The following is a 60948-nucleotide window of genomic DNA, read 5'->3' as shown; positions in this document are numbered from 1 at the left end:
TCTATCCACAGCGCTTATTATATCCTCAAAGAACTCCAGTAGTTTGTCCAACAAGACCTGCCTTTGCTGAATCTATGCTGCGTCTACCTGATAGATCAATTTCTTTGACAAAAAGTGTCTTTCCCTGTTGATCAGTGTTAAAAAAGCTCAATTAAATCCAGTGTGATTTAATGTTGTAGAACAATATAATGTGAAAACTTCCAAGGGAAGGGGTGAATACCTTTTACATGCATTGTAATTGAAAATATATATGACAATATGTTTGAATATATATCCTTCAACTATTTGTCATAACCACTGGCAATGGTAATATTTCTCTTTTTACCAGCAGGGAACTCAAGATAAATTACTTGAAGCAGATGAAAATGGTAATTATGATCCTTGAACTTCAGTGGAGCTCAGTTCTGGTATCTCTGTAAATGTTTCCTTCCGTCTGAGGTACCTACTTGATGTGGTGGACTGGCACTGGAATGGTTCAACAACCCTTCACATAATCCTGAAGATTCTTAGCAAGTTGTCTTCCTCGATCAACTGCGAGGCAATCCCTCAGGTTTGAGAGCTTGCACTTCACTATTCTGAGCTCTGAGCTGGCTGGCTCTCTTGAACATGAAGAAAAGGGTAGGAAGTTTGGCATTTTGTCTAGTCTACCTGTTCTTTGAACTTGGCCTTCTAAGTTTCCTTTGTAATGACTCAAGATGCTAACAGCTGTCCTGGAAACACCTTCTCAACACTTAGTGATCAGGGGCCAGGCCTTTCTGTGTAATGGTGGGAATGTTATACTTTTTCCAAGGAGACATGTATATATTCTGTAAAGATTTCTTTGTCCACTAGTAAATCTCTAGGCTTTTCAAAATGCAGGAATAGAGACTTTGATTCAGAGACAAGGAGGCAGACAGAGGATTATCTCCACCAGGGCTTGCTCGTTATAATCAGAGTGTTGCTGCTGGACCTGTGGGTAAGGATACTTGCATTAGTTCATCTTTTCTGCCAATGGACTTGAAGGATTTTGAAGCAACCGAAGAAATTGCCGATTTCTTCAAAGTATATGGAGCCAGTGGTTCATTGGCTCAGTGTGAGGTTCTGGTTCTTGGGCTTTGAATACTTTCTTCTCAAATGGACAAAAAGCTGTGTTGCTACAACAAAGGTGTTGAGTTTGTCATACCTGTGATGTTGAGATAATGCTCCCTAAAGGATGACAATGATGCACACTTCCTGCAGTCTTAATGTGCATTTAAATTGTCTTGAGTGTGGATCTGTCACTGGTGTGGCTGATAAAAGAACTACAGGTTGTCTGTCAGTGAAGGAGTCAACAGGACTTGGATCTGAGTTTGGGTCTCATTTTCTGTACAGATGCAAATATTATGTATTGCAAATCAATGAGTTGCTGATTTATTCCATCATATTGTTTGGTTTTAGTTTGGAACCTTTTGCTTCAATTCTCATCATGTCAACATTACACAATCTCTCACCATTATGGATAACTTCACATTTTGATGCTTTTACATTTGTTCTTGCTCACTCAATCAACTTGTCAGTGTCACCTGAAGCTTCTTTATACATCCCCCTGCTAATCCATATTCCCACCTAATTTTGTATCATCAGCAAATTTGGAAATATGGCATATGACCATAAGACCAAATGATATAGGAACAGAAGTAGGTCATTTGGCTAATCAAGTCTGCTCCACCATTCAATCATGGTCTGATCTGATTCCTCCAGTCATCCCCACTCCGTTGCTTTCACGATTGGACGCCCTGGATCAAGAACCTCTCTATCTCTGAATTAAATACACCCTATGACTGGCCTCCACAGCCGCTCGTGGCAATAAAGTCAACAGATTTACCACCATCTGACTAAAGTAATTTCTCTGCACTTCAGTTCTAAAAGTATGTCCTTCAATCCTGAAGTCATGCCCTTTTGTCCTTGACTGTCACAACATCAGATTCGGCAGCAGAATAGATACGGCAATTGCACTTGTGAATATGCACATGTCAGCTAATTACTATATAAAGGTGATAGTATTTAACTCCATACTTGTCGTCGCAGTGCTTGGACAGAGCAAGTCAGTGCTTTGCTGCCTGTTTGTCTCTGGCCTTCCCTGAGAAATTGGACTTTTGAGTCCACTGACTTTGAAGACCAGCAGTATTCATTTAATGTTTAGATTTTCTTTTCAGCTGCTGTACACGGTTCAATTCTCATTTGAGGGTTTTAGTTAACGGCCCTGTTTGGCCTAGGGTTTATTGTTTATTTTCCCTTTAACATTGTTTGCATTAAAGTTTGTGAACTATCGACCTGCTTCACTGTCTCTCACTCCGCACTTGGGCCATATCCGAACCTGGTAAAAGCTTGTCTTGACCACACAAAGATGGACCCAGCAGAGGGACAGCAGCTGACTTTGGCTGTGAGATTCGTTGTCCAGATAGGGGACAAGCTACAGGCAATGGAAACCATTCTCTGTGAAGTTACGGAGGCAATGAGCCAGATAACCTTGTGCCACCAAGCCCAGTTTCACCTGGAGGAACAGGTATCGTCCCCAGCTGCAACTGTTCAACAGCTCACCATAGACAATCGGACTCGATTTCCACACTCACGGCCGCAGTCCACGAACTTACTGTGAACAGCCCGCATCAGCTGACAGCCATTAACATTCTAGCCAGCTCAGTTCAACAGCTTCAGGCCGCCTCAGTCCCACTCCCAGCAGCTCACAGGTCCTCCTTTACTGCTGCCCCGACAATCCTTGCTACTCTCGCTCCCGTGCCCGACCAGAACCGACTGCCATGACTGTACAGGAACCAAGTATTCCACCAGCAGGCAGATATTCTGGTGATCCAGATGGTTGCAGTAATTTCATTGCCCAATGCAACCTGGCATTTCAAGCCCAGCCTGGTCTTTTTGGTGATGATGTGCAAAAATTGGCGTACATGGTTAATCTTCTTGATGGACCTCCACGCTTTACGGGAGCAAGGGTACCCCTCAGCCCAGTCGTTCCAACATTTCATGGAAGAGTTAAGGTGGGTTTCTGATCTTCCAGTACGGGGTCAGGATGCTGCCCACTGACTCTTGGACCTGCGCCAAGGCAGAGCAGCAGTGAGAGAAGATGCAGTGAAATTCCGTACCCTTGCTACCTTGAGGACTGGGAAGGGTATGGCCGAGAAGAACGTACTTGGATCTCAGCAAAGGACATCATGGACAAGCCGCTGATCTGAGACTTCCAGATGACAAAGGTCTGTGGCGGCTTAGGGGATGCACCTAAAGTGGGGGCCTTGTCACAACCACGGATGCTGCAGTGAGATAGATACAGCAATTGCACTTCTGAATTTGAACGTGGCAGCTAATTATTTAATCGTGATAGTATTTAACTCCATACTTGTCGTTGTAGTGCTTATTGAGAACTGGACAGAGCACAGTAATGCTTCGCTGCCTGTTTGCCTCCTCCCTTCCCTGAGAAATTGGACTTTTGAGTCAACTTACTTTGAAGACTAGCACCCTTGCTATGGTTTCCACATCCTTCCTGTAGTGAGGCCACCATAATTGAGAACAATACTCCAAGGGGGTTCTGACCAGGGTCCTATATAGCTGCAACATTACCTCTTCGCTTTTAAACTCAATCCCACGATTGATGAAGGCCAATGCACCATATGCCTTCTTAACCGCAGAGTCAACCTATATATTAGCTTTGAGTGTCCTTTGGACTTGGAGCCAAGATTCCTCTGATCTTCCAGACTACCAAGAGTCTTACCATTAATTCAATATTCTGCCATCATATTTGACCTACCAAAATGAACAACTGCAAATTTCGCTGGGTTGAACTCCATCTCCAGCCCAGTTTTGGATCCTATCAATATCCCGTTGTAACCTCTGACAGCCCTCCCCACTATCCACAACAACCCCAACCTTTGTCATCAGCAAATTTACAAATGTTGAGTGTATTAAACATTTTTTGCAAGCGTTGATGTATTTTGTATGCAGTGTCCTTTGTTGGGTGAATGTTCATATATTCTGTTAGTGTGGTGTTAAATATTAGGATAATTTTATCTGTTAGCTCGGCTTTGACATCAGCATTCTGCAGAGGCACTGGAATTGTATTTTCACTGTTACTGTCCGTTTGTAAAGTAAAATAATTGTATTTTCATCAGGGCTACGGTGGGTTGCAACTTCATTAATTTATTGTGCAGTATTGTCGTTGTCTTTCGGTTGGTTTCTTCCTAACTCTTGTGCAACTTTATGTTTTATTTGGTTTAGCATGTCTGTAGGGATTAAGCTATGTTATTACCACTCTATGCTGAACTGTTATTCTTTGTGCATTGAGGGATATTGTGCTATAAACTATAGAAGAAGTTTCTCCCTGTATCATCTCATATCAGTCTCAATTTGTCATGGTCCAGTACGTGAAATCCGCATTCTGGTTCACGGTCCGGTCCATGATCCTTCTTCCAGATTTTCTGGTTTTTACGCAGTTTCTGTTGAGGCAGCTGGTTCTTGTTTGGGCTGGCCTCATAAATAGCTTCAGGATTCAGCCCCTGGCTGCTGGATTGTTCCTCTCCAAACTCCTTGTCTGTATCCTTTCCCTTTGCCTCGCTTCGCCTCTGCCTGGAGCCTTACCTGCCTTGCCTGTGTCTGGAGCATTAACCCGCCTTGCCTGATTCTGGAGCCTCACCCTGTCTGGAACTGTCTGTCCATGTCCACGCCTTCTCTAGGGAGTTCCGACTGTTTTGCCGCTACCTAGCATTAGAAACTCTCTCGTCATGTTTGGTGTTCTGTGTTATGAGTCCCGGCACTACTTCCTGTACCCAAGGTGGGGTCCCGGCTCGCTGTTCCATATCCCTGTCTCTCTGTAGGCTCTGTGTCCTCGTCATGTCCATGTGCCTCGCCCAGCACAGGAGTACCTTGCCCAGCCCGGTACTGGGAGTCCCTTGTCCTGTGCTGGGGTTCCCTTGTCCAGGAGTCTCACGTCCAGTCCCACTGTCTCTCCCTCGACCAAGGCTCTGTGTCCTCATCGTGTCCATGTACCTCACCCAGCACATGAGTACCTTTCCTAGCCCAGCGCTGGGATTCTCTCATCCTGTTCTGAGGTTCCCTTGTCCCGTCCAGTAGTCTCTCGTCCTTGCCCTGTAACCTCATCATGTCCTCGCCTGCTTCTGGAATTCGCGCCCGAGTTAAGACCTAGATTCTGGGTCCTTGTCCAGTCTCTAGCTTGGAGTCCAAGCCCAGGCTCTTAGTTCCCAGTTCCTTGTCCTGGTTCCGCTATCCTTGTCAAGTCCTAGCCCAGGCCTGGATTCCTTGTCTCCTCCGAGACCTTTGTCCTGTCCAGTGTCCTTTCTTCCTCTCTTCCCTTGCTTCCTTCTCATGCCTAGTCTTGTTCCTGGTAGTTCAGTGTCTGTGTCTTGTTTTTGGGTCCACTCCCTTTGCCCCACCCCCCCATATGGCAAAGACTCTTGGCAGTGTGGAGGATCAGAGGCATCCTGGGGTCCGAGTCTATAGGACACTCAAAGCAACTGCGCAGGTTGACTATGTAGTTAAGAAGGCATATGGTGTACTGGCCTTCATCAATCGTGGAATTGAATTTAGGAGCCGAGAGGTAATGTTGCAACTATATAGGACCTTCGACAGAACCCACTTGGAGTACTGTGGTCAGTTCTGGTCGCCTCACTTGGAGGATGGATGTGGAAACCATAGACAGGGTGCAGAGGAGATTTACAAGGATGTCCTGATGAAGGGTTTCGAAACGTCGACAGCACTTCTCCCTATAGATGATGCCTGGCCTGCTGTGTTCCACCAGCATTTTGTGTGTATTGTTGCTAGAATTTCCAGCATCTGCAGATTTCCTCGTGTTTACAAGGATGTTGCCTGGATTGGGGAGCATGCCTTATGAAAACAGTCTGAGTGAACTCGGTCTTTTCTCCTTGGAGCGATGGAGGATGAGAGGTGACCTGATAGAGATGTAGAAGATGACGACAGGCATTGATCGTGTGGATAGTTAGATGTTCTTTTTTCCCAGGACTGAAATGGTTGCCACAAGAGGACACAGTTTTAAGGTGCTGGGGAGTAGGTACAGAGGAGATGTCAGGAGTAAGATTTTTACGCAGAGAGTGGTGAGTGCATAGAATGGGCTGCCGGCAATGTTGGTGGAGGCAGATACGATTTGGTTTTTTAAGAGACTCCTGGATAGGTACATGGAGCTTAGAAAAATAGAGGGCAATGGGTAAGTCTAGTAATTTCTAAGGTAGGGACATGTTCGGAACAACTTTATGGGCTGAGGGGCCAGTATTGTGCTGTAAGTTTTCTATGTTTCTAAACTGAGAGAAAGACAGGAATTGCTGTTAGCAATGCAGGAAATGCTTGGGATCCGCAGTATTGGATTGGAAGGAAGTTAAAAAGGAGCTGATGCAAGAGTGGACCAGGATTCTATAGAAGGAATTAATTCACACAAAATTGTTGAATTATTGTGTCACTATGTTGAAATTGTTGAAATCATTAGCACAGAACCTGATTGATATTTATCATATTTATTCCTCATTAACGGAGTATGGCTTCACTTTGTTTGCAAAGCTTTTTCTTTTGTTTCCTTCATTGTTTCAGTTGTGCTTTCCAATCAGGACATCCATTGAGTTTCCATTTCAGGCTTTCATGTGCCACTGGCACAGCTTTGTAACTCTGTAAGGGATGTATATTTGGGCAATGCTAATGGTGCGTCTTTCATCGCGTTGATCTTATTGAAAGCAGGACAACATGTAATTTTATTGTTCTGGCAAAATCTGTATTTGCAGTCCATATCTCAATGAGTGTAATCTTGCAGTTTCTGAAAGCACTTAGATTTGAAATGAATTACGTGGCAGAAGTGCTAAATAGGAAACTGGGGTAAAGGAATACTGAACAAGAAATCAGACCGGCATCCAATCTGCATGGCCAAGCCCTCTGCTGGCAATTCTTTCTAAATGAACTCTCTGCAAAAACAAGGTTCACAAGCATTGGGCTGCAGCAAATAAACCGAATTTACAGTATTATACAGAATCTGAAATAGATGATGTTTGTGAGGCCGACTGACTCTGTGACTCGACTGCAATATAAGAAGAAAACGACAAATCTTAGCATCTTAGTGATCTTAGCATCTTGTAAGCATTCACTGAATTGTGGTCCAACCCACAGGGAAAGCAAATAGATGCAGGAATCGATTTCACTTTCAAAGCTTATTGTTAACTCACTGAGTAATTTAATTATAATTACAAAGAATAAAGTTAGTTCCTCGGTAGGCATGTTCCGACGTGTTTGACTGAGAAACTGCCCTGTTCAATAGAGACTCCTGGAGTGATAACTTTACATCAATAAAGGACATATTAATAAAGCTATATCAATATATATTAATGCTAGATTAATAAAGCTGAATTCACAAATGCAGATGATAGGGCAATGTGTCTCTCGTGGCCATGATTGTCATGTTATTAAAACTTTCAGGATTTGTCAACATTGTTTTAAGAAATGGTTTGTTGCTGCATTGCTCTTTGTGGATGCAACATGCAGAGGTTGATTTGAAGCAACATCGTTTATTGATAGGGTACACTTTTCTGCATGATGATGAGATGTTTCATTTTTTTAACCCAAAGTAAATATTACATCCGTCTCCGGACGAATACTTTACGCAAATGTACATATGGAGAAGTTTTACCAGAGTGAATAATACTCGTCTGTTGTGAACACAACGTGAAGTATTTTTTACAGCAAGATTCAACGGTAACGTGATTGGAAGTTCCATGTAAGCTTCTACTCAATGGCAATAGCCAATATGTTGATAAGAGGAGGATCCCCAAGACCACAAAAAATGCAGAACGTTGTGGACATGGCTCGGTTTATTTGGAAATCGACCTCCCCTCTGTACATTCGCCAACACTGTTCCTCTAAGCTGCATCGGTGTGGCCGCACAGTAATTTAAATGCTCACCCACACATTGACTTTGTTGCCACACTGCTGGAATGTCTTTCGTATAATATTAATATAATTGAGAAATTATGTTAATATGATTCTGAAATACCCAATAATAAATAATGTGTTTGTGGATATAATCCACAAAAATTATAAATGATCTACAACTTCCAGCGGTGAGAAGAACCATTTTGAATGCAGCTGCAGATCACGGTCTCCGACAAGGCCCCAGCCAGCTGGGAAAGGGAAGAAGTAAGAGAGAATAGTTTTAAGAAGCCTACGTACACTCTTGGCAGTGTATTGACGAGAGCTGGGACATCAAGTTGCAACTGTAGCCATTGGCTTGGCCACACTTGAAGTGCTGACCGCTCTTCTGATCACAGAAGATAGAATGTACGTGATGGAGTTAGAAAGATTGCAAAAGACATTCATTGGGATATTTTCTGGAATAGAAGGCGTTACTGGCATAGAGAGATTGGACAGTCTTGAATTGTTCACTGCAGATTCAAGGAGACAGAGGAGTGACCTCATGAAATTTGAAAGACGTACGTTAACGGACATTAATGTAGCAGATGCTCACAGTCCATTCCCCAAGCCCGGAGATGTGAAGCTAGAGGATAGCGCTCTGAATTAAGTGGGAAAACTGTGCATGGTATGATTTTCACATAGAAGACGGTAGATTTATAGAGCAAGCTGCCTGAGGAAGTGGTATCATGGTAGAGGCAGGTATAGTAACAGCTACATAAATGGTCGGGACGAGCGCAAGAACTTTCTTCCAAGCCATACTCCACGATTCAGTTTCCTCTTTCAGCTAAAGATCTTCAAAAAAATTCTACCACTGTTTAATAGGAAGTCATAAATAGCAGAGAACAGAAATGCGCTAACGAGCCTGTTGATATTATGGATAGTTTTTGTGGGTACATTTGGAATGCATCTCAAAAAATCGACTTGCACTCTTTTTAACCCGACACTTAAGTAACATACAATGGATGTAAGTTGAGCAAGTGACTTCTAAGACTTTACTTCTCAACTAAATGTTTCTTAGCCGACTCTGTAATGTCCGTGTTTCGATTCTATGATGTGTGCAATCAGGAGAGAAAAATGAGAAGCGTCATCACAACGTTAGGTGAAGGTTAACACGGCGGCCTGCTGTGCGGCAGATTGGCTCGAAATAACGGAAGTGCCTACTCCACTCTGTATCTCAATCAATCAATAAATAAATAAATGAACCGATCAATCAATCAATCAATCAACCAATCAATCATTCCGCGCACTGGACGTCCCCAAAAATGCAGGAACAATAGGAAACAGCAGCCGGTGACAGAGGGAAATACAGAACACAGAATACTGAACGATAACCCGATGAAAAGTAATAAATCCAAGGCTTTATCTTTGTTTCTCACCCTTGATTCTCGGATAATCTTTTACATTGTAACAGAAAATATTGTGGAATTTGCTGTCCTTGCAAGATGTTTGTATAAATTCCTCTTTAAACCATGTCAGCGATTCTAATGGCTGGGGGAAGGCTTTATGTGATAAAACCATGCACATGGATAATATTACAAAATTCTTGGGGTTACATCAATAGTCCGATCCGTTTCTTGAGGAAATTAGTCCAATAACTTCCGGTGTTTCACTCGGACTGTCAAATCGAAATCGATTTAAATGGCTATTTTTTTTATTTTGCTAAATTTAAATCTTCCCGCATACAACAGGCAAAATATGTTTTTCTTAGTTATCAGTACTTTCAAAGACATAAGTACATTTTCAGCTCAAATTTCAATTAACAAGCATCTGTAGAATTTAAACAAACACAATTCGGCCAATATTTGTAAAGTGTATTTTAAACTCATAAGACATCTGTACTTTGTTTTACCCTCGAATGCGATTCCCATCATTCCCTTCAAGTCAGAGAATATACCTTGCAGTTCTGAACTCCAGGCAGGTACTTTTGCACCGAAATTCATTTCATTGGTGTGGTTCCACGCTTTACTTACTTACGGTATTTTCTCTCTCTCTCTCTCTCTCTCTCTCTCTCTCTCTCTCTCTCTCTCTCTCTCTCTCTCTCTCTCTCACACACACACACACACAAACACACACACACACACACACATACACGCACACACACACGCACACACACACACACACACACACACACACACACATACACACACACTCACTCACACACACTCACTCACACACTCACGCACACACACAGACACAGAGTTTCTCTCGTCGATGGGAGAAAGTTTGCTGCCGATTATCGAGTCAGTGAACTCGAAAAAGAGAAGAGCGACGCAGCAGTCATTAACACCATAACTCAACGAGTTGTTTGCTTTTGGTGCTCCCCTCCTTCGCTGCGTGACACCTCTCTGTCCCTTTATTAGGGAGAGAGAGATGGGGCATGTTCTATTGGTTGGCTGGGCGATTAGTTTTTTCTGTACTGCAGATCATGGTCTCTCTTGGGGTCTTTGCTGTTGTTTTCTTGCTGGGGTAGGGGTAACATAGAAACATAGAAAATAGGTGCAGGAGTCGGCCATTCGGACCTTCGAGCCTGCACCGCTATTCCGTAAGATCATGGCTGATTATCCAACTCAGAACCCTGTACCTGCTTTCTCTCCATACGCCCCCCCCCCCGATCCCTTTAGCCACAAGGGCCATATCTAACTTCCTCTTAAAGATAGCCAATGAACCGGCTTCAACTGTTTCCTGTGGCAGAGAATTCCCCAGATACACCACTCTCTGTATGAAGTTTTCACTCATCTCGGTCCTAAAAGGCTTCCCCATTATCTTTAAACTGTGACCCGTCGTTCTGGACTTCCCCAACATCGGAAACAATCTTCCTGCATCTAGCCTGTCCAATCCCTTTAGAATTTTATACGTTTCAATAAGATCCCCCCTCAATCTTCTAAATTCCAGTGAGTATAAACCTAGTCGATCCAGTCTTTCTTCATATGAAAGTCCTGCCATCCCAGGAATCAATCTGGTGAACCTTCTCTGTACTCCCTCTGTGGCAAGAATGTCTTTCCTCAGATTAGGGGACCAAAACTGCACACAATATTCTAGGTGTGGTCTCACCAAGGCCTTGTACAACTGCATTAGATCCACCCTGCTCCTGTACTCAAATACTTTTGCTATGAATGCCAACATACCATTTGACTTTTTCACCGCCTGCTGTACCTGCATGCCCAACTTCAATGACTGGTGTACAATGACACCCAGGTCTCGTTGCATCTCCCCTTTTCCTAATCGGCCTCCGTTCAGATAATAATCTGTTTTCCTGTTCTTGCAACCGAAGTGCATAACCTGACATTTATCCACATTAAATTGCATCTGCCATGAACATGCCCACTCACCAAACCTATCCAAGTCACCCTGCATCCTCTTAGCATCCTCCTCACAGCTAACACCGCCGCCCAGCTTCGTGTCATCCGCAAACCTGGAAATGCTGCATTTAATTCCCTCATCTAAATCATTAATATATTTTGTAAACAACTGGGGTCGCAGCACTGAGCCTTGCGGGACCCCACCAGTCACTTCCTGTCATTCTGAAAATGTCCCGTTCACTCCCTGTCTGCCAACCAACCTGTCTGCTTCCTGTCTGCCAACCAATTCTCTATCCACATCAATACCATACCCCCAATACTGTGTGCTTTAAGTTTGCACCCTAATCTCCTGTGTGGGACCTTGACAAATGCTTTTGAAAATCTAAATATACCACATCCACTTGCTTTCCCCTATCCACTGTACTAGTTACATCTTCCAAAAATTCGAAAAGATTCGTCAGGTATGATTTTCCTTTCACAAATCCATGCTGACTTTGTCCGATGATTTCACCTTTTTCCAAATGTGCTGTTATCACATCATTGATAACCAACTCTAGCATTTTCCCCACCACCGGTGTCAGACTAACCGGTCTATAATTCCCCGGTTTGTCTCTCCCTACTTTTTTAAAAAGTGGGGTTACATTAGCCACCCTCCAATCCTCAGGAACTAATCCAGAATCTAAGGAGTTTTGAAAAATTATCACTAATGCATCCACTATTCCTTGGACTACTTCCTTAAGCACTCTGGGATGCAGACCATCTGGCCCTGGGGATTTATCTTCCTTTAATCCCTTCAATTTACCTAACACCACTTCCCTATTAACATGTATTTATCTCAGTTCCCCCATCTCATTGGACCCCCGGTCCCTTACTATTTCTGGAAGATTATTTATGTCCTCCTTAGTGAAGACAGAACGTGTTTCTGACTGTAAAGGAGCAACATTTGTCATAATCAATCTTTTTCTTTTCATGTATCTATAAAAGCTTTTACTGTCAGTTTTTATGTTCCCTGCCAGCTTTCTCTCATAATCATTTTTCCTTTTCATAATTAAGCCCTTTGCCCTCCTCTGCTGGTCTCTGAATTTCTCCCAGTCTTCAGGTGTGCCGCTTTTTTTTTTTGCTAATTTATATGTTTCTTCTTTGGACTTGATACTATCCACGAGTGCACTTCCTTCCCTGGTTTATTCTTTTGCCAAATTGGGATGAACAATTATTGTAGTTCATCCATGCGATCTTTAAATGCTTTCCATCGCATACCCTCCGTCAACCCTTTAAGTATCATTTGCCAGTCTATCTTAGCTAATCCATGTCTCATAACTTCAAAGTTACCCTTCTTTAAGTTCAGAACCTTTGTTTCTGAATTAACTATGTCACCCTCCATCTTAATGAAGAATTCCACCATATTAGGGTCACTCTTACCTAAGGGGCCTCGCACGACAAGATTGCTAACTAACCCTTCCTCATTGCTCAAAACCCCATCTAGAATGGCCTGCTCTCTAGTTGGTTCCTCGACATGTTGGTTCAGAAAACCGTCCCGCATACATTCCAAAAAATCCTTTTCCTCAGCACCCTTACCAATTTGGTTCACCCAATCTATATGTAGATATAACCCGTTATAACTACTGTTCCTTTTTGCACCGAGGATTGTTGCTTGTTCGTGCGAGGGGAGAGGAAGGCTTTGGGGTACTAACGTGTCTGCTGTCATTGATTGTTTGGGGTGCTCTTCTGTCTTCATGATGCCTGCGAAGTCCAATAATTTCAGGTTGTATGTTGTATGCATTCTCTGATATTAAATTGGAACTACAGAACTATTGGACCATTGAAAACCCCAGTTGGTCGCATTTGGCTGCTTTTGGATTTTGTCACAATATACATTTTCTATCCATGTAACAATCCAAATGTACTTCAGACACTGTAATCGAATCCACTACAGATTCATCCGGTACTCTGTTCCATTTACCAAACCTCTTTTGTTGAAAAACTTGCCCTAGACTTATTTCAATATTTTCTCTCTCGCCTGGAATCGATGTATTCTCATTTTCAGTGAACCGATTCTGGGTAAAAGACTGTGATCATGCTCCTGCCTACACCCTTCCTGACATTACATATATATGGTCAGCGCACAACCACCTGTGCACTAGGGATGAATAGCCCCAGTCTCTTCCTACGGTTAAAATCACGCTGTTGTACATGTCAATCTTTTCTGCACTATCTCAAGCTTCATCGCATCTCTTCTATAGTTGGCAATCAAAATACACGGCATATTTTCACCAACGAATGCACAATACACTCTTTCACCAACGATTTGTGCAGTTGTACATGACGTCCCAGATCCTGTACTGATTGCCACAACTTGCACTCAACGTCGGTAAGACGAAAGAGATGCTTCTGGACTTCAGAAAAGGTAAGACACACAGCAAAAAAGGAAAGGAAAGAATACACAGCAATCCTCATGGAGGGATCAGAAGTGGAGAGAATGATCAGTTTCAAGTCTCCGGGTGTCAAGCTCTCTGAGGATCTAACCGGCACCCAATATATCGGTGCAGCTGTAAAGAAGGCAAGGCAGCGACTATACTTCATTAGTGATTGAAGAGATGTGGTATGCCAACAGAAACACTCAAAATTTTCTATAACTGTACTGTGGACAGCATTCTGACAGGCTGCGTCTGGCATGATGGGGGAAGCTGTGGGGCTACTGCACAGGACCGAAAGAAGCTGCAGAGGGTCATAAAATTTAGTTGGCTTCATCTTGGGTATAAGCCTACATAGTACTCGGGACATCTTCAAGGAGCAGTGTCTTAGAAAGGCAGCGTCCATTATTAAGGATCCGCAGCACCCAAGGCAAGCCATTTTTCCACTGTCACCGTCAGGTAGGCGTATCAGAAACCTGATTCACTATGCGAAACACTATGCGATTCAGGAACAGCTTCTTCCCCTCTGCCATCCAATTCCTAAATGAACATTGAACTCGTGAATACTACCAATTTTTAAATATATATTATTTCTATTTTTACACGTTTTTAATCTATTTAATATACACAAAGTCTATTAGATTTATTCATTTCCCTTTCTGTAGATTATGTATTGATCAGCTGCTGTTAAGTTAACAGATTTCACGACACATGCCGGTGATAATAAACCTGATTGTGATACTGTACTGATTCTGATTCCGAACTGTCGATTCAATGGTGACAAACAACGTATTTACCAGCCTGTCCACGTCCGTCGACAATTCTACGGATCAAAGTGCCTGGAACATTCAGTCACCGGGTTCTACTTCAACGCCGGAAATCTGTTGTGCAAGTTCTGCCCAAGCTTAAATAACCAAAAAGCAACGAACTCATATTTGCGAATATTCGAGTTAAAATCTATCTGCAATTGCTTAGCCCACTTTCCTAGTTCCTCGTCGTAGTTAACTTTCACTGTCTGGTATGTCACTAATTCCGCTGCATCCTGAAATTTATAACAGCCTAAGATACTATTAACTAAATATTTCAGAGATGTCACACGATACTAGAACAAGGACGTACCTGTTCAATAGATCACTAGTTGCAGGCCTTTACTCTTGGTATCAAATCTCCACTATCACCGTCTGATTCCCTAGGAAACCGATTTTGTGTTCCTGTGTTCATGTGGCTGGCTCACTCCGGCTCCCGAGTCACCCAGCGTTCTATACTAGACTGTCATACGGGACCTCGCAAAATTTAATTAAGATGTAGTCTACTGCCCTCCCCTTAGCAATTTTCTGCACAGCCTCTTCAAAACAAGTGAATCAAATTTGTGAGAGAGGGTTCCCCATGAGAAATCCACTGTGACGGTCACTTTTACACTCTTTGCTTTTCCAATTTGTGACAGATTCTATCCTTCATTCAGTATCTTTTCCCGGCTTTGATACTTGGCTCGCTACCTGTACTTGCGGGCCTTTTATTGAATGCGCATTATCCTCTCTGCAGTGCTCTGGTAGCAAAATCCTGCTTAAAGACGGTACTGATATCTCGGTTAATTAAAAGGAGAGCTTGGCGGACGTTGGTCCATGAGCGGCGGCAACTGAGCTCGACGAACTAAAGTCCAGAATGGTTAAGCGGAGCGGCGATTGTCAGGCGTAGGCCAGCGGCGAGAGTAGGAGCAAAAGGCTTTGGCTCATTCTGTTTTAGGCGAGGTAAGTGGGTAGGTGGACTTCGTTTTTGCTTTTTCTTTAAATTTTTGAGGTATTACTTTATATTTTTTTAACATGTTGGTAGGGTTAGTATTTTGCTCTGGTGTCAGATGTAGGAACCCCGGGAATCTTCCAGTCTCCCAGATGGCCACATTTGCGCCAAGATGCAGCTCCTGACAGAATATGGTAGGGATCTGGTGCTGTTGCTCGATGAGCTTCGGCTTATTAGGGAGAAGGAACAGGAGATAGATAGAGTTAGTTACCCCGAGGCAGCAGGAATAAGTTAAGTGGGTGACGGTCAGGGAAGCGAAGGGCAGAGCTCAGATAGTAGAGAGCATCCCTGTGGCCATCCGCCTCTGTAATTGTTATCTCGTTTTGGAAGCGGTTGAGGGGGGATGACTTTACAGAGGACGACAACGGTGTTCGGGTCTGCGGCACTGAGCCTCGTTCCGTGTTACAAAAGGGACAGAGGAAGATGGTGAATGCGGTAGTTATAGGGGGTTCCATAATGAAGGGAACAGACAGCAGGTTCTGTCAGGCTGATGGAGGTATCTGCATGGTGTATTGCCTCCCAGGTGCCAGGGTACCGGGAGTCTCAGATTGGGTGCAGAGTATTCTGAAGGCAGAGGGTGGACAGACAGAAGTCCTGGTACACATTGATACGAATGACAAATGTAGAAAAAGGGAGGAGTGTGAAGAGAGAATTCAGTGAGTTAGGTAGAAAGCTGAAAAGCAGGACGTCCAGGGCAGTAATCTCAGGATTGTCGTCTGTGCCACATGCTAGCGAGTGCAAAAATAGCATGTTCAGGCGTATTAATGTGTGGCGGAGAGACTGGTGTAGGCGGCAGGGCTTCAGATTCCTGGATCATTGGGGGCTCTTCTAGGCAAGAAACGGCCTGTACAAAAGGGGGGTGGGGATTACATATGAACTCAAAGGCGTCCAATACCCAAGCGGGCATGTTTAATAGAGCTGATAGGGAGAGTTTTAACTCATTTGGCAGGGGATCGAAACCTGAGTGACAGGGCTGAAGAAGGGGAAAACAGAAATAAATCAAAGATAGCGTGCAACAGAGATTATACAAACGACAGGCAGGAGATGAGGCTTATTCACAGCCAGTGGCGTGAGTTACAGGGCAATAGAGGCGTCTTGCAGTTAAAACAGAAAGCAACAAATACTGGACTGAAAGTGTTATATTTGAATGCACGCAGCATAAGGAATAAAATGGACGAGCTTGAAATTCAGCTACAGATTGGCAAATATGATGTTGAAGCCATCTCTGAAACTTGGCGAAAGGATAGCTGCAATTGGGAGACTAACGTCCAAGGATATACAGTGTATCCGAAAGACAGATTAGTAGGCAGAGGGTGTGGTGTGGCTCTGTGTATAAAATTCATATTAAATCATTAGAAAGAGATGACATAGTAATGGAAGGTGTAGAGACTCTACTGGTTGAGTTAAGAAATGAAAGGACCCTGATGGCAGTTGTATACAGGCCTCCGAACAGCAGCCAGGATGTGGATTACAAATTACAGCAAGAGATAGAAAAGGCGTGTCAGAAACGCAATGTCATTATAATCGTTGAGGATTTTAACATGAAAGTGGATTGAGAAAACCAGCTCAACACTGGTCCTCAAGAGAGAGAATTTGTAGAATGTCCAAGAGATGACTTTTTAGAACAGCTTGTTGTTGACCCCAGTAGGGGATTGGCTGTGCTGGATTGGGTGCTATGCAATGATCTGGAGGTGATAAGAGAGCTTAAGGTTAAGGAACCCTTAGGCAAGAGTGATCACAAAACGATCGAGTTCGCATTGAAATTTCAGGGGGAAAAATAAAATCTAATGTGTCTGTAGTTCAGTGGAATAAAGGAAATTACAATAGCATGAGAGGCGAACTGGTTGAAGTTGACTGGATATGGACATTTGCAGGAAGGACAACAGAGCAGCAATGGCTGGAGTATCTGCAAAAAATGAGGGAAGTGCAAGATAGATATATTCCAAATAACAAAATTTTTCAAAGGTAATAAGGACACTACCGTGGCTAACAAGTAAAGTCAGAGCCAAAGGAAAAGCAATAGGTAGGGCATACAAGGAAGCCAGAGCTAGTGGAACTATAGAGGAATTGGAAGCTCTTAAAAACTTGCAGAAGGAAGCTCAGAAGGTCATTAGGAAGGAAAAGATGAATTCTGAAAGGAAGCTGACGACTTATATCAAAGAAGATACTAAAAGCTTATTTTCAAGTACATAAAGGGTTAAAGGCGGTCGAGGGTAGATATAGGACCAATATAAATTGTATGCATTCAAGGCAGAGATAGATACGTTCTTGATAATGCAAGGCATGAAAGGGTATCGGGTGAAGGCAGGGTATTGGGCATGACCAAAAGAAATGGATCAGCCCATGATTGAATGACCTAGCAGTCTCGATAGGCCGAATGGCCTACTTCTACTACTATATCTTATAGTCTTAACAAGAATGGAGAAGACCTCATTGGCAAACTGGCCAGAATCTCCTCCAAAACCTTATGGTCTTATGGCTGATAGGCTTGATCAGCATCCTCGTTTTACCACCGACCCGTGACCCCTGCAGCCGGCTTTCTGCTTGAAGATTTGTCTGAATGATGGGTGGCTGGGCTAGATTTCCCATCGCGAATCATTCATTGGCTTCGTGCACCCAGGTCACTTTGCATCTCAAATCGCCTCGACCTTTCCACTCGTAAACAATGCTTTCACTTCTACATTCAAGTAGAAGTTCCAAATCTAATATCTTATTATTAATTGGCAGAATCTTTCTATTCCTAACTGACTTTTTCTTTTCCCATCTACCCATGAATAAAACTAACAAACAACGGATTGTCATTTTCCTGAATTGCAAAGTCACAAGAGCGGACCAATTCAGCAAGCAAATGTGAAGTGCTGTTGATATTTTCGAAAATACGTTTCATAACGTGTTCATTGTCAGCTCATTTCATCGTCGGTTCAACCCTGTAGCATTATTTGCTAGCACTGGAGAATATCCTGTATACAAAATGAATAGATCTCTCTAAAAAAAATGATAGAAAAGCACGTTAGTGCACGACATTATCAAACCCTCTTCTGGCAATTGTTTCTTAATGGGCTCTATGTAAAAACAAATTTCAGAAGCAGTGGCTACAGTAAATGTATGTATCAATATGTATTCCTGTTTGAGCGCGCATTCACGAATGAATATTGCACATTTTAATAAATATCATCTTGAAATTTAGCTTACTATTTTTTCACGATTGATCTTATCAATGTCTTAGGTGATAATTAACAGTCTCAGAAGGCGAAAAATGTTCATGTCACAGAATGATGTGAAATAAATATTATATTTGTGCGGCCAAATAACTGAGTGACCCGCTGGCAACATAAGAAGGAAACAACTTATAAGTGACGTTAGCATCTCGTAAGCATTCACTGAATTGTGATCCCACCCACGCGGAAACAGGTATATACGGATATTGAATTCACTTGTTAAAGTGCAGCGCAGTGTATAACTTAAATATAATAGCAGCGAATAAAGTTGCTACATCATAAGGCACGTCTTAACTCTTCCGACCTGCTGGACTGCGAAGGTAGCATTTGATTGTCTTGTAGTTAGGGACCACCGGCGTGGTAACTCAACGTAGATACAGGGATGGTACTATATTTACAAATCTGAATACAGGTGGGAGGGCAGTGAGTCCCCAGTGGCCATCCTTGTACTTTGCACTTTGTGGATGGATCATACAGACGGCGGATTGAAATAACATTGTTTATTCACAGAGAACCCTTTCTGCATGACGATAAGCGGCATCATTTTTCTTTCACACCAAAGTATTACATCCGTCTATAGAGGAATCTATGTCGACGATTCAAAACGAAGAGGTTTTCTCCAGAGAGGTATAATCCTCGTCTGTAATGAACACATATGAAGCTTTTGTACAGCGAGATTCAACTTTACCATGATTCAAAGTTATACATAAGACTCGAATCAATGGTAATACCGAAATGTTGACAGTGGGAGGGTGCCTAACACAGCAAAAATGCAGAAGGTTATGGACACAGCTCAGTCCATCAGGAAACCAGCCTTCCATCTCTGTAGCCTGTATACACTTGCCATCACTGTTCCCTCTCAGCTGTGCGGGCGCGCCCCACATGGTAAGTGAAGCACTCCCGCACAGGTCGCATTTGTTGCTGATATAATTTTGAAATCTATGTGAATATAATTATAAAATACCCTGTAATTAATTCTGTTGGTGTATATAATCCATACGCTTTTTAAAATATCAACCGCACCCCAACTATTACTGCGTAACATTTTAGAGTTTCGACATATTTACATTGTCAGTGTTTAAAGTTTCAACGCTGTTAGAAATTCTAACAATAAGCCCCGAATGGAACTCGGTAGATCATTGTTAACAAACCGCCAGTCCGTACATAATCCTTTTACAAGCCATGGCAAAATTTCCTGCTTGGAGCAGCTGTTGGTCCGTGTGTTGTGAAAAATTAAGTGGAGGGAACGTTGCTTCCCTCCCCCTGAGAAACCAGGCTAATCAAGGGCATATCCTCTTCAAAGACTGAAGAAGGGTCTCGAACCGAAACGTTGATTGTTTATTCCTATCCATATATCAGGGGTTTCCAACCTTTTCATGCCATGGACCCCCACCATTAACCGAGGTTGGGAGCCCCTGTCAGAGATGGTGCTTGACCTGTATAAAGTTCTAAAGGGATTGGACAGGCTAGATGTAGGAAGATTGTTTCCGATGTTGGGGAAGTCCAGAACGAGGGGTCACAGTTTAAGGATAAAGGGGAAGCCTTTTAGGACCGAGATGATGAAAAACTTCTTCACACAGAGAGTGGTGTATCTGTGGAATTCTCTGCCACAGGAAATAGTTGAGGACGGTTCATTGGCTATATTTAGGAAGAAGTTAGATATGGCTCTTGTAGCTAAAGGGATCGGGGGTATGGAGAGAAAGCAGGTACAGGGTTCTGAGTTGAATGATCAGCCATGATCATACTGAATGGCAGTGCAGGCTTGAAGGACCGAATGGCCTTCTCCTGCACCTATTTACTATGTTTCTATGTTTTCTATGCTGAGTTCCTCCAGCATTTTGTGTTTGCTACTCTGGATTTTAGGATCTCCTGTGCTTATGATTTTCTCTGCAGTGAATAGTGACAGGATATACTGGGGGGATCTTTGAAGCGTTGATGCACAAAGGGATTTTAGTGTGCACTTAACGACGACACATCAGGATCCAGATAAGAAGGCGTTTAGCCTACTTGCCCTCTTGGCAGTATTTTGACAAGAGCTGGAACACCATGTTGTAACAGTAGACAATGGTGTCGTGTCGTATGCTCTTCTGGTCCACAGATAGCACGTAGTAGAGATAGAACAATAGCAAAAGAGATTATCTGGGACGTTGCCTGCGATGGAATGTTTTAGTGGCACGGAGATATTGGATAGACATGGATTGTTTACTCTGGAGTACAGGTGACTGAGGGATCACCTTATGAATTTGAAAAAAAAACAATTGTTACGGACATTAATATGCAAGAGCACATAGCCCAATTCTCAATGCAGGGGATCCAAATTTAGAAGACACAACTGTGAACTGAGAGAGAAAATATTTAAAGAGGAGCTGGGCGCGATATGGTTTTCAGACAGAGGGCGGTAGGTATATAGAACAAGTTGTTAGAGGATATGGTACCGTGCTGCAGGCAGGTGTAAGGACAGCTTCGTAAATATTTCGTTCTGAATGGATGAAACGGGTGTAAAAGCCCTCTTCGTGATGCACTCCAGGATTCAATGTTTTCTTTCAGCTAAAGATCTACAACAAACTCCTCGTGCAGGTTAACAGGAAACTAGAAATAGCAGAGAATAGATACGCACTAACGAACCCGCTGATGATATCACGGAAAGTCTTTGTGGTTAAAATTTCCATGTGTCTCAAAAATCGATTTACGTACTGTTGGCTTTATTTTTAAAGCTCGACGTGTAGGTTACAGACAATAGATTTTTTTCAAAATGTAAATTGAGTTCAAAGTCTCTTCTTCGCAACTGTGTTTCTAATATTTTTCTGCGACATCCGGGTTTCGAATCTACGGCGTGTGCATTCTGGACAGAGAATAATGAGAAGCTTTATCACAATGTTAAATAAAACAGAGTTTTAAGTCTTAATCTTTAACCGAATCGATTGCTGACAGTCTTCCAAGCGTGAACATTTACATCATGAGAGACTATTTGGAGAATGATTGATTTTTATTTTCACTTAAGGCAGAAAATAATGAAATGTGGTTGCATATCGACATCAGATCGCGCACTGAAACAAAGAAGCGACCGTTCTATGAATAAAATGATATTATTTGTGTAATTTATTTCACAACCGAGCTAGATTCCAGACTGACATAGCTATGGAAATGACTTTGAGGTGTTGTCAAACTTGTAGCATGATCATCTTGTTTTCGAATTAAAAATGTAAATCTAAATGGAAGGAAAAAATACCTGACAGGCGAAGACAACCTGAAAATTATAACTTCATCACCTCCATTCAGAACCAAGAAATGTGAGTCAACACTCCACCTGCAAATCGGTTAGCGTAGTCTACTGGAGCCAGAGCTACCGATGCGGCTTCCTCTACACTGGTGAGTCTCGACTTAAACTGTGGGACCACTTTTCGAGCACCTCCAGTCCATCCCAAAATGCGGAATTTGCTAGTGACCAATTATTTTTATTCCTATCCATTCCTATCCATTTCGATTCATGTTCCCTCCGTACGCCTTCATGAGGCTGGTCTCAGGGTGGGCGAGCAACACGTCGGATTCAGCCCAGGTAGCCTCCAAACAGACGACATGAACATCGACTTCTCCTTCAAGTATTTTTCCCTCCCACGTGTCCTTTCTGTTCCCACCTCTGTCCTCTTATCTTCTCTGCCCTGCTGCCTATAACCTCTTCTGTCCCAATTCCTTCCCTTTCTCCCATCGTCTACTTTCCTCTCCTATTAGATTCCTTATTCTGCATTTTCAACCTCTTACCTGCCAGCTTCCCACCGCCCAACCGCACTCGCTCCTCTTCCCCCCTCCCCCCAAAACCCCCTCAACCTGGCTTCTCCTATCACTTTCTAATTTGTCCTCCATCTCACCGGATTTTTATTCTGGCATATTCCTCCCACCTTTCCAGTCCTAATGAAGGGACTCGGAGCGAAACGTTGACTGTTCATTAATTTCCATAGATGCTGCCCGGTCTGCTGAGTTCATTTTGTGTGTGTTGCTCTAGATTCCAGTAACTTCAGAATTCTTGTGTTACTGATATGAATGCTCTTTTCTCAGTCCTTTGAGAAAATATTCGACGTTATCGACGTGCTCTGTCTGATGGAGAATTGATTCGATAGCTGCCGCTGAGAGAAGGGAAGCAAGCTGAAGTCTCTTTGGTCTTGCACCAATTCTTCTCACTAGGTTTTCAAAGACATGAATGAAGTAACACAAGACCATGGGAATGAATATCAGGTTAGATAGCACAGTAATTTCTGGACAACAGCAGCAAAATATTCCGGAAAAAAACGATGCCCGGAAACATGGAGATTAACGACAGCTCATAGAGCGTCAGCGGAGAGCGAAACAGATTTAAGTTTTCTGATCGATCACCCGATGAATGGTTGAAAATTAAGGGAGTGATTTTGTTTCCCACCCTTTGATTCTCCCTACTCTACCAAGCATCTTTCACGTTAAGGTATAAGTATAAGAACAGTGGAATTTGCAATCCTTGCAAGATGCCAGTAAGTACTTTTTAACTATGAGAACGCTCCTGATGGCTGGGGAAACATTTTATGTGATAAGGTCATGCACATGGAAATAGGCAGATATTGCACAATTCATGGGGTTTCCCGAATTGTCCAACACATCTCTTGAGAAAATTAATCCAATAGCCTTCGAGTTAACTGGGACTGTCAAATCGAAAACGTTTTATGCATCTGACTTTTTTTTTGGTAAATTTCAAAACTTCTCAAATCTTCCAAAACAAAAACAAAAGCTAAAAATCTAAAAATCTTAAAACTCTAAAGAAATGCTTATCTTAATTATGAGTACTTTCAAACAAATTAAACACCGCTTTAGCTGTGAGTAAAATTCAGTGAACAGGCATTTGACGATTTACGTAGAATCTGGCTAATATTTGTAAGGAGCATTTTAAGCTCTTAAGACATCTGTACTTTGTTTTACCCAAGACTGTGATTATCATCATTCCCTTCTATTAACCAGGGGGAGATTATTGCTCTCAGCACCAAAAGTCAGGTGGATATTATTTCACACAAAATAATTTCATATGAGTGTGACAGTTAGTTCCCGTCCTTGTTTCTTCAGTTTACTGTATTATGCGACCACAATTGGAGAATACTTTGCTGGCTTACGGGAATAAGTTATACATTCGCGCGACTACGTCCATGCCTACTATCAAGCACTAATTACATAAATCACACAATAACCCTATAGCATTCTCACAACACCCTACTATCCGCCGCATCCCAAGAAACACACCTCACCACCATTTAGATTGATCCATGGCTCCATACGGCACTGCACTGGGACTTCGGCCCATTTAGCCCACGTGGACCGAGAAACCTATCCCAGCTAGACCCATTTTCTTGCTTTTGTAACTTACCACAGTAAACATTTTCTATCTGTGTACCCATCCAAATGTTCCTAACACATTGCAATCGTACCCACTTCTACAGTTTCACCCCATACCTTATTCCAGTTACCAAGCCCACTGCTTTGACAAACTTGCCCTAGATCCATTTAAATGTTTTCTCACTCATCTAGAATCGATGCATTCTCATTTTAAATTCAACTATTCTGGGTAATAGACTGTAAACATTCCCCTGCTTAGGCCCCTAAATATATAAGGTCACCACACAACCTCCTGTGCTCCAGGGAAGCGTAACCCCAGACTGTTCCTATAGCTAAAAACATGCTGTCCTGCAAATTTATTTGTGAATCTTTTCTGGAGTTTTCTGGACTATGTCAAGCTTTGTCGTGCCTTTTCTATAGCCGGCTGATCAGAAATGCACAGAATACTCTGGGTATGCTTCACCAACGACCTGTACAGTTGAACTTGACGGCGCAGGTGTTGTACTCATTGCTCCAACTGTGAATAAATGTGACAATCACCCAACTTCTTCACCAGTCTGCCCACCTCATTTGTCACGTTCAAAGATCAATCTGCATGTACCCCTCAGTCACTTTGTTTTACTTCAATGCTCTGGACAATCTACTGTGCAATTCCTGCCCTGGTTTAACTAACCAAAGTTGAACACTTCGCAAATGTCCGAGTAATATTCTATCTGCAATTGCTTGTCCCGCTTTCGTAGTTTATCATCGTAGATATCTTTCACTGTCTAATATATCACCAATTTCGTTGCATACCGAAATATATTAACGAAGTTAAAAAAACAATTCATCAAAATATTTCGGAGATGACAATAATACTGGAAATGGAGCCTACCTGTTCAGTACACCAGTAGTTGCAGGCGGTCATTCTTGATAACAAATTTCCACTATCACAGTTTGACTCCCTCAACTAAACTAATTTTGTATGCTTATGCTCAGGTGGCTGGCTCACTTTGGCTCCCATGTCATCGAGTTTTCTGTGCAAGCCTGCCAAACGGGACCTTGCAAAAGTTAATGAAGTTATAGTTCAATTGCTGCACTCCTCAATTTTCTTCATTCCTTCATCAAAGCAACTCAATCAAATTTGTGAGATGAGATTCCAAATGAAAAATCCATGCTGACCGTCACTTTTTCAACCTTTCCCTTTACAAATTGTGATAGATTCTCTCCCTCTGATCCACTCCAGTATGTTTCCACGCACCAATGCTGGGCTCGCCACCTTCAGCTCTCTGCTTGTCCTTGCACATCTCCTTAAAGAAGTGCACATTTGCTACTCTCCAATGCTACGGTAACACAATCCCCGTTAAAGACGATGCTGATATCATTGCAATGGACCTTACAGTTTTTCCTCTAGCTTTTCACAATGTTAAAACATACATTTGATCAGGTGCCTTAAGTTCATCAAACGGTCTGAGTTCTTACACCGTCAACAGCCCGTTTCCCCGACGCCTCCATTTTTCTCATGTGGATCGGTAAAAAACATAATGTTAATTCCCTTTAATCCCGTAGTTTCCATCGTTTTCACCACAGTGATGGGAAATGATAATCTACATCTCGCTCATCGCGATTTCTCGGTTGCTATTTTCTCATTTCCTTTTGCTTTCTATTCAGAAGTTGTATCATGCTACCTTTGTGCTCTCATGATTCCCGTCAGGTCTACTGCAGTACATCTTATATTTCTGTCGGGAATAGCTTGAACCCGATCCCCACAGATGATGCAGGTCTTCTCTCTCCAAAACAATGTCTCAATGTTCTCGTGAACCAGGATTCTCTAATCCAGTTGGCCTTGCCATTCTCTTTATCGATACCACTCGTGCATTTCAGCGGCAGTTAACAGAGGGCATCGCCTTGAAATAGCAGAGAAAAATTTAAATAAGGTTGCAAAACAGGTATATGACGCAGAGAGTAGTAGGTAATTTGCCAGTGCTACAAGAGAGTGCTGATTTGATCACAACGGTTATAAGATATTCAAACATGCCCGGGAACAGGCAAAAAAGAGCGATGTAGATCATGTCCGATCAGATAGAATTCAATTTGCATTATGGTCGATGCAGATATCATTGGTCGAATATATTTTCCTGTGCTGTACGAGGGGTGATTAATAAGTTCGTGACCTAAGGTAGAAGGAGAAGAATTCTACAGCTATCGTTACATGAACTTGCAGGTCAACTTTTTGATCAGACAGAAAGTTTGAAGTTAACAACTCATCTCCTTCTACCTTAGGCCACGAACCTATCAATCACCGCTGATGAGTTATTAACTTCAACTGATAAAGGACTGAATGAGAAGGAATCTGATTGGATAGGACATTGGACCATTCGAGAAAGTGACCGAGGAGCAGCAGGTAAGCGAGGTGAGGAGAAGCGAAGCGATAAAATGGGACACAGAATGGGAAATGGAAAACAATGAAAGGTGAACGGGAGAAATTACTGGAAGTTAGATAATTCTATGTTCATATCAGCAGGATGGAGGCTATCTAGATGGAATATAAATCCACCTATCAAGTGCCATCTCTTTAAGTCCCCTCCCCGCACTTATCACCTCCCAGCTTATACGCCTTTCCGTCCCCTATCTCCTTATTGTGACTTCCTCCCCATTCCTTTCCAGTCCTGAAGAAGTATCTTACCCCGAAACATCGACTGCTTATTTTTTATCACTGATGCTGAGCTCCACTCTCTCGTTGTGTGTATTCCACGGGATTTCCTGTATCTACAGCATTTCTTCTACCCAAGGCATCGACATAGCCTTGACTATGAGACCTCATATACAATGTGCACTTGATTATCACATCCTATGAATTTCTATCTTTTAACAGACGACTCTCATTTGCAATGTCGGTGGATGCAACAGTTTGGTTCGTGGCTCTTCTCGCCGCGTTTTTGCCAGGTACGCTTGAACTTTTGTGCCCTATCTATGAAACAGGCATTTTACAATATTATACATCATTTACCCGCAGCAAGTTTAGCCATAGTTAACATCCGATTCGCATACCAGTGTTCTGCCTATTTTGTCTGTTGATTCGTTGTCCAGTGAATGCAACTGTTTTCAACATTCACAATTATGCTTTGTCAGCCTCAAAAGGAACTTCGGCCAAAGTGGATCAATTCCCTTCAACCTTAAATGCCTCAATCGGTGGAAATGAATCCATGTTCTGCAAATTTCCAATACTACAAGATACTGCTGAAGTCTCGTGGTGGAAGGAGGGTCAGAAGGCATTTATAGAACCAGGCAGCAGAAATCAGTTCAATGTAAGGAAAGGCAGGGGCACATTTACCCTCCTGAATGTGACATACACAGACGTCGGCTGGTATTACTGTCAAGTGAAAAGTCAACAACAAATATTGGGAAACGGAAGTGGCTCTCAGATTAAAGTGTTTAGTAAGTGTCTTTATTCCTGTAAGTGGCAAAAAAAAAATATCATTTCTTTCCATTTGAAGAAAAGCCAAGATTGCAGAAATGTTGCGAAATTTTATTGCTGGTTGAAAATTTGTGCCATTAATTTGCCTCCCAGCTTTTTTTAAACAGGAATATATCATTTCAGATTTTTTTCAGACGATTGTGTTTATTATTTCAATGTGATTCTGCAGATTGGCTTTTGCTCCACTTATTATTTGGTCCGTTGATATTTCCAGCCATATATATGTTCTGCATATATTCCTGCACAACACTCACCCTCTCCCCACCTTGATCTATTCCTCAGCCAGCCCATAAGAAAATAAGAACATAAGAAATATGAGCAGGAGTAAGCCATCCGGCCCATCGAGCTGACCCACCATTCAATAACATCATGGTTGATCTGTCCATAAACTCAGCTCCATCTGCTTGTCTCTTCCCCATTACCGTTAATTTCCTTACTATGTAAAAATCTATCTAATTGTATCTTAAACATATTTAGTGAAGAAGCCTCAACGGCTTCCCTGGACAGAGCATCCCACTGATTCACAACTCTCTGTGAAAGCGAGTTTCTCCTCATCTCCGTCCTAAATCTTCTTCCCTGAATCTTGAGGCTATTTCCCCTAGTTCTAGTCTCACCTACCAATGGAAACAACTTTCCTATTTCTATCTTAGCAGTCTCTTTCAAAATGTTTTATGTTCTATAAGATCCCCTCTCATTTTTCTGAATTCCGGAGTGTATAGTCCCAGGCGACTCAATCTCTACTCTTCATCTCTGGAATCAACCCGGTGAACCTAAACTGCACTGCATCCAAAGCCAATATATCCTTCCTCAAGTATGGTGATCAGAACTGCACACAGTAGTCCAGGTGAAGTCACCAGAACCCTGTACGGTTGCAGAATAACCTCTCAGCTCTTGAATTCAATCCCTCTAGCAATGAAGACCACCATTTCATTTGCCTCTTAATAGCCTGTTGCACCTGCAAGCCAAAATTTTGTGATACTCGCACAAGCCCTCCCAAGTCCCTCTGCATATCCCCCCTGCTGTAATCTTTCACTATTTAAATAATAATCTTCTCTTCTAGAATTCCTTCCAAAGTGCATGATCTGTCATTTACCAACATTATATTCCACCTGCCAGTCCTTGGCCCACTCACGTAATCTATCTATATCCCTCTGCAGACTGTCCATTTAGTTTAGTGTCAGCAGCAAATTTTGATACGCTACACTCAGTCCCCTCTTCCAAATCATCAGAGCAAATGGCAAACAGCTGCGGGCCCAGCACCGAACACTGCGGCACCCCACTCACCATTGACTGCCAACCGGAGAAACGCCCATTTATACCAACTCTCTGTCTTTTATTGGATAACCATTCCACTATCCATGCCAATACACTTCTTCTGACTTCATGCATCCATATCTAATTTATAAGTCTCCTGTGTGGCACCTTATCAAATGCCTTCTGGAAATCCCTGCATACGGCATCCATCTGTTTCCCTCGATCCACTGCACTCATTATGTCCCCAAAGAACTCCAGTTTGCTTGTCAAACAGGTCCTGCTCTTTCTGAATCCCTGCAGTGCCTGTCTAATGGAACCATTCCTTTTTAAATGTTTCGCTATTTCTTCCTTAGTGACAACTTCAAGCATTTTCCCGACTACAGATGTTGAGCTAACTGTCCTATAGTTGCCCGTCTTTGGCCTAACCCGTTTTTTTACCAAAAAAAAATAAAGTGGCGTGATATTTGTTGTCCAGCAACTTTAAACAATCAAAAGCTTTAAACAGCGGATGAACGGAACCACTTCATTTTTAGACGAAGAATTTGATTCGGGTTAGATAATGAGAGATAGGGAGCTGTAGACAAATTCTATTGAAGGGCAAATCACAAGCCATCTAATTTAAAGCGAAGCATTGTCGAGTAAAATGATATCCGCCTGTTCTTCAGCCTGCTTTTGTACTACCACATCTCGACGTATTTCGCCGATTTCGATCTTACAGTTGCTAAAGCGCACAGCTACAAATATTTATAAGGAATTAATAAACATAGGCAAAGGCAAACAAAGCCACTTCATTAATGTCAATTACGGGACGTCTGCGTAAATCCTCCAAAGAGAGAAACACAGCTTGATCCGTGTGCTGCTCCACAATGCCAATCCCATTGCAACGAGCATAGATATGCAGTTTCACTGCATTACGTTAATACAGAATTGACCTTCAAGGGCAGAGGTAAGGACAAAAATGGCCTGTTGGAAGAAGCAATAAAGGCACCCCTAGCACGCGCTATATCTGCTACGTTCATTCCAAGCAGGCGTGCGTTCCCCATCTGTCAGCAACACATCAGTTTTGTCATGTTTACTTGCCCTCTGAAACAATTAATAACTGGCAAATTCAGGGGATTTCAAACGACCGCAATGATAACAGTTGAGTGTGGTAGCGTGAGAAGGAGAATGCATACTATCAAATAATAGCTAAACATTCTACGTCGCGTTTTATTTTGTTGTAGCTCCCCCAACTCCGCTGAAAATCATCCGTGTTGAAGAAACTTCACCGACATCCCGGAAACTCATGTGTATAACTGCACCATTTTATCCGAAGAAATTAGACATCTTTTGGCGAAGAAATAATAAGGAAATTCAATCCGAAGAAACGGCAATAAGTGAGACTTCGGAAGGATCTTTTGAGGCTTCCAGTACTTTGGAAGATACGCAGCCTGCTCAGGGCAAAGTGGTTTACACCTGTCTGGTAAATCACGAAACGCTCAAACATCCTGCCATTTTCAGCTATATTATTGAACAAGGTAAGACAGGAAACATTTAAAGCAAGCTCCAACCTGAATGAGAATATGCCTGGAAAACTACAAACACGAGAAAGAAATTGTGAAATCAATTTATTTTTTTCAACGGGGAAATGTTAAAGTGTGTACTGTTTATACATTATTTACAGCCTTACATCTGCAAGGAAAGGTGGGTGTCAACAACAAAGGCAGAAAGAGGAAAGAGGTACTACTGAGGGAATTTGAGCAGCGAGGGACTAACTTAAAATGCAGAACCAAAAAAACTGTTAATCTCTGGATTATTACCTGGCTCACGTGCAAATTGGCAAAGGGTTAAAAAGATCAGAGAGTTAAATGCGTAGCTCAACGACTAGTGTGGGAGATCTGTGGTTGAATTCATGGGAAATTGTTCCATTGGGAGGAGCTCATCTAAACCGTGATGGGACGGGTATCCTGGCGAATTGCATAACTAGAGTTGTGGATAAGACTTTTAAACTAGGTAGCATGGGGGTTGGTTCAGCAGATTTTGGAAGCATTGATAAAGTAAAAGAGAAAAGTGTGGATAAAGATAAAGAAAAAGCAAAAGTTGCAGAAAAAAACAGGTAATACGGTAGGATAGGCCGGGAGGTGAGGGAGGTGGGGAAGTGCTCTTAAATAAGAATGAGATCAGGAAGATAGTGATAGACGATATAAGATCTGGGGATCTGAATGTTGAATCCATCTGAGTAGAGATTAGGAACAGTAAAGGGGAAAAATCACCGCTGGGCGTTGTCTATATGCCACTGAATAATGACATTACAGTGGCACGAGTAATAAGCCGAGAAATATCTGAGGCAGGGAAGTATGACATAGCAGGCATCGTGGACTTTAACTTGCACATAGATTAGGTGACTCAAGATGGTCGAAACATTCTGAAGGAGCACTGCGTAGGATCCATATGTGATAGCTTTCTTCAACAGCATGCTACTGAAGTGTCCGGAATAAGGTAGATGAGCTTGAAGCCCAGGTGCAAATGGGTAACTATGATGTTGTTAGGATAACGGAGACATGGCTGCAGGGAAATCAGACCTGGGAAATGAATATACAAGGGTATACGAGCCATCGTAGCGACAGAAATGTGGGCAGAGAGGGGTGGGGTGGCCCTGTTGGTGAGGAATGAGATTCAGTCTTTTGCAAGGGGGGGGGGGCATAGGGTCAGGAGAAGTAGAGTCTGTGTGGATAGAACTGAGGAACAGTAAGGGCAAAAGGACCCAAATGGGTGTTGTCTACAGGCCACCAAACAGTAGCATGGATATTGGGTGCAAGTTGAACAGGGAGTTAACATTGGCATGTGGCAAAGGTAATGTTGCAGTAGGTATGGGGGATTTCAACATGCAGGTCAACTGGGAGAATCAGGTTGGTGCTGGACCACAGGATAGGGAGTTTGTAGAGTGCCTACGGGATGCATTCTTGGAACAGCTTGTACGAGAGCTGACCAGGGACAAGACTATTCTGGATTTACTGTTATGTAATGAACAGAATTTGATAAGCGATCTCGCAGTAAAGGAACCATTAGGAGGTAGTGATCACAATATGATAAGCTTTTATCTGCAATTTCAGAAGGATAAGAGCAGCTCAGAGATGTTAGTGTTGCAGATGATCCGGGGAAACTATGGAGTCATGAGGGAGGAGCTGGCCAAAGTTGACTGGACGGATAGCCTAGCAGAAAAGACAGTGGAACAGCAATGGCAGGTATTCTTGGGAATAATGCACAAGGTGCAAAATTAGTTCATCCCCCAGAGACGGAAGGATTCAAAGGGGGGAAAGGGGCCTCAGTGGTTGACAAAGGAAGTCAGAGACTGCATAGCATTAAAAAAAAACAAATATGACAGAGCTAAGGTGAGTGGGAGGACAGATGATTGGGAAGTTTTTAAGGAACAACAGAACTTAACTAAAAAGACAATACGGAGAGAAAAAATGAGGTACGAACGCAAGCTAGCCAGGAATATAAAGGAAGATAGCAGAAGCTTTTTTAGGCATGTGAAGAGAAAGAAGATAGTTAAGAATAATGTTGGGCCCTTGAAGAATGAATTGGGTGAAATTGTTATGGGAAACAGAGAAATGGCAGAAGAATTTAATGAGTACTTTAGATCTGTTTTCACGAAGGAAGACACAAGCAATCTCCCAGATGAATGGATGGGCCAAGGACATAGGGTAACAGAGGAAATGAAACAGATTGCCATTCGGAAGGAAACGGTGATGGGAAGACTGATGGGACTGAAGGCTGACAAATCCCCAGATCCAGATGGTCTGCACCGTAGGGTACTAAAGGAGGTGGCCCTGGAAATTGTGGATGCATTGGTAATCATTTTCCAATGTTCCTTAGATTCAGGATCAGTTCCTGAGGATTGGAGAATGGCTAATGTTATCCCACTTTTTAAGAAAGGAGGGAGGGAGAAAACAGAGAACTATCGACCTGCCAGCCTGACATCGGTGGTGGGCAAGAAGCTAGAGTCCATTATTAAGGATGAAATAGTGGCATATCGAGATAGCAGTTATAGGATTGGGCCGAGCCAGCATGGATTTACCAAGGGTAAGTCATGCTTGACTAATCTGTTGGAGTTTTTCGAGGATGTAACCAGGAAGTTAGACGGGGGAGATCCAGTGGATGTAGTGTACCTCGTTTTTCAGAATGCATTTGATAATGTCCCACATAGGAGATTGGTGGGTAAAATCAAAGTTCAGGGCATCGGGAGGAAGACATGGATAGAAAACTGGTTGGCAGATAGAAAACAAAGGGTAGCGGTGAATGGGTGTTTCTCGGAATGGCAGGTGGTGACTCGGGAGGTACCAGAGGGCTCGGTATTGGGACTACAGCTGTTTACCATTTACGTTAACGATTTGGATGAAGGTATAGAAAATAACATCAGCAAATTTGCTGATGATACTAAGCTGGGTGGCAGTGTGACATGTGATAAGGATGTTAGGAGAATTCAGGGTGACTTGGATAGGCCGGGTGAGTGGGCAGATATTTGGCAGATGGCGTTTAATGTGAACAAGTGTTAGGTTATCCACTTTGGGAGTAAGAACAGGAAGGCAGATTATTATCTGAACGGTATAGAGCTGGGTAAGGGAGTAATACAAAGAGATCTCGGAGTCCTTGTTCATCAGTCACTGAAGTTGAATGAGCAAGTGCAGCAGGCAGTGAAGGAGGCTAATGGAATGCTGGCCTTTATTACAAAGGGAATTGAGTACAAAAGCAAGGAAATCCTCTTGCATTTGTACAGAGCCCTGGTGAGACCACACCTGGAGTATTGTGTACAGTTTTGGTCTCCAGGGTTAAGGAAGGACATCCTGGCTGTAGAGGAAGTGCAGCGTAGATTCACGAGGTTAATTCCTGGGAAGTCTGGACTGTCTTACGCAGAGAGGTTAGAGAGACTGGGCTTGTACACGCTGGAATTAAGGAGATTGAGAGGGGATCTGATTGAAACATATAAGATTATTAAGGGATTGGACAAGATAGAGGCAGGAAATATGTTCCAGATGCTGGGAGAGTCCAGTACCAGAGGGCATGGTTTGAGCATAAGGGGTAGGTCATTTATGACAGATTTAAGGAAAAACTTCTTCTCCCAGAGAGTTGTGGGGGTCTGGAATGCACTGCCTCGGAAGGCAGTGTAAGCCAATTCTCTGGATGCTTTCAAGAAGAGGCTAGATAGGTATCTTATCGATAGGGGAATCAAGGGATATGGGAACAAGGCAGCAACCGGGTATTGATAGGAAATGTTTAGCCATGAACTCAAAATGGCGGTGCAGGCTCGAAGGGCCGAATGTTCTACTTCTGCACCTATTGTCTATTGTCTATTGAACCTACAAAGATGCATGGTATCTTGGATATGGCCATGCGGAATGAGTAAAGCAAAATTACCAATCTTGTAGTGAGGGATCCTCTTGGAAAGAGTGATCGCATCATGACTGATTTTCTTCTACAAATGGAAGGCGTGATATTTCGATCTAAAAGCAGTGTATTATGCCTAATCAAAGGAGACTACAAAATGTTGGGGGAAGAGTTGGATAGGGTAGACTGGGAGCACAGGCTATATAGTGGGACGTTTGTAGAACAATGCGATGCTTTCAAAGAGATTTTTCATGATGCTCAAAAACCGGATATTCCAGTTAAAAGGAGAGTAAGGGTGGTGAGAGCCACCCTTGGATAACTAAGGAAATAAGATAAGCCATCAAACTTAAAGCTCATGCGTACCAAGTCACTGCAAGTAGTGGGAAACTGGAAGATTGGGAAAACTAAAAAAACAACAAAGAACCATTAATCGAGCAATAAAGAAAGGGACAGATAGATTATGAAAATAAATTAGTTTAGAATATTAAAACAGATAGTAAAAGTTTTTATAATTATATAAAGCGTTGTTGAAGGTGAAAGTAGGTCTCTTGGAGGACGAGAAGAAGAATTGACATTTTGTGATGGCGGAATAGTCGAGTCTTTGATTGACTATTTTGTGTCAGAGTTCACAGTGGAGGAGACATCTAACTTGCCGAAGAGATATGATGTGGATGGAATGGGTGGTGGATAGGGGTGGGGGTGGGGAGGTGAGGACCCAGCTCTATTTACCTGCAGATTGAGAAATTGCTTTTCTGCCTGAAATTTCACCAATAATTGGTGTGCTCATAAGATCTCTTTATAATGGCCAACACTTTTAATTCTACGTTATATTTGTGCAACAGAAAGCAAATGGCATGAATGTGATATTAGATCTAGTGCAGTTCATTTCTATTACTCTCTCCATCCAATTGACCTTTGCATACGTTTGTGGAAAGTAAATCATTTTCCTTCGTTCACTTTGCCGTTAGTCTTCAAGTATTTGTTAGATAAAAATCAAGATTTACAAACGGAAGATCGTGAAATAATGCGCATTTAATAACTTTGGGTTAAAGGATTTGAAAATTGTTTTTTACTTTGGTAAATTGTGTGTAAAGGACATACAGTATGTTTGCACCAAACAAAATCTCAAGCAAGAAATAGAATATGTAATCAGAAGATCAGGAATGATGTGAACATGACCTTATGTACGGTAATAACAGCGTGACCAAAAAAAAAACAAACAAACACTTTTATGGAAAGTTGTTCAAAAGGCCCTGTGAGTTGAGAGTACGATATAACTATCCGGCTGAGAATATTAAGTGGCAATTTCCTTCAGCCACAGATAGATTCCTTATCGTGTAAGATTCGGTACTGAGAGGCTTCTGCGCTGAGAGGTTGGTAAATCTTTGTAATTTCTACCTCCTAATATGTTGCATGTGTATTGATTGGAAACATCCGAGACTCATATTGCTATATTTGATACTAGTTGAGAATGGAACCATCTGAACCGTACAGGAAAGTGAGAGAGGATCAAGCACAATTTTGGAAGTTGGTCACGTTTGTAAAAAGTCAAATCATATTTTATGTTTCGAATTCATAATGATATTTAAATACATCCATTGTTCCATATTCTTTTCTTTTCTTTTTTAACTATTTGCGCAGTTCTACGCCTTTGACTACCTCTGCCTTTAAAGTTGGAATTCTGTCTGCAAGTGTCTTTGTTTTATTACTTAATCTAAACCTGCTCGTTTTCTCTTCGGTTTTCACCAAATACCAAGTCACTTCTCCTTATATATCGTTCGGATTGTACTTTTTAATATTCTATGAATGCATCTTGTGATGTTTATGAAGGTAAAAAGTAATTTTCTCTTGTTTTCTGATGGAATCTGCTGAGCGAGTTTTCGAGTGACAGCCCAGAAATAGAAACGATGTCATTTCAAATTTTGGATCAAACTATCTGCAAAAGCATCATTAAAAGAAAAAAAATCTGTGATTTTATATGAAAAATACTCACTGTCAAAATACAAACAAGTGAATATATGTAGCTGCTGGAACGCCAAGCAACACACACAAAATGCTGGAGGAACTCAACAGGCCAGGCAGCACCAGTCCTGCCGAAGGGTCTCGCCAGAAACGTCGAATACTTTTCTTCACAGATGCTGTCTGGCCTGCTGAGTTCCTCTGACATTTTATATGCGTTTCCCTGGAAAGGATGACTATTTAAGATGATCTGTTCACTCCATAAGTCCTATCATCAGCAATCATCATCAATATGACTCGTGTCATATTGCGTCTCTTGCAAACTTTAGTTGTTCAGGCCTGAATTACCCATTAATACGTTCTACTTTCTTGTCTCACGGTATTTATATATTTATCTATGTTTCACAGTTTCTTCTTTTATTCCCAGATCGAGAAAACAGCAGTAAGCCCCTGATTCTCGGAGGTGCATTGGGCGGACTGGCATTTATAATTCTGATTATAATTTTGATAATAACCGGAGTTAAGGCAAAACGTGGTAAGAACATGAATGATTTGACAAACATTCCCATGTATTACCTCAGCAGATTGAAAAGACAAATGGTAATGAAAGAATCAAGATTTCCAAGGCATTATCCGATTCACATTCGACATTACTAATTATAAATAACACTTTAATTTTACATTCCCGTTCAGGTTATCCGATCATTCCTTGTTCCTGTTTTTCAGACACCTGTGATTTTCAGGCTGTGACTTCCTGCGGGGATTTTAGACACGTACCGCCACTCTACTCTTTCAATCAAAATCTAGATTCACCACATTCATGAAATGTCATGCGCAACACATTTCATGCCAACAATGTGCGCCATACTATTTTGAAAATCTGTCAGGAGTTGAACCTTTCGGCAAGAAATTTGATTGCAATCCAATGCGCAACTTCAACTTTTATAACATTACTGCTATTATTTAATGTGTTGTATTTTTCAATCCATTAGGTATTCAAAGAACCTCTGAGGAATCAAGTCAGAGCAGAGAACCGGTAGGTGAGACAGTTTTTCTTTTTGCTTCTCAGAGGGGTATATTGATAGAGGAATATTATGATCAATTACAACCTCAGAATGGACATGTCTGTGACTGTATGAGAACCAATGACAATCACTGACCCGCACAACGCTGCTTCAAAGGTCCGTAGTGCCCGAGGAGTACAAAGCTGACAGTTGTCCCTGCGGAAACTGTTGTGAAATGGAGGAAAAAGGAAAAACCTGCGGTAGACGAAAGGTGACGAGAGATGAGAAACTCACCCTACTCGTAGAATAGCTTTTAAATGGTGCTTGAAAATCAATTTCAATCTTAATCGGTCATAGAGACTTTCAGCACTAGGGAAAACACACTTCGTACCGTTTCTGAAACAACATACATCGCAATATCATTTACTGATGTTAGAATGTTATTATGCCGCATTTAACTCATTTACATTTATGTTTTCAAACTCATTTTCTCTTTATGGAATTGGAACTGCATTAGACTCGCCACTAACAGTGTTAACTACCCTTTACGAAACAGGCTGGACGAGCGCCAGTTGAATATAACCTTGCCTATGCTACACTAAACGTGAGAGAAAACAAAAGAATTCACCAGGTCAGACGCCAGGACGATCATGTTGTCTATGCAAAGGTAAAACCAAGGGATTGGGGGCTGAAGAGATACAAAATAAGCATTGTTTTTTTTTTTGAAAAAAAGTCTTAAACTATAAAAACGCATTGGTCTAATTTTGACATTACGATGGTTGGTGGCGGTCATCTTTTTGTCTCGGAAGACAATGGCTGATGATTATTATCATCACAAGGCAGGACGTAAGGTGTGGAGATCCGAAGATTTTCATTCGTCAAAATCCGCCTGTCGTCCTCACCACTGTACTCCAAAGGAAAGCTTATGAAGCAATACGTTTGGCAACAGCTTGGGCTGCAGAAGCTACCGGAATGATGTTCAATAACTTCCGGCCAACTTCGGGGTTCCAGTCCGGATTTGCTGTCCGGGTTTCTTACCGTAGCTTTCGATTCTCCCAAGGTTGCCCCTAAGGCAGTGGAGGTATTTACTCATGGCTGGGGATCTGGTTCACGAGCACCAGGACGTGTCCACATACTGGTGGGCCTGCATGCTACATGTGCAGTGGCGATGCCTCCTCCCCATCCTTCGTAAGCAGCCCGAGTCCGAAAGCAGTTTAGTTTCCATGTAAAATGATACCTTGTACAATAATGTAAAACATGACAGCGAAATTTCAGTGAAGACCAAAGAAACAGCAGTTTCTCTTTCGTCTCTTTCAGTACAAACTGTTTCAAATGGCTGTAATTTGAAAATGAAAATCAGTAAATACATTACGTTTGTATTTTAAAATCTATCGCTTCGCTTTTTTGCTGGACAATTGACAAAGTCTCGATATTGAATTACTTCCACAGACTCGATGTGGCAGAGATGAAAAGTTGACATATGCCGCTCTGCAGCTGCAACAATAAAGTATCGGCAACAAGGATTCAGTGTACGCATATGGAAAGCTTTTACAAGAAGTAAGAAGCTGAAAATAGAAATAAGTTTCGGTTCTGTGGACTGTGAACGAATGCATCCCAAAGGATTGTTTCCCCTTATCTTCTGCAGGGAGACTAAAGAAAGACGGCTGAATTAATACTGAAGGTTAAGAATATAAAAATGTGGACGTTGTGACATACGGGGTAAATTTCTTTCCGACCCTATCAATAAACATATTTTCAGTTACAAAAGTAGTACAGCGACATCTGTTTATTGAGAATCAATAATCTGCTCCAGTTCATATACGTCAGCTTGCAGAATAATTATATCTCTGGCAATATATTATCACAATTTCGTAATATCCTTTTGCGATAATTTCCAGTTAAAGTTAAACATTAATTCTAATGAAACAACCACCTGTGAGTTCAGTAGATAAATCAGGTTGCGGAAATCAGACAGAAATAACACAAAAATGCGCTTGTATTGTGAGTTAGACAAGCACTTGGTAACATAGCTACTCATTCAACGATTTCTCTACACTCCTAAATAGATTTTGCTAAAAATTAATTTTCAGTAAGGAAAGAAAGGTTTCTTCTTCTGTGGGACAATACAGGTTCTTGCCGTTGAAATTCCAGATAAATCAAAAAGGGAAATGTTGAAAGAACGTTAACATAAACCTTGTGTAAAGATGTAATAATCTAAAACTGATAACTGATGAGTACATCACTAATTTATTTTACAATGGTTTGATTAAATTAGTCGCTGGATGTCCGATTTTGAATTATTTCCACAGACTAAAGCAATGTTGCTCACAAACTGACTTGCGTAGCTCTGCAGCTTCACAGTTCAATGAGCACATCAGCATGCAATCTTCAACGCAAACACACATTGACGCAGGGATACAGTAAACATGTCAAAGAAGCTGTGAAGCTGAGAATCCAGTTGTAGTTCAGAGCTGTAGGCCACCAATGAGTGCAAACCCAAGGCACTGCTTCGTGTCATTCCTTATATCCAGACAAAGAATGTCAATCAATATCATATATATATATGAGTTGGGAAGATAAGAAGTCATTTTCGTCTTCGACATTATTCTGATTCATTGGAGCCAATTGACACTGATAAAAAATGTAAGAAACTGAAGGATAGAATCGGTAATAAGCCAGGCTCCACCATCCCGCCTCTCTCTTCTGCCCGGCCATTCAATCTGATAATGTCTTATATGTTCATTCATAATCTCCTCTTCTGGTCCATCGCACACTCCCCAATCATTTAAAAAAAGGAATTATCTCTAGCAAATACATCCCAATGATTCTACCTCAACATTCTTCAGACGGTGAAAAAAAAAAACAACATCCAGAGATTCAACACCATTGGCGAGACAAAGCTTGTTTAAATTTAGGTAGAGGCCGCCAATTATATAAAAAAAACTATTCTCGCTCCGCTTGCAACCAGTCTACCACTCCAGCCCACAGATTTGTTCGACCTATCACCTGACAGCTTCTATTGCACACCTCCTTCTCACATTTACTTATTATTTTCCCTCTACACTCTAATCCCGAGTCGGGATCGCAAAACGTTGACCATTCCCTTGATTTCACACACATTGTATGGCCCATTTAATTCATCGAGCAGCTTCTCTTTACTTCAGCCCAAAGAATTCAGTGACTCGACCGTAATATAAGAGGAAAACAACAAATACGTGATTGGCATCTTGTAAACATTCACCGAATTGTGCTCCAACCCACAGGGAAACCGATAAATAGGGGTATTGAAATCAGCTGTAAAATTTCATGCGAATGCAGTGTGTACCTTAACTAAATTGTCAGCGAATAAAGTTAGTAGCTCGTGAGGCAAAATTTAATTCTTCCTTCGCGTTCTGCTGAGAAGACATCATTTGCCTATCTTGTTGGCTAAGACTTCCGGTAATTCTACGTCAATACAGCAACAGTGATATATTTACAAATTTGAATACATAGTGTAATGCAGGAGGTAGGGCAATGGGTCTCTACAGGCCTTCATTGAAATGTTATTAGAAGTTTCAGGTTTTATGGACATTGTCGCTTCATTAAACTTGTGAAAGGAAGACGAAGTGGGTTGTTTTTTTTATTCATCGGGTACCTTTTTCTGCTTGACCACTTCTTTAATCCAAGGGAAATATTACATCCGCCTCTGGGTGAGTAATTTATCCACGTGTCTATATGAAAATGACATGCTTTACGGAGGGTGAGAATTGACATCTGTAATGACCACAATGTGAAGTTGTAGTACATCAACTTTCAACATTGACATGATTCAATGCTTTTTGTATGTTTCAAGTCAATGGTAATACTCAAAATTTTGATAACGGGAGACTACCCAAGAGGGTAAGAACAAAATTACAGAAGTTTGTGGACGCAGTTCAGTTCATTAGGAAACCTGCTTTGTCTCTGTGTGGTCTTTTTACACTTACCACCACATTTCTCATTAAGCTGAGCGGGTATGCAGCCGCGTAGTAACCAAATTCCGCCCACGCATATAGCCTTTGCAGCAATGCAGCTGGAACTTTCCTTTAGATAATGCTAATCTAATTTTGAAATTATGCTATTATGATTATGAAATCTATGTTAATGCATTTGCGAAATACTACATAATTATGTGCTAATGAAGACAACCCATATGTTTTCTGCATTATAAACGTACCATAACTTTCATGTAAAATACTTTAGAGCATCAACGTACTTACTTTGTCAGTGTTGCAAGTTACAACAGTGGTACAAATTGTGACAACAAACTCAGAACGGAAATCGGTAGCACGTTGTTAATAAACTGCCAGCCCGTGTATAAACCTCTTACAAGCGGTGCAAAAATTTCTTGCTCAGAGCAATGGTTGGTCCACGCTACTGAAAACTTAGAGGGGACGTTGCTTTAAACTCCCTAAGAAAAGCAACCAGGCTAATCAAGTTCTCGGCCCAAAAAAAAAACAACTGTTCCTTCCTCTCCATTCATACTGTCAGACCTGTTAAGTTCCTGGAATATTTTGTGTTTATTACTCTGGATTTCAGCATCTCCAGAATCTCTTCTGTTGATGATTTACTGGGCCATTGGCAGAGACAGGAAATATAACAGTATACGGAAGCGTTGAGGTATGCAGTGACCTTAGGGGGCACATGGATAGTCTCCTGAAAAGATGACACATCAGGATATTAACTAAGAGGGTCTTTAATCTTGCCCTTCTTCACAGTGTATTGACGAGTGTTGGGACATCATGTCAGAGATTGCATAGCATTAAAAAAAAGGAAGTATGACAGAGCTAAGGTGAGTGGGAGGACAGATGATCGGGAAGTTTTTAAGTAACAACAGAACTTAACTAAAAAGACAATACGGGGAGAAAAAATGAGGTACGAACGCAAGCTAGCCAGGAATATAAAGGAAGATAGAAAAAACTATTTTAGGTATGTGAAGAGAAAGAAGGTAGTTAGGAACAATGTTGGGCCCTTGTAGAATGAATTGGGTGAAATTGTCAGGGGAAACAGAGAAATGGCAGAAGAATTTAATGAGTACTTTAGATCTGTTTTCACTTAGGAAGACACAAACAATCTCCCAGATGTATGGATGGGCCAAGCACATAGGGTAACAGAGGAAATGTAACAGATTGAAATTAGGAAGGAAACGGTGATGAGAAGACTGATGGGACTGAAGGCTGACAAATCCCCAGGTCCGGATGGTCTGCATCCTAGGGTACTAAAGGAGGTGGCCTTGGAAATTGCGGATGCATTAGTAATCATTTCCCAATGTTCCTTAGAGTCAGGATCAGTTCCTGAGGATTGGAGAATGGCTAATGTTATCCCACTTTTTAAGAAAGGAGGGAGGGAGAAAACTGCGAACTATCGACCTGTCAGACTGACATCGGTAGTGGGGAAGATGCTAGAGTCCATTATTAAGGATGAAATAGTGGCATATCTATTTAGCAGTGATAGGATTGGGCCGAGCCAGCATGGATTTACCAAGGGTAAATCATGCTTGACTAATCTGTTGGAGTTTTTCGAGGATGTAACCAGGAAGTTAGACGGGGGAGATCCAGTGGATGTAGAGTACCTCGATTTTCAGAAGGCATTTGATAATGTCCCACATAGGAGATTGGTGGGTAAAATCAAAGCTCAGGGCATCGGGTGCAAGACATTGACATGGATAGAAAACCGGTTGGCAGATAGAAAGCAAAGGGTAGCGGTGAATGGGTGTTTTCCGGAATGGCAGGTGGTGACTAGTGGGGTGCCTCAGGGCTAGGTATTGGGACCACAGCTGTTTACAATTGACGTCAACGATTTGGATGAAGGCATTGAAAATAACATCAGCAAATTTGCTGATGATACTAAGCTGGGTTGCAGGGTGACATGTGATGAGGATGTTAGGAGAATTCAGGGTGACTTGGATATGCTTGGTGAGTGGGCAGATACTTGGCAGATGGCGTTTAATGTGAATAAGTTTGAGGTTATCCACTTTGTTAGCAAGAACAGGAAGGCAGATTATTATCTGAACGGTGTAGAGTTAGTTAACGGAGAAATACAAAGAGATCTAGAAGTCCTTGTTCATCAGTCACTGAAGGTGAATGAGCAAGTGCAGCAGGCAGTGAAGAAGGATAATGGAATGTTGACCTTTATTACAAAGGGAATTGAGTACAAGAGCAAAGAAACCCTCTTGCATTTGGACAGGGCCTGGTGAGACCACAGCTGGAGTATTGTGTACAGTTTTGGTCTCCAGGGTTAAGGAAGGACATCCTGGCTGTAGAGGAAGTGCAGCGTAGATTCACGAGGTTAATTCCTGGGATGTCTGGACTGTCTTACGCAGAGAGGTTAGAGAGACTGGGCTTGTACACGCTGGAATTAAGGAGATTGAGAGGGGATCTGATTGAAACATATAAGATTATTAAGGGATTGGACAAGTTAGAGGCAGGAAATATGTTCCAGATGCTGCGACAGTCCAGTACCAGAGGGCATGGTTTCAGAATAAGGGTTAGGTCATTTAGGACAGATTTAAGGAAAAACCTCTTCTCCCAGAGAGTTGTGGGGGTCTGGAATGCACTGCCTCGGATGGTAGAGGAGGCCAATCCTCTGGATGCTTTAAAGAAGGAGCTAGATAGGTATCTTATGGATAGGGTAATCAAGGGATATGGGGACAAGGCAGGAACCGGCTATTGATAGTAGTTGATCAGCCATGATCTCAAAATGGCGGAGCAGGCTCGAAGGGCCGAATCGTCTACTTCTGCACCAATTGTCTATTGTCTATGTTGCCGCTGCAGCCATTGGCTAGGCCGCACTTGAAGCGTTGCATTAGGATGATTGGTGTAGCAATACACCTGAACATTGCCTTCAAGGGGAGGCTGTAGTGGCATGACGGGATTGTATAGAAATGGGTTGTACACTCTGGAGTACAGCAGACTGGCGGATTACCTTATGAAATTTGGAAAACCGTTGCTATGGACATGAATGTAGTGGATTCTCACAGTCAGGTTCCCAAGCCAGGGGATGTAAAACGAGAGGACATCGTTCTGAACTGAGGGTAGAAATTATCAAAGGAGATCTCTGGATGGCAGGGTTTTCACAGCGAGGATGGTAGCTGTATAGAACAAGTTGCCAGACGAAGTGGTACCGTGATAGAGGAAGGGAAAATAACAGTTTCATAAATATTTCATTCCAAATGGTCGAGACGAGACCCTTCCGTGCTGTACACCACGATTTATTTTCTCTTTCAGCTAAAGATCGGCTACGAAATTATCACGCAGGTCAACAGGAAATTACAAATAGCACAAAATAGAAATGCACGAACGAGCCTGATGATATCATGGAAAGCCTTTGTGGGTAAAGTTTGCATGTCGCTCAAAAAATCGATTTTCAGACATTTCTTTTTAAGATCGACACTCAGTTTACAGACAATGACTCGAAGTTAAAATAAGTGACTTCGAGCCCTCTTCCTCTCAACTAAAAGTTTCCCATGATGTTCTGCAACGTCCGTGTTTCAATTCTGTGTCTTCAGCATTTTGCAAAGTGAATAATGCAAAGCATCATCACAACATCAAATAAAATACACTTCTAAAGATTTAGTCTTTGACTATATCGATGGTGGTACTAGTTATACTTCACAGTACTGCAGAAAAAACTCATAACAATATCAATGTCAAGAGAAACCTTCAGTTTATACTACGATCCAAGCTTGAAATTGGCATCAGCGGAGAGGAATGAACAGTTGCCTTTTCGGGCCGAGAACCTTGATTAGCCTGTCATGAACGAATACCTGGAGAAGGATTGAGAATTGTTTTCATTTGAATCAGAAAAATAATGGAATCTAGTCGGAATTTTATCAAAGTTCTTCTATATGTCTTAACATACTCTTAAAAACAGAAGTGGCCTTCCTATGAAGATAGGTATTTTATTTGTATATACAACACTGAGGTAGATTCTAGACTGACTTTCCCTTGTAAATGACTATGAAGTGTTGTCAAACTTGAACTGAGATGAGCAGGTCCCTGGGTGAAGAGAGCATTTGTTTTCGATTCAAAACTGCAAATCTAAATGGAAGAAAAAGGTTCCTGTCAGATCAAGACAACATGAAAATTATACTTGAGACATATCATTTATCACCAACATTCAGGGTAGCAAACAGTCCGCACTGGTGAGGCAAACTTTAATCTCCGAATCTATTATGGTTGTCTACTCTGTCCGGTACTTCCGATGCCGCCTCCTCTACGTTGGTGCAACCCAACATAAATTAGAGGACTGCTTTTACAAGGACCTCCACTGCATCCAGAAAAAGTGGAAATTCCAGTCATTTTACTTCTCATCGCGGCATTTTGGTCTTTGGCTTTTTCTTCTACCACCATGAGGCTACTGTTAGGGTCGAGGATCAACGCCTCATTTTCAGTCCATTTAGCCTCCAGCCTGATGGCATGAACATCGATTTCTGCTTTCATTAAGTTTTCTCTCTCCTTTCCTTCTTCTTCTGTTCTAAACTCTAGACTCCTACCGCTTCTCCTCAACTGCCTATATCTTCTCCTTGGTGCCCTTCTTTCTTCCCTTTCTCTGATGGTCTACTCTCCTATCCTATCAGATTCCTTCTTCGACGGTACTTTTCCTTTTCCATCTATCATCACCCAGGTTGTTACTTCATCTCCTCCCCCCACTCACCAGGCCTTACCCGTGACCTTCTTGTTAGTTGTCCTTTCAGTCCCCTTTCTTTCTATTATGGTATCTTCCTTCTTCATTTCCATTGCTGACGAAGGGTCTTGGCCCAAAACACCGACTCTTTATTCACTTCCACAGGTGCTTCTTCACCGACTAAGTTCCTCTACAACGTTGTGTGCGTTGTTTAGGATTTCCAGCAACTCTGCAAAATATCTTATCTTATTGATGTGAAAACTATTTTATGAGAATTTCTAGAAAATGTTTGACCTATGTGGAAAATGAGAACACTGGGAATTAAAGGCAACATGTTGGATCGGATGGATAATTGCTCAGATAGCTGGAGATAAGAGAAGGGAAGTAGGAGCATACAATCATAGGCCATGCTGGGTTCCCTTTGGTCTTAGACCCAATTTTCAAAGATTTAAATGAAGAAATACAAGACCATAACCTCATTACTGCTTTGCTTCACTTCTATCGACCCCGTGTCCGTCTCCCGAGTAAATACAAATGCAATTAATCCATTTAAGATCTCCCCATTCTCTTTTGGTTCCATGCACAGATTATTACTCTGATCTCCTAGAGGACAATTTTTGGCCCTTGCAATCTTTCTGCTCTCAACATTACTTAGTATACCAATCCAACTGCATTTCACAGATTGCTACCGAACCCACCTGTACCTTCCGGTACATTTTCCAGTTATTAAGCTCCTATCTGTTGAATAACTTTCCCTAGGCTCATTTAAAATCTTTTCTCTCACAACATGAATTGATGTATTGTCGATTAAGCTATCCTGGGTGTAAAACTTTAATTTAAGCCTGTCCATGCCCCTCGTCGCTTTATATTCCTACATCAGGTCATCCCTCAACCTATTGTACTCAAGGAACAATAACCCCAGCCTTTCCCTACAGCTAAAAGTTTGCTGTCCTGCAAACCTACTCGTGAGTCCTTTCTGCACTCTGTTAAGGGCTGCTGGACGATCAGAAATGCACAGAATGCTTCAAGTTTTTAACTAACAATAGGTACGGAATAACAGTATATTCGAGACCGTGCACTCAACGCCCCAACTGTTGTGTCATGTGTGACGAACATTTTCTTTACCTTTCTTTCCACCTCCATCACCACTTGCAGAGATCTATGTACGTGTTACACTCAGTCACTGTGTTCTACTTCAACGCCCAGGACAACTTACTGTGTAATTCCTGCTTTATTTTAACTAACCAAAGCGCACATTTTTGCCATTGTCCAAGTTAAATTACAGTATATCTGCACTTGATGGACTAGTTTCCCAGTTCATTATCTTGGTTAGCTTTCACTTTCCTCTACATCAACAATTTCGTTGCCTCCCCGAAGTTATTAATGATGTTCACAATATTATCCTCTTCAGTATTTCAGAACTTGATGACAAAGAGTACTGAAACTTGAATCGCCCTCTCCAGTACATCAGTAGTTAGAGACCTTCATTCTGAAATACCAAATCTCCTCTATCACCTTCTGATGATATACTACACCATTTCGTGCTCTCCTGTTCAGTCGGCTGGCTCACCCTGGCTCCCATGTCATCCAGCTTTCTACATTAGGTCTGCCATACGGGACGTTACAAATCTCAATGAAAGTCTAGAATACTGCCCTGTCCTCAGCAAATGTTTTCTTCACATCTCAAAACAACTCAATGAGATTTGTGAGATATGATTCCCCATGACAAATCCTTGCTGAATGTTACCCTTTCAGTCCTCGCCTTTCCAAACTATGAGAGACCGTTTGCCTCAGAATCCACTCCATTATCGTTCCCAGCACCGATGTCAGGTTTGCCACCCGAAACTCTGGGCTTATCCTTGCACGCCTTTTAAATAAATGCATCTTAGTCACACTCTAGTGTTCTGGTACCACAATCCTGCTAGAAGACGGTGGTCATCTCACTGCAATTGCCCTTTCAATTTCTGTCCTAACATCCCACAATGTCGACCGATACATTTGATTAGGTTGATCAAACATACTGTGTTGTTACACCGCTAGAACCCACCCATCATCCCGCCCATTCTCCGCCCCATCACCACCCCTCCCCTTTTCTCATGTGTTCAAATGTAATAGTCCGGTGCGTGACATTTCTCGCTGTGTTTTGACAAGGTACGCTTCATTATTGTACCGATTTTTCGGAGCTAAGCCAAATTATAATATTATACACTAGTTACATTATAGATTAATTATACTGTGGACCTTAGGCCATAACACATATCCAATTCGCATATTGACGTTTAATCATTCTTCTTCCTACTTATTTTGCTGATTTTTGTAGACTGTATGCAACTGTTTTCATCATTCTCACTTACGTTTTGTGAACAGTAAAAGTATATTCGGCCAAAGTGGAACAAACCCTTCGATTTTAGACGTCGCAGTCGGTGGCACTGTATCCATGTTATCCAATTTTCCAATTCCGTTTGTGAGGGGCGCATTTATAGAACCAGTCAGCAGAGAACAGTGGTTCAATATAAATAACAGCAAGGGCAAATTTACCCCCCTGGATGCTCGTAACGCCGGCATTGGAGATTGTTGCCGTCAAGTAAAAGGTCAGCAACAATTTTTCGGAAATAAAAGTATGCTGTCCGCTATTCTGTTAATTGGTGCCTTTGATCCTGGAAGCAGAACATTTTCCTCTCTTTGCAATTTGACTAACGGCGCTTACGGGAATTTTGTGAAATGTTATTTCTGGTGTTACCCTCTCATTGACGCTTGTAACAACCTAGGGTAACACTTTGGCAACTGTGGATACTTTGTGATCCTTTGTGGAGAAGGTTTGAGCATATCTGGTGTATTAGTCCGTGATTACCAAGACATTGGCAGTGTTACTGGAATCAGGCTCTATGGAGAGGAATTCCATACACACTCTCAAGTGGCTCTGTTCTTTGTGAATGGGATAGTGGCAGCGTCTGATAGACAGTTCTAGTAGGCAGTGTCATCCTCCGAATACATTGGATACATGACGTACAGTACTTCTCAATTTCAGGCTTCACTCTTGTCCAATAAAACCGATCTTAGACCAATCCGTAGGTCTTGTCAAATCCCAAATGACCTGAAGTGACTTCATTACAATCTTCGGATACTTCCTTCAGGGAAACGCAATTGGGAACGCAGAGGTCTATCTGGGGGAGAGGGAACACGATACAAAACATTGTTCGTCAACTCCAATTTGTCCCATTTCCTCATGGGTAGGGGTATGGCAGGGTATCTTGTCTTCTCAAATGGGTCCATATCTCTCCTAACAACAGATGACTAGGTGGTAATATATAAGGGTCGGCTTGCTGAGTTGCTGCCAATTCCGAACTACACAAGGCGGGCAGTTGCTTCGTATTCAGCGCCATCTGGTTGCAATAAGCATGTGGAATGCTCGAAGCTCCCAAATAAACAGCAGCTCTGTCAGGCTCACGTCTTTGCTCTGATTTCCCAACTGTGGAAAACTGGCACATTGCTTTAACACCAGAGGCAGAGGCGTGCTCCCACTTTTGTCGCACCTCATGAGAAATTCGTGACAACGCACCCGCATGAGTACTCTGACTTCCCGGCCAATAGGCAATGCAGAATTCCTAAGCAGACAACGCCGCCAACCAACGATGATCTGAGGCGTCCAATTTCGCCGAAGTGAGAATATAAGTCAGTGGATTCTTGTCGTTCCTTACCTCGAACTTGGCATCAGGTAGTCACTTAATTTATCCACCACTTCACCTTTCTAAGGCAGAAACACCAATATGTGTGCTGGATAGTTTCGTTCAGATAGAGACAGATACCGGCTCTCCAAGGCAAAAGTGCCTGTACCTTTATCTTGATATGGGCTGCTGCCTAATCCATCACGCCTGGTTTCTGTGTCCAATAAATACAGTAACTAGGGGTTTGCAAAGTTAGCCAAGGGTTCTCCAGTGAATAACTTTTTCAGAAGTTGAAATGCCTCTTCACACTTTGTATCCGACCTTTCCTATAAAGGCCCTGAAGAGCAAAGATGAACCTTGCCTTCTCCCTTTGTTCCCCTCCCGTTCTTCACTAAGGGTGTGCGTGTGGGGCAGCGGGGTGTAACTAACAAGTAGTTCAACCGATGGATTACTCTGGAGTAGCCCTTCACAAATATCCGGTAGTACCCACGGACTTCAGGGAATAAACTCACGGCTCTCATATACTTGAGCCTTTGCCACGTGGTCACCGCCTGTACCTTCGATGGATCTATAGCGGCTCTATCACAGGAGACTGTGAATGACATAGTTAACTGACGTCTTAAGAACAGGTACTTGCCCAGTGAGAGTTTAAATCATTCCGCTTTCAGGCGGTCTGACACATTAAATCTTCACGTCTCATGCTCCTCCAGTGTTGATACAAACACGATAAGAGCATGCAAGTACACTAGTTCCTCAAGCAGCATTCATATCCGGATGACAGTTTGGAAACATAGTCAGTGCTCCTGATGCCATTTTTTCTTTATCCACTGCACTCATGGGTATTTGATAATGCCCACTTCTTTGATCTAACACATGGAATCATTTGGCTCCAGTGAGGCAGACGAGAGCAACCTGGATCCATGGAATAGCACAGATATTCAGTGTTCGACAATCAACACACATTCATACTTACCCATTCTTCTTCCTCACCGCCACCATACAGTGGCATGCAAAAGTATGAGCACCCCTGGTCAAAATCATTGTTTCTGTGAGTAGCTAAGTGAGTAAAAGATGACCTGATTTCCAAAAAGAATAAATTTAAAGATGACAAGTCTTTAATATTTTAAGCAAGATTAATTCTTTTATTTCCAACTTTTACAGTTTCAAAATAACAAAAGAAGAATAGGTCCCGAAGCAAACGTTTGGGCACCCTGCATGGTCAGTACTTAGTAACACCCCCTTTGGCAATATCATAGCTTACAAATGCTTTCTGTAGCTAAATTCTTGTTTGGGGGATTTTCGCCCATTCTTCCTTGCAAAATCTGCTCAGTCTTCCTGAAGGTCTTTTGCAGTCAAAAAGGGGTTTTACTTTGCCTTTCTAGCAATCCTACGAGCACTTCTCTCAGAAAGTTTTTTTGGTCTTCCAGACCTCACCCTGCGCTCCACCGTTCCTTGTTAACTGCCATTTCTTAGTTACATTATGAACTGTTGAAACGGCTACCTGAAAATGCTCTGCTATCTTCTTATAGCCTTCTCCTGCTTTTTGGTAATCATTTATTTTAATTCTCTGAGTGCTAGTCAGCTGCTTAGAGGAGCCCATGACTGCTGATGTTTGGGACAAGATCTGAGGAATCAGGGTATTTATAAAGCTTTGAAATTTGCATCACCTGGCCTTTTCTAACGACGACTGTGAACAAGCCATAGCCCTAACAAGCTAATTAAGGCCAGACCTTGGTAAAAGTTATCTGAGAGCTCAAATCTCTTGGGTTGCCCAAACTTTTGCATGGTGCTCCTTTCCTTATTTTCACTCTAAATTTGTACAAAACAAAATTAATACACAAATTTTGCTTAAAATGTTGAAAATAATGTTTAATCTTTTACTTCATGTGTTTTGGATATCAATCCATCTTCTACTATTCTGTGAACTATTCTCAGTAACAGAAAATTTGACCAGGGGTGCCCAAAACTTTGCAAGCCCCTGCAGATGACGTATATGTAAAATTGCTATGTTCCGCTTGGGGAACGAAAACTATAAAGAATGCTGTATCAGTACTGCCCTTTCCAAATTTATTGCTCACCAGGAAATAAGACTTTACATCGGCATAAAATTAAAGCGGCAGTATATTTGAAGATATTTCAACACTAACGAGCAATTAATAGAACAACAAATTGAAGAGGCCAATTACAGTGAAACCTGTCTAAATTTGCGTTGGAACTCATTTCTGGAGAGTCGGTTCTCACGGCGCTAAACCCATGTCCTCATCCACAGTTCAGACTTCACTTGAGGACTGTTACGAACGAACTGGATAACTCAGAAGTATTTGGAATTCCTTCTTGGACTCATTCGTTTGCACAAATCGGTTTTTATTACAAGGACTCCCCTTCAGACGGGATTCTTGAACGATTTCCCTTGTGCTCATCTCCTCACCTCCTTCCACTTCCAACATCTCCCTGCAAAACCGGAAAACAATCCACTTTCCCTCAGATATCCGATACTACCCAGCTTTCTATAATGGTCCGTGGCATCCCATTGGACAGAATGTTAATACGAGCAATCTGATTGGCTGATGCAACACTCATAACCAGACCAAATGGTGCCTTATCTTAGCAGAAACAACAATACTGCTCTGTGAAGCTTAATTAACGGAATACCCTGCGCTTTGAATAAAAGCTGCTGAAATAAAATACCTAACAGCATGGCAGTAGGAATGCAATAAAACATGTTCTTAGCCAGGGCATTACACCACGGTGGTTTATTATGTTGCTATTCGCTTTGCACTTTGTGAAGAAAAAATGGACACCGAGTTCATTTCATCGTTTGGTCCAAGTTCGATGTAATTCTGGAGACCTTTGTAATTCCCAACCCAACCATATATTTGTTATGCCTTTATTCCTAAAGCCCCAACGTCATCGCCAACAACCCGACAACATAAATTCATCACACCATTTCCATGCCGTGAAAAGCTTTAAAAGGCGGGTGAGTCAAACCACTCAAAATTTAGACGAATATTTTGATTAGGGCTAGCTTATTAACAGACAGAAAGCTGTAGAAAAATTCTCTTGAAGCGCAAGTCACGCATCATCTAATTGAACACGAAGCATGATCGAGGTTAAACGATATTCTCGTGTTCTTCAGCCTTTATTTAGACAAGCACACCAGCCCTTATTTCACCGATATCGATTTTATAGCAGTTTAAATGCATAGCTACCAATATTTATAACAAATTAATAAATATTATTTGCTCTGCCGAGCTCTTGAAAAAACTTTTGGGGAACGGGAAAAATGCTTACGCAGTACTTCAATAAATTTACAGAAGAATATGTTGTCCTTCAATCTAAAACCATCTGTGGCTTAAAGACAAACAAAGCCACTTCACCGATGTCAATTATGCGATGTACGAGTGAAATCTATATGAGATCTGTGTGCTGCTCCACAGTATCGATCGCAATGAGGCCAACATATTTGTGCGGAATCACTGCCGCTCATTATGCGTCAACACAAAATGAACCTCTGAAAGGGCAGAAGAAATGGCCAGTTTGAAGGAGATGTAATGGGCTACTGTCAATTCTAACCCTTGGAAACTCTGCTACTTCCATTCCAAATAGTCCCGCATTCCTCGCCTAACGCCAGCACTATTTTTTTTCCTTGCCTCTGTTTTTCCTTGTGCTTGGCCGGGTCATATTTACTTGCCCCGTGAAACAAAGTATTAAATAACAATCTCAGTAGTTTTGAAACGACAGCAATAATAGCAATTGGGAATGGCAGCCTAACACTGTTCAACGGAGAATACATGCGTTGAAAGAATAACTGAATATTCAATCTGGCGTTTTTTTTCTGTTGTAGCTCCTTCAACTCCGCTGAAAGTCATTGGTGATAAAGAGACTTCACAGAATTCTCGGAAACTCAGTTGGAAGTCTTCAGACTTTTACCCAAATAAATCAGAAACCTTGAGAGAAGAAATAATACGGAAATTCTAACCAGGATAAAAGCCGCAATAAACGGAACTTCAGAAGCAGTTTATGAGGCTACCAGTACATTGGAGATGCACAGCCTGTCAGGGCAAAGTTGTTTTCACCCGATATCTCACGAATCGGGAACGTTCCTGACAGACTCATCTGTATTATCTAACAAGATAAGACTGGAAACATTTAAAGGAAGCTCCCGACTGCATGAGAAATGAACCTGGACAACTGTGCAAACACGAATCAAAATGTGAAATCCAATTTTCCCCCACGGGTTCCTCCTAAATTATTTACGGTCTACATCAATTTCTGTGTAGCGTATTGCATAGCAAATACTCCAACATGTTTCTAAAAGCGTTAAATGAAGAAAAAACTAAGAATGTAGAGGGAGGCATTTGGACAGAATTCGAAGTTCAGGTGTAATGAAGTAGATTTTAGCGTTGAGATGTAAAATGGTGATTTCGGATAGCTGTCAGGAGTTACAACTTTAGGCAATCAATTTGATTGCAATTGAATCCGAAAGTTCAAATTCTCTAACATCAATACTATTATTAGACCTTACGACCCTAAAAAAATATGACCAGAATTAGGCCATTACGCCCATTGAATCTGCTCAGCTATTTCATCATGAGCGATCGAATTTTCCGCTCAGCCCCAATTTCCTGTCTTTCCCCCATCCCTTCACGCCTTAACCGATCAATAATCTGTCAACAGCTCCCTTACACATACCTGTACATTAAGATGTTAACTACACAGATGCCTGATTCGCCATTCTCCAGCTAAAGGCATTCCTCCTCATCTCAGTTCAAAAACTATGCCCATCATTTCTGAGGCTGTGTCCTCTGGTCTTAAACACTCCCACCATGGGAAAGATCTTCTCCACATCCAGACTATCAAGGCCTTTCACCAACTGATAGGTTTCAATTCAGTTGCACTTCATTCTCTGGATTTCAGTGAATACAGGCTTAAAGCCTTCAAAAGGTTCTCATATGATAAGCCATTCAATTCTGCTACCATTTCGTGAACCTCATTTGAACCCTCTCCAGTTTCAGCACATGCTTTCCAAGATAAGGGGTCCAAAACTGCTCACAATATTCAAAGTGAGGCCTCACCAGTGCTTGATAAAGTCTTAACATTACATTGTTGCTTTTTTATTCTTGTCCTCTTGAAATGAATGCTAATATCACATTTGCCTTCCTGATCACAGACTCAACCTGCAAATAACCATAAACCTCCCGACACTGCATGTCATCTACTAGTACTTTGCCCATTTTCTAAACCTGTCAAAATCCTACTGTAGCTTCTCTACTTCTTGAAAAGTATCTGCTCTCCACCTATCTTCATATCATCTGGAAAACTTGCAACTAAGCAATCAATTCCATCATCGAAATCATTGACATATAATGTAAAAAAGACAGACACACCAACGCAAACTTCTGTGGCACACGTACAGCCAACTAGAAAAGGGTTTCTTTATTCCCACTCTTTGCCTTCGACCAATCAGCCACTGCCTTGTCAATACTCGTATATTTCTTGTAAATTCATGGGCTCGTAGATTGCAGCCTGATGTGTGGCACCTTCTGAAAGTCCAAATACACAGCATCAATCAATTTTCTTTTGTCTATCCTGCTTGTTATTTCTTCAGATAATTCCCCTAGTTTTATCTGGCAAGATTTTCCTTTGAGGAAACCATGCTAACTACGGCCGATTTTATGATGTGTCTCCAAGTAAACCGAATCCACATCCTTAACAGTCGGGGTCCAATATCTTCCCCACCACTGACGTCAGACAGTCTGATCTATAATTTGCTTTCTTCTGCCTCGCACATTTCCTAAAGAGTATGGAGACTGGATGAAATGACATAACAGAACACAAACTACAACACACACAAAATGCTGGTGGAACACAGCAGGCCAGACATCATCTATAGGGAAAAGCGCTGTCTATGTTTCGGGCCGAGACCCTTCGTCAGGACTAACCGAAAGGAAAGACAGTAAGAGATTTGAAAGTAGTGGGGGGAGGGGGAAATGCGAAATGATAGGAGAAGACCGGAGGGGATGGGATGAAGCTAAGAGCTGGAAAGGTGATTGGTGAAAGTGATACTGAGCTGGAGAAGGGAAAGAGCACCAGAGGGAGATGGAGAACAGGCAGAGTGATGGGCAGAAAGAGAGAAAACAAAACAACTAAATATGTCAGGTATGGGGGTAAGAAGGGGAGGAGGGGCATTAACGGAAGTTAGAGAAGTCAATGTTCATGCCATCATGTTGGAGGCTACCCAGCCGGTTTATAAGGTGTTGTTCCTCCAACCTGAGTTTGGATTCATTTTGACAGTAGAGGAGGCCATGGATAGACATATCAGAATGGGAATGGGATATGGAATTAAAATGTGTGGCCTCTGGGAGATACTGCTTTTTCTGGCCGACCGAGCGCAGGTGTTCAGGGAAACGGTCTCCCAGTCTGCGTCGGGTCTCAACAATATATAAAAGGCCACACCGGGAGCACCGGACGCGGTATACCACACCAGCCGACTCACAGGTGAAGTGTCGCCTCACCTGGAATCCTGCTTTTTCTGGCGGACCGAGCGTAGGTGTTCAGGGAAACGGTCTCCTAGTCTGCGTCGGGTCTAACAAATATATAAAAGTCCACACCGGGAGCACCGGACGCAGTATACCACACCAGCCGACTTACCTTTTAATTCCACGTCCCATTCCCATTCTGATATGTCTATCCATGGCCTACTCTATTATCAAAATGAATCCAAACTCAGCTTGGAGGAACAACACCTTATATACCGGCTGGGTAACCTCCAACCTGATGGCATGAACATTGACTTCTCTAACTTCCGTTAATGCCCATCCTCCCCTTCTTTCCCCATCCCTGACATATTTATTTGTTTGCCTGTTCTCCATCTCCCTCTGGTGCTCCCCCACTCCTTTCTTTCTCCTGAAGCCTCCCGTCCCATGATCCTTTCCCTTCTCCAGCTCTGTATCACTTTCGCCAATCACAGAGAGCCCATTGCAAGACCAAAGCTACTGTATATATCTCTTCCTGGTATATGACCGGTTGAAAAGTTTAACGCTCGAAAGTTCGAAGTGGGAAGTAAATTTATTTTCAAAGTATGTGTATATCACCATATACAACCTTGAGATTCTTTTCCTTGGCGGCATTCACAGTAGAACAGAGAGATACAGAAAAAAAACAATGGCAACTGCACAAAATATTGTCAAGTAAACAATGTGCAGCATAATTCAATTATAAATTAAAAAAAATAAATAAATAGTAAATGAATCGATGGATTCCATTTGTAGCTATATATGAATGCTTTTGAGTTTGATTAGTTTAACAGTTTTTAGCCACAACAATGCTCAAATACAAAAGAAAAAAAAAGAAATACATTACGGTTACATTCCAGTGTGAGCAATCTACAAATGAAAAACAAAACTATGGTCGTTAACTATCGATTAGACAACATTTCCACACCTTACTATAACCTCTTCAAATACTTTTCATAAGAAAGGTTAATTAGTTTAATAACGATTCAAAGTTCTGCAGTGACCATAAAAACATGAGATCAAAGGCAGGATTAGAAAATTTACATCATCAGTGTTGCTCCACCATTGAATCCAGGCTGGTTTTTCAATCCCATTCTCCCGTCATCTACTTGTAATCTTTACTTGCCTTACCAGTGAATAAAATTCAATATCTGCCTTAATACGCCCAGTACCGTGGCCTCCACGGCGGTCTCTGGTATCGAATTCCACAGATTCAACACCTTCAGACGGAGAAATACTTGCTTATTCGAAGGAATATCCCTTCAATGTGCATCTGTAACCTTTGATTCTAGACTCTGCTACAAAAGGGAAAAACGCCTTCTCTCCGTGGACTTTTCAGTATATGACATGCTTCGTTGAGAACACTCATCTGCTCCCACATCATAAGAAGAGCGTTTGATGCCTCTGCACCAGCATAAACTAGAATTCAGAAGGGTGAGGGGTAACTTTATTGAAACCTCTCAAATAGTGAAAGGTCTTAACGTAGCGGCTATGGAGAGGATATCTCCTATGATGGGAGTGTTATGTACCCCTAGGGTTCATATTTTCTGTGGACAATCACTTTAAAATTTCGGGAGAATAAGACTGACTTTTGGACACTGTTTGAGCTTTTACAAAGATAGAGAAGGAGGTGTCCAACGCAGAGAACCAGTTAATAAAAGAGAGAGAGAGAGAGAGAGAGAGAGAGAGAGAGAGAGAGAGAGAGAGAGAGAGAGAGAGAGAGAGAGAGAGAGAGAGAGAGAGAGAGAGAGAGAGAGAGAGAGAGAGAGAGAGAGAGAGAGAGAGAGAGAGAGAGAGAGAGAGAGAGAGAGAGAGAGAGAGAGAGAGAGAGAGAGAGAGAGAGAGAGAGAGAGAGAGAGAGAGAGGGAGAGGGAGAGGGAGGAATAGAATGGGGAACAGTTACCGTTCGGGTTTTCCGACCTATATGATTTCGACACGTCGGAGTCTCGTTAGTGTGGCCGTTCACTTGTGGCCTCTCGTTTTGCTAAGCCGTTCTTCCGTGGTGAGCCCGCCAACCCAGGCAAGAGAGGACGCACACGGGCCCCACCGGCTTTGGCTATCAAACGCTGTCACGGGATTTCTTGCGTTTCTCCTGGTGCGTCTAAAGGGGTTGTTCCCCAGACCCTCTTTTATCCTTCCTCACGGGGTCTCAGATGTCAATCAGGTGGGGATGATGCAATCCCTCAACCAGCCCGCTCTGGTCGTCCCCTGAGGGCTTCAATGAATAGTACAGTACTCAATACACAATTCCGTCTCCAAGAGACAATGGCCGTTATCAATGGTTTTGTTTCGCTGAGGCCAGGACACATTCCAAACCTTGTGGATTCTGCGTGTCTCCCTCTCATTTCCTGGGTCCCAGACCTGAATTAATAGCGGTCTTGCGATTCTCAAAAAGGAGGGGGCGACTTTGTACCCTTCGGCCCCTCAGAGTTATGGCACATTCGTAACAAGTGTAAGTGGAATTTTCAGTGCGATGACCTGATTGTTGCAGGCAGTGACACATGTTGCAGTTGTGTAAAACACTGGTCGGACTATTGTGTTCAGTCTGGCTACCTGATTTTAGGGAGGATGTGGAAACTTTAGAGAGGGTGCAGGGGAGATTTACCAGGATGCTGCCCGAGTTAGGCAGCATGTTTTAAGTGGAAAGATTAGTGTAACCCCCTGGGTCGCCTCAGTCTCGCACATCTCGTTCTCGTCTAGGGGGTGAGCAGCCTTCGGCCCCGCCAAACTGGGTAATCAGCTGGTGTGGATGCTGTGTGATGTCCCCGCCTCGCCCAGAAACAGAGGGCACACCATATGCGATTAAGTGAGTATTATTTATAAAGGTTACTATAACTAAGTGATTAATAACGATACAGTATATATGAAGAAAAAAATAAAGAAAAGGCGCCAAACTTATCAAAGTCCAAACCACTTCGTGCACAACCGTTGGAGCTCAATTACTGACGTCTTCTGGCCACCATTCGATCCCCTCCGAACTCCTCGACTCGCAGCTCAGGACCACCCGAAGTGGTCAACCAAGCACATCTAGCTTCATCTCCTCTCCTCGGAGTACCTCCTGACCTCGGACCACCGCTTGGGGTCCGTTCCTCGCCCAGTTTACAGCATCGCGTCCACTCTCTCTCACCCCCTCGCGCCGATCTCCCCAAAAGCCCCCCCACAATAGCTTACAGACTCAGAAGAAAGAACAACATTAAACCCAATTGGTTTACAAAGGAATAAAATTCTCGTTATCAGTAAATTTTAACCCAAACAAGCTTCCAGCACTCTCTCGCAACAAAGAAACATTCCTGCTTTAAAAAAAAAACAAAGAAGCCATTTTGATTACATACACAGTAACAAAGAAAATGAAGAAATCCCCTTTGCACTCTCTCCCCACCAAATAAAAGTCATGTCCTCATGACTATTAAATAACTCGCCACCTTTCCTGCCAACACACCCTAACCCAAGCACAAACAGTGACATCTCCTCCACACACAGTAAACCTCACGCCCTGTTCCTCAGGCGCTACATAGGCCAACTATCTGGGAGTTTACTAACCCATCTGAGTCCTCCGTACCCCCTCACCTAAACCCTTCACGCTCGGACACAACTGGGGATACCTCGGGCCCACTACCAACTCCTCTCTCAACCTCTCACTCATGCCCCCCACTGCACATAGCTAACCCTCCCACTATAGCTGACTCAGTGGGAGAAGAGCCAAAGGTCTCTTCCTCAATCGAGGGAAAGTCAGCAAAAGGCAGCATGTACCACACATTCAGCACATCTTCCATCGAATCTGTATTCTTCATCATTTCTGCGATTGGTAGCTGCTGTTTGATCTTCTCCAAACGGAAACACGTGGTCTGCACTGCCCCTGCAGACTATTCAGCCTTCTGCAATTGAGATATCAGCTTCCTCTCTGGCCCCTGGAACTCTCGCCACAGGCTCAGCAGTTCTGACTCATGCATCCCGGCCATCTCAATCTGGGATGCAGTTACTCCAACAGCTTCTTCCATCCCGACCTGAAAAGCAGCAGTTCAAGATTGGCCAGCCTCCAGTTCAGTATTCACTGCACTTCTCTCCAGCCTTTTCTTCCTCATGACTTCTTCCATATCAACTTTCAGGTTTTGCACTTCATTTGAACTGTCGATGGTCATCTTCAGGTTCCCTTCAAGCTTCCGCTTCCCTCTTCTGAGATTTGTCTGTAATTTCTTCACCTCCGCAAACTCCCCTCTCCAGGTTCTTTGTTTGCTGTTGCCCTCAGTCAGACAACTTTCTTCATTCTCTCCAACTTGTGAGTCTTTCAATTGGTTCCAGATCACTTATTCAGGTCTCTCCGTTGTCATTTCAAAATTGTTTCCGGAGAGACAGTCACTCACTAGCTGCGACCTTCGCCAGTCCTGGCACGTGTCCAGAAAACACTTTAACTCTGTCGTTCTCAGCCGCTCCTGCAACGACCTCACTTCGTATTCTCCTGAGGCAAATCCAAATACACCAAAACTCCAAACGCCTCCACATCCCCCATGGTCTTCCACATGCCCCGCGGGAAGGTTGAAAGGGCTCCAGATATGCCCTGTGGCATCTTTTCCGACCGGAAGACTCCTAGGGAATTTATAACGGCCGTCTTCTCCTTGTCGGCCTCACTCATCGGGATCTGGCAACATCCACTCCTCAGATCCAGCACCTTAAGCTATTTCGCACCACTCAGATAGGCCATCGCCTCTTCGGCCCTCAGGACCATATTCTGGTCACTAACTGTGCGCCTCTTCTGCGCAATATAATCCACACACACGCTGCCTACGTCTTCCATGGCTGTCGGGGCCAGTCGCCGCAACCTCTCTCTCTCCGAGGTGTCTTCAGCGGTCAACTCCCTTCCCTCGTGGTAGTTCGCAGCGTCCACTAAGAGGGTCTCACCCTCGGATACTTCCCCCAGGCCGTACCACCACCGGCTCTTGTTTGAATTCGGTATCAGCCCAATGCTGCTACACACGTCCGCAGAAGCAGCTCGAAACTCTGGGTGCATCGACAATGCCTCCAAACAGCTCTCACCCGCCTCCTTCGGGCAGGCCCCCAAGCGCACCAGC

General features: G+C 42.4%; 1 protein-coding gene and 1 long non-coding RNA gene across 2 annotated transcripts; both read left to right on the top strand.

The window, feature by feature from the left end:
• Positions 1–2365: 2365 nt before the first annotated feature.
• On the top strand, positions 2366–36712 carry LOC132407123 (uncharacterized). The gene is made up of 6 exons (XM_059993418.1): positions 2366–2524; positions 21217–21359; positions 26873–26943; positions 27088–27435; positions 29953–30246; positions 36483–36712. Exons 1-6 carry the CDS (start codon positions 2366–2368, stop codon positions 36710–36712), a joined length of 1245 nt encoding a protein of 414 aa, XP_059849401.1.
• Positions 36713–36962: 250 nt separating this feature from the next.
• On the top strand, positions 36963–38589 carry LOC132407149 (uncharacterized). The gene is made up of 3 exons (XR_009516380.1): positions 36963–37091; positions 37616–37726; positions 38509–38589. It is a non-coding gene; the product is annotated as an uncharacterized LOC132407149 (long non-coding RNA).
• The last annotated feature ends 22359 nt before the right edge of the window (positions 38590–60948 follow it).

The sequence above is a fragment of the Hypanus sabinus genome, chromosome 17, assembly GCF_030144855.1.
Source record: "Hypanus sabinus isolate sHypSab1 chromosome 17, sHypSab1.hap1, whole genome shotgun sequence".
Classification (NCBI taxonomy): Eukaryota; Metazoa; Chordata; class Chondrichthyes; order Myliobatiformes; family Dasyatidae; genus Hypanus; species Hypanus sabinus.
This window is presented reverse-complemented; position numbering and strand designations above follow the sequence as displayed.

Coding starts and splice junctions, on each gene's coding strand:
- LOC132407123 (XM_059993418.1), top strand. CDS start 2,366: ATGGACCCAGCAGAGGGACAGCAGCTGACTTTGGCTGTGAGATTCGTT. Junction 21,360..26,872: donor TGTCTCAAAAATCGATTTAC/GTACTGTTGGCT, acceptor ATCTTTTAACAG/ACGACTCTCATTTGCAATGT. Junction 27,436..29,952: donor CTCTCAGATTAAAGTGTTTA/GTAAGTGTCTTT, acceptor ATTTTGTTGTAG/CTCCCCCAACTCCGCTGAAA.